Source organism: Carassius auratus, chromosome 16 (assembly GCF_003368295.1).
Source record: "Carassius auratus strain Wakin chromosome 16, ASM336829v1, whole genome shotgun sequence".
NCBI lineage: Eukaryota > Metazoa > Chordata > Actinopteri > Cypriniformes > Cyprinidae > Carassius > Carassius auratus.
Window position 1 is genome coordinate 15,334,057 of NC_039258.1, and position 54,338 is coordinate 15,388,394.

Sequence of the window (54,338 nt, forward strand, 5' to 3'; positions counted from 1 at the left end):
GGCTGTCCTAAGCTTTAAGAGGTTTGAAGATTCCTGTTTTACAGCATCATCTCAGTCCAAACAGGTGAGATTAGTGGATATAATAACTCTGGCCCAGAGAAACAACTGATTTTTAATCCAGGGTTAATCAATATTACTCAAATCTTGACTGAGGAATTATAATTACTTTCAGAGTCTGAATGTAATAATTGGTTTATCCCAAACAGAGTATCATGCCTCATAAGTGTACTGAAACTAAAACGCGTTAATTTTCACACTTATATGAAAATGTTTCGCAGCTAATCGTTGCAGGAGATCAGCTCTCAGTGAAAGTACATGTAAACGGAGATGAGCTCTGAACTCTTCTGCACTTGGTCCAGCCAGAAAACAAAAAGACAGCATGTGCTGAACCTTCATGAACCATTAGAAATTACAGACGATTTTAGAACACATAAAAATGTAATTTCAAATACTGGTGGGAGAAATTAAGAAACCATTGGTAAGAATAAGTAAAAATAAATAAATAAATGAATACTAGACAATTATATAAATCTAATAAAAAATATATAGGTAGCTTATCTTTTTTTAAGACAGAAAAAACCCTACAAAGGTCCACTATTCAATGTGGTGTTTATACACAAGGCTCCTCATTCTGTTTCTATTATTTTAAAATCTTTATTATTTTTATGAATATTATGTCTAAAAAACACAAATTATAGGCTTTTAAAGTTGAGCTAGATATCTGAATTAATATATGAACTAATATATATATATATATATATATACATAATACAATATAACATTCATATGAATGTTTATAATTGTTTTTTTTTTCTCTATAAATTTAAGATTTATACGTAACAATTTCATACTTTTTCCAGGATTTCCTTGACCTGTAAATAGTTTTCTTAAAGCTGCAGTCTAGGACTGGGTATAATTTACCTTAATAATACCTATAATTTTCCTGGGTATACCTTTCTAATCTTTTTGTATTCTATTTTCTTTTCATTTATTATGCAATTGTATATGTATATGTGTGTGTGTAAAGACCTCTAACTAGCTTGCTCTATTCTTTTATTTTTTTTTTATTCTATCTGTTTTTCTTTTTATTTATTATATTAGTTAAAATCCCATGCTCTTTTTGTTGTTCTTGATTGCTTCCACTGTCTTCATCTGTAAGTCGCTTTGGATAATGTAAATGTAATGTAATTTTATTTTGATCAATTCCAAATCAAATTTTGCTTATCGATTCCCATTTTCAATTTTAGTGTGGTTAAAAAAAAATTAGTCAAACATTTTGAAATCAAACTTATTTTTTCTCTTTTTAAAAAAAAATGTATTGCTGGTAAATACCATGAACAAAAATCAGCTGACTATAAAACAGTACTGTTTTTGTGCAAAATAGAGCTGCACAATACTGTATCAATTTAGAATTTTTTTATTTTAATTGAAGGTTGTGGTTCTCTCATAATTCTGAAAAAAAAAAAAAAAAAAAAATATATATATACACACACACACAAAATAAACAAATCTTATGGAATATATGAATGGAAGGTTTCAACGACTCACTCAAGATTTACTTGCTTCATTACTTGAAGAATAGTGTTTTTGAATAATTTTTTTAAATTGATGACAAATACAAATGATTCAGACAAATATATTTTAACAGCCTCTTTTCGCCACTAAATAATAAATAAAAAGGATACGCACAGGAATTGCTAGGAAACTTTCATTTTACGACTATCCAAAACTGAAATTGATTTTCGATTCCCACCCCTACTGCATTCCACAACTTTTAGTGCTCTAGAGGTTAATAAAAAGAACTGCGCACATCCTGCGCAAGAACATTGGAGCTACCTCTATCCGTTTGTCTATGACAAATCATACACGTGCTGGGTTCATACCAGAACTGATCTAAAATAGACCGAATATAAACACTTATTAGGTGTAACGCGGTGATGGATTCTTGATGTACTCATTACATAATTATTATTTTTTTTTTAACAAAAGATACTGACTGCAGCTTTAAACATTTGAGAATAAGAAAAATAAGATTCAAATTACTGAACTCATTTATTTAATCAACCATAAAATATACAGGAATCTCTTGTTGTGAGTAGGGGGCATCAGCGGCCATCGACCGCACCAATCACTCTCCTTTTCCCCAAAGAAAAGGACAGAAAGGAAACAGATCCCCGCTGACCCCCTCTCAGCCGGGAAGCTGTATTGAACAGATTTCCAGTTTCAATCATTCCAAAATCAAAGCTTGAAAAGAGACAAACACAGGTTTCTGACAGGCCATCACAGAAGGATCGAGTGGTTTCATTTGCTAAATCGAAGCGAGCATATCTGCCCAAAAAAGTCATGTTAATAAGAGCCAGAAAAAAATATATATTTATATATCAACATACAAAGAGATCGAATTCTGTTCTACCATTGGTTTACACAGTGTTCCTCATTCTGGAGCAAAGCATGCTGGGAGCCGTTTGCCTCTTCATTTTCAGTGCTTTTCACAGACTTAGTGTTGAACTTCTTGTGCATCTCATTGTTCTCTCAAGCTGCCCCTTCCCTCCATACAGTAATTTATGAAGGCACAAAATGATGATGAAATATGGAAAGTAAAAATAAATACCTTAGATAAAAGGAATAATGTATCCTAAAACTGAAGATGGAGACAGTTAGCATTTTAACATCACTCATGCTTGTGGCCAGAATCATTACAACGCTGATGTTCATGTCCTCAATTTGCCCCTGCGGTTTTGAAACTACTTAAACTACTGATTTTTATTTGATTTTTTATTTTATCCCCCTCAGAGGGACAGAGAAATAGACAGGTATTAAAATCGCATTTTAAAAAATAAATCATTTCTTTCCAAGTAAATGTAAATGATCGATTCAGAAGTGCACACTGACTTGAAACCGTAGAAAGCATCACAAATATTCCCAGTCTTTCGCGAGGGAGGATCTGAACATCCAATCCCAGTTGCACTACGACAGTGTCAAACTGCTTGTGCAAAAGTTGCTCCCAGGCTGCTGATTCTTGTCTTTTATTGCCATGTCTAGAGGTCCGCCAACTTCTCCGTCATATTTGTGTATGGTAAGATGTGCTGGCAGAGGTTGAGCTGATGGATAAAGGGGCTGGGAGGGCCAGCCTGCTGCGCCTCGTACATCTGTTTGTTTGCGTGTGGTGTGTGTAGAGACTCTTAAGGCTCTGCGGAGGGGCTGGCCGCTGGTAATTAAGACAAAATGTGTGCCTCTCCTTTCCTTCTCCTCAGTACGTCTCTGAGTCCGAGTCATTTAGCTCGTCGTCCTTGTAGAAGCCGTCATGGCGGCCGATGCTGTTGAAACTGCAGTAGGAGCTGTGTTCGGAGCGGAGCATGGGCAGACTGTCGAACGTGACGCTTTTGGTGGGGCTGGTGTAGTGATTGATGGCACTGAACGTGAGGCTGGGTACCGCTCCTCCGCTGGGAGACACGGGCATCATGGTGGCCAGGATTAGCGCCAGGCAATCTGCCACATCTTTGTTAGGAGCACAAGCCAGGGCTGGAGTATAACCTTTTAGAGAAAGAAAAGAAATTATGATAATTATTTCCAAATATAACCTATGCTGTAGATACATACATACATACATACATAATATACACACACACACACACACACACACATATATATATATATATATATATATATATATATATATATATATATATAAAATCATCCAAAACATATTGCTCATCTCTAAACATTTTAAACAAACGAAAATCTATAGTCAGGATAAGATTAGAAATCATCAGCATTTACCATTTTCATCAACGGCTAGCACACTAGCACCCTTAGCTAGTAGTTCTTGGACAACCACAGTCAAGCCATTCCTGGCAGCCACATGCAGGGGCCTGGAACATGAAAATTTAATATTAGGCTTATAGTTGAATATATATTTGTACATCGGTGAAAGTGCATAATTTCTGTGTGTTGACCCCACGTTTGTAAAGCTGCACTGGTGGAGTTGATGAGGTTTCGGTCAGTGATCTTTTCCAAGATCAACAAGGCACTAGTTTCATGACCCTATCGAGATCAAATGAAAATCAATACAGTAACAGTTATGAGAACATCACAATATATACTAGATGGGTATAACTTATGGAATTAAGACATGAGAGAACAGAGTGTTTCGTACCTTACTGCAGGCCAGATGGAGAGCAGTGTTTTTGTTGGCATCCTGTAGCGTGAGATCTGCTTTTGCGCTGCTCACCAACACCTCTGCCAAACACAGATAGACATCATGACACGTCAAAAAACAAACACAAACTCAGTTAACTAAAAAAAAAAGGAAAACATTTGAGGTTTGAGTGTTGAAGTCCTACCGACTGCATTAGTCTGGCCGTTCTCAGCAGCCATCATGAGTGGGGTTTTGCCTCCAGCATCCACACAGTTCACCTGTGCGTTATGACCCAGCAAGAGCTGCAGACACTCCACGTGATCCGTGAATGCTGCAGCATGAAGAGGAGTCCTGTCACAGAGAGGAAAAAAGGTTATAAAATGGACCTCAACCATAAAAAGTGACGGTTCAAAAAAAATAAAAATAAGGTAATACTTTATTTAAAGGACCAATTCTCACTAATAACTAGTTGCTTATTAGCATACATATGTCTATTATATTGGCTGTTTATCAATACCTATAAGGCACATGCTGACGCCTTTTTCTGCATGACCATATTTTTGATCGCTTAACCCTACCCCATACCTAAACTTAGCAACTACCTCACTAACTATAATCAAGCAGAAAATTAGGAGTTTGTTCAGGGAAAACTTCCCTGTTCTAAAGTGTTATTCGTTACCATAATGTCTATATTTTGGTTTGCATCTATTCATTTCCATAAGAAAAACATGACATTACATTTACTAGATTTAAGGGGGGGGAAATGACATTATTAGGTAATATACAGAACAGTTTAAGTTCAATTTCCATTAGCAAAATTGTGATATTTACTATTACAGTTAAGACTTTATCGGTGTTTTAGCATTATTTGAAAACTATTATAGTACTTATTATTTTGAATTGGCTTTTTTTTCAGTTTTAGTAATTTTAGTACTTCAACTTTCAAGATGCCAACATTTCTAAGTATTATTTTATTTCAACTTTAACTAAAATGATGTTTTTAAAGTTTTAGTTTTGCTTAATAACAGCACTGTTTTGTCACTATTGATCTAACATTAAATAAATTGAACGTTATTAACTCATACCATACTATTTCAAAAAAGAAAAGAAAAATTGTCCTCACAAGCCACATCGATCTTAATGGATGAAAGACTAAATAAACAAGAAGAACAGCACCTGTTTTTGGAATCAGTTGAGTTGACGATGGCAGGACTAAGTGTCTCTATCAACATCTCAGCCGCTCCTTCATTGTCATTTATACTGAAGGTCATAACAAAAAAAAACAGCTTCAATATTTTGCCCTTTTAAACACAATCACATACCAACCCAAACCAAGTGCACTTACACAGCACAGTGAAGCGGGCTAAAGGTGTTCCCTTCAGTCTTATGAAATAACTCCTGCTCCAGCAACACTTCAACACATGTGTCATGACCTGCAGAGAGATAATTTGGTGTAACAACAGTTTATCTAACAAGCTTCTGGAGTCCTGCTCAAAGACAAAGAAGAAAAAAAAAAGTCAGACATGGCGATCATATTTTGTGATTGGGCTGGTTGGCATTTCACCTTGTCGGGTCTAGTCACAACAAACTATAACATTGAGATTTTAACAAAGAGATAAAAAAAAAAAAAAAAAAAAAAAAACATTCCAGTGTTAACATTTTGCATCGAATGACAAACAGACACCAAAGTGCCATTTACAGAGTTCCCACCCTTTCTGACCAATGAATGTCCATGACTTGTCCAGTCGATCGTGATTACTACATTATCATCATTACACAATGAGTGCTGAAGAGGATTTCCATTTGTACGCAAAGAACTATTCCTTAAAATACGATTATGCATAATAATTATGCATACGAGTAAGTGAAAGTCCCTTAAAAAGGCAAACAAGTTAAATTTGAATGTAGCTCAAGAGGTTTCGACTTCCTGAGCCTTCAAACAGATCATAACCAGAAATTCAAAGTAGTAAATTTACTTTACATTAAATGGCTATAGAAATTTCCATGACTTTTCCATGTCTGGAAACCAATTTAAAAAAAATCCCTGACATTTCAATGAGAGTGGGAACCCTGTATTATTTTCATCAGACTTGGTGCAAGCAGGCCTTTAAACTGGTAGGGTGCATCGATCTGTGATTGGCAAGTGTGTTTATTCACCGTTGTAACAGGCCCAGTGCAGGGGCGTGTAGCCTTGGTGGTCAGTGATGACAGGAATGGTCTCTACTGACTGGGCAGCATGCAGAAAGCCCCCCAGAACCCCAACGTGGCCACAGGCGGCCGCAAGGTGCACTGGAGAGCGCCCCCTACAGTCCCGTACCATGAAACTGGCATTTTGCTGCAGCAGGGCCTCCACACACTCCTCATGACCCGTCACTGCCTGAATGGAACAACACACACAGCCATGAGCCACGCTTTGAAGCACTAGCACAGGTGAGAGCCAGAATCAGTAGAAATACTGAAGAAACTCAGTCGTGATTTACCCCTCTGTGCAGAGCAGTGCGGCCCCGTTTGTCTTTGGCATCGACATTGGCTCCTTTATTAATAAGGGAGTAAACACATTCTGTGTGTCCACCCAGCACTGACAGCATCAGAGGCGTCCTGAAACCAAATATATGACTCTGACTCCGCAATCTATAATTTCTATTATTATTTTCTACAAGAAGAAACTGGAAAATAGTCTCATGTACTTACTGGCCAATCCCATCCTGAATGTCCACTGCACTCTGCAGGTCAGCATTTCCGATGAGCAAACGGAGACATTCAGAGTGACCATTTGTGGCTGCAAGGCAAAAGTGAAGACATGTGTGTCATGAGAGTGGGGGTGACCCCGAATAGTCGAAGATTCGATGCATCAATAGGAGGAGCCTGATTTGACTATCAATCTTACAGTTAAACATTCATGGGGTGTCTTAAGTGAAACATCACAATGGATGATGACATCAGGGGATTGGGGTTTGGGAGGTGGTTGAATTCTTATAAGAGAAAACAACTAATGATTTCTAACACCTTTTTAGGTGTTTTATTAAAGTCCCTTTCAATGAAAGACTGTTCACTCAGCGGCCTTTCATAAGAATGAACCATCTTTGTATATCTATAGTCCTTAGTTTTATTATAAAATGAGACTTTTTCCTTTAGATTAACCAATAAAAGTCATTCAGATTCCCAACTGAATCACAATCTGTGTCTGGTCACAAACTATGCAAATAACTGAAGGTCATGTAATCTCATTAGTCTTTGCACACCATACCAGCGGCGTGGATGGGGGTGCGCTTGAGCGTGTAGTCTTTCACCAGGATGGAAGCCCCCTGGTTGATGAGCACATCCACACATTCAATGTGGCCTTTGAAGGCAGCCAGGTCCAGCGGCGTGTGTCCTTGTGCTGTTTTCACATCCAAATCCAGCAAAGACTGAACCAATACCTCAAGAGCCTGGTGATGTCCATGATATGCCTGAGGACATCCGTTAAAACAACCGTTAAATATAATCGGAGAAGAACCCAAACCAGAAAGCATAAAAGAATTGCAGTGTTTCTCAACATTTGGTGCACAAACCAGATGGAGACTGTACTCACAGCCAGGTGGAGAGGGCTCACAGGAGCACGTACATCAGAGTCATTTAGGATGTCTGTCCCTGAGGTTTCCATTAACTTCAAAACAAGAGACAGGATCTAATTAGGTCTCATCACTCTGCGACAGTCTTAAAGAGGTTTACGTTGAGCGTCACAGCACTTACCACATCTAAAGGAGTTTCACTCGCAATCTGATGAAGAATACAGAAGTATATTAAGCTGAAAATATCAAAAACATAGACCTAGTCACATGATTTTAAGTAATCTCACCAGCTCCAGACACAGGCGGTGTCCATAAGCAGAGGCGTAATGCACTGCATTGTAGCCCTGATTGTCTCGGATCCCTGGGTTGGCGTCATTCCTCAGCAAATATTCCAGGCACCTAGTTAGGGAACGAGAGACTGGTAAATACTTGTCATTTAATAAGTTATGCACACCATTCGCTCGTATGGGATACAGCAACTTACTTTCCATCTGCGTCCGAAGCAGCGGCGTAATGGAGGGGGGTGCAGCCCCTCTTGTCAAGCTCATTGACATTGGCTCCTGAACCCACCAAAGCAAACAGGCACTGGTAGTTGCAGTTTGCAGCTGCGTAGTGCAAAGGTGTCCTAAAGAAGAGACGGTACGCTCAAACCTCACAATCAAAAATATCATGATGCATAATGAATGACTAGGTGCAGAGAAAACACACCTTCCAAAGCTGTCCTTCCTGTTGAAATCCGCCCCTGTGTTGAGGAGAAGATTCAGACAATCAAGGTTCCTGTGGTAGAAAACACATTTTAATTAGATACAGCAATAAAGACTCAAGCTACATGAATGAAACATTAAATGGGTTGCACTAGACTGGTCACTGACAAAGATAAATTATTCACAATAATAATAAAAAAAATACTTTTAACCTCAATATAATTTGCAGATGTGTTTTATTCATATCAGATACACAGTGTAACTAACTATAAAGTTCACTCTATTCGTCTCCCAGTTCTGCCACTTATTTGCATGTATTTTCACGATCAATATCATTTAGAAAGGTTTTTGAACTACAAAACACTCATTTACACATATTTGTGAATCAGAATATCAGATTGTTCATGACAGGGTAAGCAAGTTTATGAATATTTTGAATAAAAAAGGTCATACAGTGTTACTGCGAACGCGGTGTGTCACGTGACAAGCATGACGTGTCGCCATTGAAAAAGGAAGGGAAAACGTTCTAAAATAACGGTCACCTAAAAAACTTCACTCTGGGGGGAGCGCTACAATATTTTAAACTCACCACTGAAAAGGTTAAAGGTTTAGTCATGTCAGCTTCTAAGAAACACTCATTGACGCTGGTTTCATATGATTTGAAAAACATTAATACCATTTAAATGAAAATGTAATGATGTTGTTTTGCAACCACCAGTAAATATTTTAGCTTTATTTTTTATCATATTTAACATGCACACTGAATACCCATGTACAAAACATATCAAAATTAAATGAAAAATAATGTTTTTAATTATTTATCTAAAAAGTATTTTATATAAATATCATTAACTAGAAATAACACATTTTTTACACAATATGAACTAACCTTGGCATAAACTTATAATAAAAAGGTTAAATTATCAGATATTTTAAGACATTAAATTATGGGTTTACCTTTTGTAATGTCTTTTGTAAAGACATTACTTTGTATACATTTTTTGTTAAAATATTTTTAAGCAACAAATAAGATTGCGCAAAACTAATACAGGTTTTTTTTTCAAACATTGTATTCTTTTAATATTTGTATACTTCTGACATTTATGCCCCACAAAATATATTTTTTTTTTCTTTTCTTTTTTTTTTAAATAAATAAACAGACTGGGACCAAGAAAAACCGTCATCATCGACCATAAAATCTAAAATAATCTCACCCGCCGGCAGCAGCAGCATGTAAACAGGTCCTTCCAAAGTCATCAGGGGTGTCTATATCAAAGCCTGGAAGACACAAACTTGCTGTTACGTTGCAATTAATTATGTAATCCATGCACAAAGAGTGCACTGGCTGACTATCTGAGCAGTGATACAGCTTACCAGATGACAGCAGTTTACGACAGCAGTCTGAGTAGCCGCTGAGGGCAGCCAAATGCAGTGGAAACATGCCATGAACCCCCCTCCTAAAAGAAAGACACAATGTTACAACCAGACAGACAGGAGCATCTCGCTGTAAACGCACAAGGAATCAATAAAATTTCTGCCTTCATCTAGATTTCCACAGTTAATAATGTAACAGCATAAATTAAACAAATCTGTTACATTGAGTAATTAGCAGGCACATGGGAATTCTCACTTGGCTGTATCAGCTCCATTAGTGATCAGTGTGTTGATGAGAAGCTCGTGTCCGTATCGAGCCGCGATGTGCAGAGGAGTATTTCCGTTCTTATCTTCACAGTCTATCTCAGCACCTACACATATACGAAACAAACAAGACGCTGTCAGATACTGCAGCTTTGCACACGGGTAATGGACAATTTCAAAACTCAAGACTCGCCGTTTTGAATAATGGTCTGGGATCTTGAGAACCTCCCGCGGACCGCGGTCATATGTAGAGGAGTCTTACCATCCTTACTCTGCAAAAAGATAAATAACCAAGTGACAACGGAATACACTTGTGATTTTTGTCACACATGGGCAGCCATAGTAGAGGTCCCACCTTGATATTGACATCGGCTGCATTTCCCACGAGCAGCTCAAGGCAGAGCGCTCCGTGCCGTGAGGCGGCGGTGAAGTGCAAGGGTGCGAAGCCCTTCTCGTTAACCTGGTTCACATTCGCGCCACACTCGATCAGCTCGTTCACCACTACATCCTGACCGTTGTAGCATGCCACGTGCAGGGGCGTGTTCCCATACGCGTTTGGCTCATTCATCTGTAAGCATGTGCATAGTTCAAATGGTCAGACATTCACACTGTGGTTTAATTACTGTATGACTGAATGAGACTGAACGGAGGTGTGCAACCAATGTAAGCATTGTGCAGTAGCCCAATTAGTTATACATGCTCTTCATAAGCACAGCAGTCTACTCTTTTAGCTCTTTTGAAGCGGATCTCTAGATGAAAAGGTTAGCATGATGTCGTCTGAACCATACTTGGACAGAACCGCAAATGACTGCGTGAAAGCAAGCATTTTATTATGTTCTAGTCAATCAAACAGATTGCCACTTTGTTCATTTGCCAAACTGAAAATTTAAAATCAACTTGCTCCCTGCCAAAATGGTTAACGTCATGTGACACTAGCGCTAATCAATACGAACAGGCACATAAGCATTTTTGAAAAGTTTGGCATTGAATTCCATGAAAAACATAACATTTTAATTTGACATTTTGCATTACATTTCAAAAGATGCAGCAACGGACAGAAGTAAAGCAAACCACTTGAGAGAGACTGAAACTGTGCAACAGATTCACTTGAGAATCTGTCTGTCTTTCAATTAAGATATCGTGACGCACTGTAATGTATTGAATAATGATGTATGTATTGCAAAAACAAATCTAGTTTAAAATATTCATGATGTTTTAACTAAAACAAAATGACATTTTACACACCAATCCAACATTTACTGCCAAAACGACAGCATGTGGAATGTGCCAATCTATGCCATGATAGTGTGGCTAAACACCGCCTCCGCAGAGGTAGATCAACGCCTGCTTCTAAATCACTGCCGGTGTAGCTCTGCCCACTGACTTGTGCACATAGTGTAAATAACAAGAGAGTCAAACGCATGTCGAGGCAGAAACCAAAAAATAAACATGCTCTGAAGACAAGTATTTGCATTGCCTTCCTTCTAATCCCAGCATTAGGAAAGAGAGAATTAACTTTATTCTTAATGAAGATCCAGACCACATCAGCAAGAACTTGGTACTTTGATCAATTGATTTTACTGCACATTTGTTTACAAACAAGGAACAATTTGAATAGGGCTGCACGATAAAGTGCATGGGATTGTCTTATTACAGATCATTTGATATACACAAAGTCTTTATGTATTTTTGACCTAAAACACAGCAATTTCCATATGTGTAGGATACAGGCTGTCAAATACACACAACTGATAGCCAATCATTGCTTGGGCAGTAACTTCTGAGTCCACAATTTGCCACACCAATTCTGATGAGGGGGGGTCAAAACAGGACAGAAAATAGACTTTTTTTTTTCAGTTTTTTTATGGAAAAATCTTTAGCACATTATAAGGAGACCTCAGAAGATAGTATAAAATAATAAAAGCAGTTTGTGACTCCTTTATGCTAATACTAGTGTGACCTATCAGCTTCACTCATGTTAATCACTACTTAAAATGATTCTCAATTATTCACAAGCTGTAAATCAAGGAAGAATCATAACATTAGTGTTATGAAGATAAAACTTAATGGTTATTATGATCTATAATGTACATATTAAATATCGCCCCGTTTGAAAGACATGCATGTTAAGAAAGTAGGACAATGTGAACACTCACATCCACTCCTAGGTCCAGCAGATACTTCACCACACTGATCATCCCGCTGGACGCTGCAGCATGGATGGGTGTGTAAGCTTTCTTATCCTTACACGTCACCTCAGCGCCATGAGACACCAGCAGTTTGACCACCTCGATGTGACCTGACGGGTTAAAAGGGTTGGGAATTTACAACACCCCACATAAAGTTGTGCAAAAGGCTGGAAAACAAATAATCGATTCGTCTCACCCATGAATGCCGCCCAGTGGATCGCCCTTCTGTCCTTCTTATCAAACGCATTTATATTTGCTCCTCTGGATAGCAGTAACCGCACCATCTGACAGCAGAAAAACATGTTATTATACTTTACACATGGAGGACAATAAAACAAATGTGAAAAAACTGGAATTGAAATAATGATAAACATACATCTCTCAACTGTATGTCCAAGTACTTTATGAATTCTGAACCATCGTTTCAACAAACCCAAACATATGCAAATGGCTGTTGACTGACCTCCAGGTGGCCACTGTGGGCAGCGTGGTGCAGAGCTGTGCGTCCAGCCCGATCTGATACATTAACATTGCTAAGCAGTGGCACCAATGCCTCAGCGCAGCGGACCGCTTTGTTAGCAGCCGCCACATGTAGAGGAGTCTGCCAGTTCTTATCGCGAGCGTTCACATCGGCAGAGTGCTTCAACAAAACCTGCACCGCCTCCTGCAGGGCACAAGGTCACAGGAAAAGATGGATCAATTATCTGAAGCCTTACTTTTCATTTGGTTCCCTTAATTTGTGGTCGCATACTTCCACAACTTCAGGCAAGTAACATTTTGTCAATTTTCACATGAGCTCCAAAATATTAGTGCCTGAAGTTTAAGATACAGGGTTTCTGCAGGTTTTATGAAGGTAAATGTATGACCTTTTAAAGACCAAGTAAAAAAGAAATGAAGGAATTAACTGAAGAGAACAACACTTCAATATCTTCTCTTAATGAGAATGTCTAGTGAGCACACAATGAGTTGTAAAGTTTGAAAAATAAAACATCCAACCAATCTCCATTACTTGAATAGCTCTGCTCCAAACCACTAGAATATGGAAATAAGTTTTAAGCATAAACTCACTTAATTTTGTTCCGTTTTTCCAAGATTTTACATTATAAGTAAATGTATCTTAATTTAAGAATGTTTGTATTGGAAAATATATGCATTTTCTGCAATTCATGCAACTTAATTATTAAATTAAGAACATTTAAGACTCACAAAAACCCTGTAAACCTAACAGAAGCTTTTACATTACTTATATATTTTCTTTTCAGCAGTGACCAAACACACACTGTGAACACACATTACTAGATGCAGTATTTACTTAATTTATGGAATATTTACTTAATCAACTGTAGACTACGCTGCATTTTAATTTTAAATATTTATATAAAATATAGGTAACACTTTAGTATGAGGACCAATTTTGACTATTAACTAATTGCTTATTATTAACACATTGACTCTTTATTAGTACTTGGCATGACCATATTCTACATATCCCTAATCCTACACAATTTTAGACAAAATTCATAGTTAATAGTTTGTTAATAGGAAGAATGGGTTCTTAAAATAAAGTGTGACCAAAATATTTAAAATTTTTTATAGATTTATAGATCGTTTTAAAAGCACATTAGCCTTTGCTGTGCTGTCTGAATCTGTGTCACTATTTTGGTATTGCCTACAGAAATTATGATACTGTGACAATTCTGTTCTTCAGGAAGCAAAGTTTAAGCAAAACCTACAGAATCCAAGTGTGTGTCTGTGTGTTGTAATACCTCACTGCAGGATGCCACTGCGCGGTGCAGAGGAGTCAGCCATTTGTTGTCTTTGGCATTCACCCTCGCCCCTACACCACAAGCAAAACATGAATAACAGTATGACAATACATCAAAGCCACATTTGAAGACACCTGGAATCAAAGGGAGGAGATGCGAGAAGCTTCAGAAAATGAGTTTCATTATTCCAGATGCATTTACCTGATAATATTAAGAGCTCTATAATCTCAGCATCTCCTAGGTAAGCAGCTGCGTGCAGCGGTGTCCTTTTTTCATTGTCCTGAAATAAGTAGTTTATTATTAAGTGAACCAATTCGAAATATAAAGTGGATCGATTTAAAATCCAACGTTTTTTTCTTACTTGTACATTCACATCTTCTTTCTTGAAAACGAGAGAGCGTACTTCATCCGGATCAACATTGAAAATAGCTTTTAGCAGGGCAGGCTGAAAGACAGAGAGACATTTCAAGTCACACAACTGACAATGAGAAGCATGGCCAAATCGGTACTGTGACATTTCATCTGTGCCCTGACACGTGAACTTAAATGCAGAGTCTGATAACTTGTTTGCAATAACTGGGAAAACATGGTTGACTCTCTTCCCTGAAGACTTCTGTTCTGACAGCAAACTGAAGCAGCAGCACCTTGAGGTAGTGTTGTCATGAGACTGCCTGTGTACTGCTTATGTAAATGCATGCTCAAGTGCCAGAGTGATTCTGAATAAAACCAGCCTCTGCCTCTTCGCTATGGCTTTTTGAGCTGCAGTGCAAATTGACATATCAATCTTTAATCATTGGTCAATTTTCTTTTCTCTACAATGATTAAATAAATAATAAAAAAAACATGTCATGCTTTCATTCTAGTAAACAAACATTTATGTTTTAAAGGAGAGATTGTAATAACATTGAACTTTGTTTCTTTAATTAGTATTTCGTCACAGTATTTCACAATTTGGATTCCATCTTTCCCAATACAATAAGTCTCTCAATTTTTTTGTTAAAAACAAGGTTTTTTAAACTGGTTTAAAACTGTTAAAAGAAAAGGCTCAATAAACTAACACACAGATTTAATACACTACATATCAATATATCTTCCCTTTGTACTAGTGATGTCTGGTTCGTGAACAAATCGTTCGATTTAACCGGTTCTTCTTAGTGTTGAACCAAATCGGAGTGAATCTTTTGAACCGGTCGCGTCTCCAGTAATCATTAATTTATGACTTTTTTGACGTGCTGACACTCTCTGAGTCGACATTAACCAACAGTACACTGACTGAACTGTGACGAGAGAACTGAAGATGAACTCGAGCCAAGCAGCTTGTGTGTACTAGCTTTTCTATGTGGACTCGGAGGGCTGCGCACTGTGACTAAGTGTTGTTTCAAGATCATCATTCTGCACACAGGATGTGCATAAGTGCTCTGTGCTGCTCTATATGGGCACCTTTAGTATTAGAATACTTTTCTGTGCAATCAAAGAGTATTAATAGTCTTTCTTGTTCTGTCCTATCCATCACGTTGCTGCCTTTATTACGGTGCTATACATTTAAAAGAAACGTCTTTTATATTTCTATATAAATGTATATACTTCTTTTTTCATGAATGTATTTTACAACAATACAAAGAGCAATGTGTAACATTTTACCAGGGGCCTGTACCATGATGGTCGCTGAACAAATTCAGAGTTACAGGATTAGTTTTGAGTTGACAAAACCAAACCTCTCCAATCCGGCTCTGTTGGTACCATGATGCTGTTCATCAACTTTCTTTGTCAACTCAGGCTTTGATCCTGAGTTTGTGGAGCGCGTGCACATGAATGTGTGACATCACTGGCGAACAGCCAATCACGAGCCTTGCAACAAAAAGCAAGTTTGATTTACTTCTCGTGAGAGACCCAGCGAGATTCGAAACTAAAGGTTAAAGGTTTTGCTAAAGGTTAAGAGTCTGAAGAATATGACAAATTTAACCAGGACAAATAAAATAAATAATCTTGCTCTATCAGTGAAGTCACAAGTGAAACTTGTTAACTTAGTTTATACATTTGAAAATATATAGTGGTAGAGACTAGAACATGTAAGTTCAGATTTTTTATTTTTTTAAATAGTGCAATCTTTTGATACTACAGCTTATATATATCATATGATCGGTATACATTTATATTTATTTAAAATAAACGATTTATAATAACTGTTTAACTAAAATTGCTTGTGTGTAAAAGATAAATAATAATAATAATAATATGAACCACAATAATTATATAAATCAGTAATTATCATTAAAGCCAGACTTCTTTTTTTTTTTTTTTTTTTTTAGCATTAGTGACATTCAATTTGGAGCAAGATAAACTGGAGTGACTTTGTGTCAGACATGTGTCACTTTTCTCACATCTGATTGGTCCAGCTTCAGTTTGAGATCTCTAACCCAGAACATAACCTGCCCTGGAGCAGGTTAGCCGTGGAGTGTAAGTTACTATGGCAATGAATGCAGCTAAAAGCCAAGCCACTTACATGGTACCTAAAACCCAGGATTGGTGCAAACTAAACTGAAACTTACCTGGCTAGCCAGCTAATCCAGCTTCATGGTACAGGCCCCAGATTTAAGACTTATTCCCTTTTATTTGTTAATAAAATTTCACCAGATTTTATAAAATGATTGTGCACCTGTGATTTTTCTAGAATCTAGAGTATCTTTTGCTGCTGAATTATCCACTGAAAAAATGGTATTGTTGCATCCCTAATTAAAATCATGAATTGAGGGTTTACATACTGAACCAAAATCCACTAGGAGGATGATCAAAACCATGCTCAGATCTTTATTCCAAAAAATATGGTACATGTTTAACAAGGATGAACAGTTAATTTAAGATTTCAAGAAATGAAATATTAAAACAAATGATTAGATAAATGGGTTGTTTTAAACCTAAAGGAGAATCCCAACCAGTGAGGAGACTCAGAATAATAGAATAAGAAAATATGTTCATCATTAACTGAAAGATGGATGCATATCATGGAGGTCTCCGCCAGCATGGAGAGAGCAGATGGTGCAGACAGTGCAGATCTGCTCCAAACTGCCATGAGCTCATACTGGACACCACTGTTCCTCCCAGCAGCTTAGCTTGCGCTACTGGTTTATCAAGGACACAAACAGCTAATTTGATGTTTATCAATTAACATTTAGCCAACTTCAACAAACAAAGAGAATGCCAGTTCCAACGGGTGACACAGAAGACAGATAAAAACCATGAGTGCATCCATATCAAAGAAAACCTCTGACACCAGTTCCCCTTGGCAGAGACCCGTTTCCTTTCTATTTTCATCTCTATAGATATTCCAAACTTTGTCATCACTTTAAAAAACAAACTGGGGTTGAGAACAATGCACATGCCTTCCGCATCTTTTGCAGTACAGGCTTGCTGTGACTCATGGGAAGCATGTGCACTATACCAGAGTTACAGGAAGTGTTCAGTCACACATTCTTGAGTGTTGTCAAATGGGATGCAGAAAATTCTGATAACAGCCAAGTGTTAATTTGCCTCAGGTTTCACACCACGCAGAAGTTTCGGAAATCACACGCCATATTAGATAGTGTAATTTTTTTTTTTTTTGGAAAGCACAATAAGAAAAAGGAAATCTAACTAATCACTAATACAAAAATGTCATCTTCCTAGATCTTCTCTGGCTTATCTAAACCAGTTAGTGTCAGTTGAGTTTGTCAGCGGAAGGACAAGCTCACACTGAGAGTCGTGAGAACATAACAAGCAAGCACTTGTGCTTGAAGAAAGCTTCATCTGAAAAGGCTCCTTCAGTAACTCTGAGCCGAGACAAGGCTTTATTTGTCACATGTGGCCTGCGCTCTACTGCATGCATACGGCTTTAATCGTCTATTCAAGCGATGCGATCGTGTTCGGTCTCCTTTAATGAGCCCCTCTAGTTAATGCCATCACCATGGAGATGAGCACTTCTGTATCTCCTCGTCCTTCCTAACCAGAGCCTGAGTGATGTAAACACATGTGTACATGTACAAACACTAAAACAACACGATACTGAACTCTCTGTCTGGTTCTGGAGGTCAACCGGTAATGTCAAGGTCATGGGTTTGACTTCCAGAGAACACCAGTCTTATGAAGTTAAACATTCAAGCAAATTTAAGCATTTGAAGCACTTAGAAGTCAGCAAAGAAAACTCAGTTCAGTACTAGAACTGTGTTTTCTTGCATGTCTTAACACACTTGAACAGACAATTACACACTTACGACACTTACGTCAATAATATAGGCAAGCATCTTCATAAACAGTCAGTTAGGTGAAGTTAGCAATAACAGGATAGAATCTGCTGCACAAACCTGATTTTAACTTTACATTAGTTAGGCTAGTAGTTTTTGCTGGGGTATTGAAATTGGCATTGTAATTTTATTTAAAAACTAGTGTCATCACCTTATTCAATTTTTATTTATTTATTAGGTAACATGGGTCAAACACAACAAACAAACAAACAAACAAACAAACAAATATATATATATATATATATATATACACACGCACTTTTATTTCCTCTGTCTTTTTTTGTTTTTATCTATTTATTTTTGTTGCCGAACCAATGCAATTTTGACAGCTAAACGCACATATGTGTCAATGGGTGAAACATTCCATTGAAAATCAGAAATTTCACGCGTACAAAACACTTAATGTCAAAGAAAAGAAAGAAAAAGCTATACTGCAGGAATAACAGTAGAAATGCTCCAAGTCTCTTAACATTCAGTTATCCTGAGGGAGACAGTAATGTGACAGGTGAAATCTATGACATCAGTCATTTAAATAAACCTTTCTGGCAGTGTCATCATTACGAAGGCCAAATGTCCAAAATATTTGGCATCTTTGGCCCACTTGTAAAGTCTCTCTATTCTTGAATCTCCTCTACACTAGAAATCTCCCTCTCTCTATATATATTTATAAAGCGAATGAATTTACATAACACTAAGATCAGCTGAAAACCCAATTTTTTTAGAGCTGCGATGGATGACTGGGCTTGTGCGTCACTGATAGTCGACCATACACCTGTCGTGCACTCAGCAAGTTGTCAGTTGATAAAGACTGACATTAATGTAATCATCATTTTTCATCACTCTCAACTTCAAATCCATAAACAAAACCAGCTCTCTGATATCTGAGCATTTTCATAGCCAGCAGTAAAAAATATGTTTACCATCTAACCTCACGAGACCAACTGTTGCCCTAGCCTTAAGAAAACAAGGAAACAGAAGACTTGTGCGGTTTATTAATTACTTAACAGATTATTGGAAACAATGTACACTTCATCGGTCACAAGCGTTATATTAATATCGTGGCTCGCGGACATTTAGCTTAGCAACTATTAGCTACATTCCTTCTGCACGAGATAACAAATACCCACAAATTACGTTTCGCTTTCTTTTTTTGCTTTTAGTACAGTGTAGCACAAATTCGACCTCTTATACGTCTTTAGTTAAATGGCTTTGGACAGTTCAGTCGTCTGTGAGCTTGCTGGGTCGTTCACTGGCGTGTTAGCACTTATTAGCTTGACTCGGCTAGCTGTTTCTGACATCACTCACCTGTTCTCCAATTTTGAGAACCACCATGTTTCGATGCTCTCTTTGGATCTCATGCAGAACTAACCGGATATTTTTCACCACCACTGCCACTTGAATACTGATGTTTTGTTGTCGGTAGATCTAGCGTTTGCAGTAGGCCTGGGGTTTCCTACTTGCCACCGACGAACAGGGTAGAAAACTCCATAACATTACCGCCACTGCTGCCTCGCAAAGAATGCGGACGATGATTGGCTAGACGGTGGTTTGAGCGACAGTACAAAGAACGGTAATTGGCTAAAACTCAGATGAGGGCGATGCTTGCTTGTGGACTGTGAAACGTTGTTGGATGTGTGTGCTCGTCGCAGTTTAACAGTAGGTATCAGATCGGTAAATGAAGAAATGCGTGTTTCTCTATAACATAGTGATTTCCACTTCACTTTTTAACAACGTTGTTGAATGTGATGAAAAGTGATGGTTCATTGAGATTATATAAGTGTAACACAGTTGTTTTGACATTTTCTATTTGTATTAATTATAGAAAATTACTGATGCAGGAGTTTTAACTTTTTGATGCCAAGGACCCCAAATATGATCATTCTGCTGAGGGAAACCCACTTCTTATTTCCCTCTTTCCTAATTCTACACACACAAATTGTTAAACATGCCACTGTGAATGGAAATTTTAAAAGTAGTTCTCCGTTTTCATGAATAAAACAAACAAAAAAGGGTTTTCCCTTTCTTTTCCGAGAGTTAAAATGGTCAACAAAACAATGTACACAAATTATATTTGTTATAATATATGGCAGTATATTTAATGATAACATTATAATCCGAACTAAATGTCACTGTTAGATACAGGTTTAAAAGTGCATGGCAGTATAAAACTGTCAAATTGTAATCAAGTGACTCAATTCTGTTATATCCTATGTAACCAAATGTAAAATGTATACTCTCAAATTTCAGTACACCTGGAATATATTATTTTAGCCTTTTTCCTCATTGTGTCTTCACTGTGTTACAGGAAATACTTATAAATATTTTCATAACTCTGTACAGAAAACAATGAAACCGGTTCCTCATATTGTTCCTTAAAAGGAACAGCTCATCAGCTGATAGCTGCTATAGTAAACTGAAGACTGTGATAGAAAGGTATATTAGATAAAAAAATTATAGGTAGATTCTGTTTAAACTTAAAAAAAAAATAACTTAAAGAAACTTGACTTTAGTTTTATATTTATATAAATATTTATTTATATGTGAGCGTTAAATAATCGAAGCACAAAGAGTCAATTTCATTGTGGTGCACCAGATGACGCTAAAGGAGTAAAATACTTCACTTTGAAAATACTTCACGGTAGGATAGTTGTTCTCCTGTGTCTAATGCACTGCATTCAGCGCTAAATAAATAAGTAAATACCTGGTATGGGTTAATCTACCCGCGATATATATAAACATGTATTTATACAAATTATTTATATGTGTAAGTATTTATATACATTTATATAAACACGTTTAAACAATTTAAATAGGCGAATTATTAAATAACATTAATTTTAGTTAAACAATTTCACTGCTTTCTCTCTAGAAAATAACAGTCTAATCCACCGCAGTTCTGTTGTTGTAAGGTAGGCTAATAATTTCTGCAACATCTGCGGTTAAAAAAGTGTAAACGACGAGGCTGAACCCAGAAAGCGAATGAACTCAAGTACTGGAGCCACTCTCGTCAATTAAACGTGTCACGTGGTGCACGTAAGATGGGGAAGAAAGATGCCTCCCTAAAGAACAGTGTGTGTATTTACATTTAAATATAGGCTAACTTTTTAAGTTCAGAATGTGCAGAATAATGTATACATTATATATACATATACATACAGGTAGATAGATAGTTAATTGGTAAATTGGTAAATATCTTAAACCCACATCTAACATGGCATTACTGAATAACCCCATGAAGCATTATATTTAAATGTAATAAAACTACTTACATGCCACTTGGGTCTGTTTTAGTTTGGTTTATATGTTTTGGGCAGTTTAGATAAAGTAGGTCACTGCCTCAGGACAGAAAGGGAATAGTAGGTGGTTGGCAGGTGGTTAGTGAGTGAGGGAGGGAGGGGCTCTGTCATAACATTGCTCTGTCGTTTATTGACTGAGTTGGAGCAACGCTGTAAAACTAAGTTAGCCAGGACTAGTGCTAGGATGTTAGTATTAGTGTATATGACAGCTAACTACAAGAACATCCCGGAGAGCAAAATGTGCTTTTGGTTGAGTGGCAGCTGAGCTTTAGAAAGTTAGACGAAACTTAGCTAACGTTAGTTTGACAGATAGCTTGTCAGTTTAGCTTAGTCATTACAGGGTCGTGTTTCTATCTCTCTCATGTCAACCGCTGGGCTTTAACTGTGGACTAACGCAGGTGAATGCTTCAGATTTAAATAGCACTGCCGGGTAACGTTAATGGTTAGTTTGTAAGCGTAGTAGCCTATGTTTGAGCAAAAAGTTAACCTCTAACCCAAGGTAGATTAACGTTAGCCTGCTAGCACAGAGTGAAACCACTGACTAACCACGAATCTGTTTCTGTGGGAGTTATGAGCACCAGCAATATTTATGCAAGTCGCAAACGGAGGAAACCTGTCCAGAAAAGGTATAAAATCATTGTTTTATTAAGGCCATCCTTAGATGGTTAGTTTGACTTATGTATTCAGTTTACAGTACTGTCAGTTAACGTTAGCCTGGTTATCTAGAGACCTAACAATATAAAGCAGACGAATGACCTTCATTGCGTAGTGCATTTTTATTAATAGTTATATTGTACTCTATAAGTGAAATGATGTTATATCGCTGCAATTTCTCCGATATATAGTCAGGCTCTTTATTAGGAAAGCTAGTGGGCTGCTTAGCTTAGACGTCGTGTTTGTGCGTGAGCGTGTTTCGACTTCTGTCAACTTCTGTCAACTTCTGTCAACGATTAGTTTAAGTTATTTGAATCTGCCACGTGACAAACTAACAAAACCTATCTAAACATACCAAATGTATCTTTGGCTGCAATGTAATGATGTCCTAATTCGGATTAAAATGATTGACTAATAAAAATAACAATTTAATTCCGCTCAAATTAGTCCCACATGAAAAAATACTATAGTAACTTATAGTAAATACTGTAGTGTTTTTGAACCATACTATAGTAAAGTGTATTATACTGTATATATTATAGTATTTACAATAACTTTAATGAATGCTACATCATACTAGTGTTCACTATAGTGGACTGATACACTGGAATAAATACTATAGTATAATTTAGTTTTAATACAGTAAACTGTAGTGTATTGTAGTATAATATAAAATATAAACTTAATACAGTACTGGGTAAAGTAATTTGTTTATATTACTATAGTTGTTATATTACCACATCAACTATAGAATTACCACAACATAGTCCTTCACTATAGTATGGTTTAAAAACACTATAGTATTTACTATAAATTACTATAGTATTTTTCATGTGGTTAAGACATGCGAAATTACACATTACAGCTTGTATAAAGATATAGGTGTTTAACATTATTTTATATTCATTTTTTATTTTTTTACCAAACCTGTTTGTGAGAATTACGAATAAATAAATAAAAACCACAATGGGCAACAGGGTTGTGAATGAAGTATTAACTACAAAATCTTTTCAAAGTTGCTTGTTGACAGGTGTTTAAATGCATTTTTTATTCAATTTGGGCCATAAATACAGTCTGAAGCAGAGTTGGGGAACTCTGACCATTGAGATCCACTTTCCTGCTAATTTTAGCTCCGCCGCTTATCAAATACACCTGAATAAGTTAATTTAGGTCTTCAGGATCACTAAAAAGGTAAAGACAGGTGAGTTTGATCAGGATTGGAGCTAAACTCTGCAGGAAGGTGGTTGTCGAAGGTTAGAGGTTGCCCGCAAATAGTCTGAAACCTTGACTGTGTTATGTCAAATAAAAAACTAACCTACCAAAAGTAACCTACCAAGTAACAAAGTTGCAAATTAAGCATTAAATCTGTCACTCATTAGGTACTCACTAGCTGATATGATATGGGTCTGAGTTTCCTTCCCAAGACTCAATACTTACTTTGCTATCAGTTGTAGGTGTGGTTTTTATCTGATTGTTTGACAGTACTTAGTACTCACTACGTGAATGATAATAATAATAAAAAAAATCTGTTTTTAATGTAATGTAAACACACTCCTGGGAAATGGAAAACTTTCTAAAATTCTTAAACTGACAGGTTGGCTGTCCTGTCACATGAAAATGGCAGAAAATGTTAATATATTCTCCTTTTTAAGTGGGCAGCAGTCTCCTCCGGAATGTGCCAAATCAAATCCTTCCAAACGACATCGAGACCGGCTGAATGGAGAGTTGGACGGGTTGGCCAGCCAGCTTCCCTTCCCGCAGGAGGTTATATCCAAGCTGGACAAGCTCACCATACTGAGGCTAAGTGTGAGCTACCTGCGGGCCAAAAGTCACTTCAATGGTAATGCATGATTAACAGAAGTTGCTGTTGTTTCAGTGTGATATTGATGTCCAATTTTTGACAGTGCATAAATTTATGGAATGCCGTAGTCCCACTTGGTTTATGCAAATTTGAAAGATTATTGTGTTTTCTACAAAGTTCTATAATATTCTAGTAGCTTGTGGACTACTGTCATTTTAATGACAACATCCAAAGACAACACCGTTTCTCCCCTGTGACTGATTAAAATGAATAAATCATTTTAACTAAGTAGTTAGAAAATCCCCTAATTCTAAAGAACCTCAATATGTGCATGTTTGTTTCCTTATATGAGTGTCTGCCACATCTCGAGGCTGTTTACGGTATATTTCCCTCTCAGTGGGAAATAAGGGATTCTTTTCAAATAACAGGATGCCACTGGGGTGCGTGAGATCCTGTGGAAAGTAAAATATAATTTTGTAATCATATGCATAAGTTTTCGGTGGACGTCTGGTGAGAAGTGCAACAATAGTAATTTATTTCAAAGAGCAAACAATTCAATTTTGACATGTAAATTTCACTTAATAATCACCCCGAGGCTTGTTCAGTAATACTGGAATATGTTGTTGAAATCATTATCATAAGAAGTTTAAGTGGCTTTAGGCAACATGCTTTTGCCTTCAACGTTAAAATATGGAAGTAGGACGGAGCAGTGCATGCAAGCAGTTCCTCCTTTTGTTTGCGATTAGATTGAGTGCTTCTCACAGGACATCCCAATCCCTCAGCAGTTTTATCTCAGGATGACCCATATTTGGATAACACAAGGAATATGCAAAAGAAATTGCTTTGTAATGTTATAATAATAGAAAAAGTCGGCTGGATGGTTCTTTGTTCTGTTGAAATGGATGTTTTTTTTTCCTCCTGCAGCTGGCCAAAAGATTTAAAGTGTGTATGAATCACAAAATTCAAGGCACTATTGGTACTTTAGAGATTATATAGTGCTGAAGAGTCACAGTTATAACAGTTCCAGTTATTTAAACTGGTATTGTTATAATGAGATGAGGGGGCATTAGTATTGCGATTACCTATTGGATAGTGTTAAGAGTCTGGTCAAAATACACAAGAAACAAATAGCAGCAGAAATCTTTTGCCAGCATATATTGAATCTCTACACAAATACAAAACACACAAAATCCTGTCACATAAAAAAAAGTCCAATAGATATGGTCAATGTCCAAAATAAAGTGTGGTTATAAAAGTTGGAACTGTCCAGCAAAGATATCGAGAGAAGAAACCATTGGGTAAAGGGGAACAGCCAATGTTATAAAGTCTTATATTTTGAAGGATAGATTAATTAAATAGATGTCCTTGTTGGGGTAAGCCAGGAGTCTTTGAAAAAAGTCCTTGGGCAGTTGCAATACTGCACCAAACTCAAAAGTTCTTCACTCCACACGGTAGCATAAGTTTGCATGTTAAACAAAATACTTTACAAAAGAAAACAACTCATTAACTTTCAAACAAACTCACCAAACACACACAACCCACAAAACATTCGAATAAGTGACCTTCCCCAAACAATAACCCCTCTCAATTTCCACACAATAACAAAAGATAAAAAAGTATGTCATGGTTGAGCAGCAAAACAAATGTTTCTCAAACCAGGGGTCTGTTTCATAAAAGAAGTTTACCAAATAAGCCAGGCTTATTTCAGTTAGTCTGATTTATTTTCACTTGATCTGGTTTCATAAAGCAAAATTACTACAGCTCAAGCTCAGTCACTCTTATTTCCCAACAACTTGTACTGGGAAACTAACCTGATCCGGAGCAGGATAACTGTCATTGCGTTCCATCTGTTTAGTGCGCAGCAGCGCTCGTTCACTCACGTAACCCTCGCCCCAGCAGACACATGCCACTGTCCAATGACACATGCCAATGGCATCTGTGCATCAGATGTCATGTCACATAATGGTAAAACTGCCTCTCCCTCGCCCACTCCTGACAGCAAAATGGATATATTTGCATGACTTTCTAAAATTTACAAATGGAAAATATATCTGTGACGTGTCAGTTATTCCACTGAGGAAGACACAATGTCTCAAATGCATTAAACGGCACAAATATTCGCTGTTTGCCTTTGTGGATCGATTTAATCCATGATCGACATTAAAGTTGGGGTAAGTGATTTTTCAAAAACGCTTTAGAAAACGAATTCGGGCCGAGTAGCAAAACAAACTTGTAGTGCATCAGCAGTAAGGGGTGTATCTACTCATGATGTGGAGGATAGAGCATTTAGTGCAGAGGACGGACATTAGCCAAGCCGAGCGACCGAAATGGTGGATCGAAAAAGTCTGAACAAGTAAGGACCCATGTAAATATCAGATCAGCTTTCCAGCGCTGTGATAGTTAAGCGAATTAACAGATAATTCGTGTTTTTCATAATGCTATAACATTGTGTATGCATTGTGTATATTAATTCTGAAGTTTTAATTTTAAAATGAATTTAAATTTAGAAATAAATTAAATGAATACATTAATTAAAGAGCCACACAGATGGGAAATCAAAAATTACCTGTATTACAGTGTATGATGTAGCTGTCCATCTGTGTAAACAATGTGCAAATAATTAAACCAAAAAGTACACGATTTATAAAGTTATTGGCTTCTAAAGTAAGGAGTCGACTCTGAATCGCTGAAACGAGTCATTATAGATTTCAAATCTTTTGCCCATCTCTATGTACGTCACTAGGAACACTTTGCATAATAATCTCCGCCTACCATGTTGGGAGAAATGGAACTCTGACCTGCCCCACCCCCACACACACACAGACGCTCTGTTTGGTGTGAGAGCATCATGTCGAGGAGACAGTGTGTTTTTAATTGTAAAGGCAAGTTTGTTTTATTTTCACTGCCAAAGAATGAAAATCAGAAGAACCAATGGCTAAAATTCATTTTCACCACAATACCAGAGCAGTACAACAAATCCCTTTTGTTGTGTTCACAACATTTCACTGATGACTGCTTTTCTAATATCGGTGAGTACAGCGGGATTTTCAAAGCGTTTGGCCATAAAAGAGGGTTCATTACCAACTTTAACAACGAGCATCTCCGAATCACAATGCGAAGTATGATTATGAAGTTATGTGTCTGTTTTCTCCCGAGTGTCTTATCAGTATGTGTGCTGTCTGCAGCATGTCTGCGCTGATCGTCATGTACAAACACGTCATTAAAATGAAGTGTAACTCCGTGAATACTCAACGAAGAGACATGAGAGAGATATCTATAGAAAGCTTGACATGTCTACTTTAAAACTAAACAAGTGCTGCCGAAAACAGATATTCTGTGATAAAGTAATCCATATGAAAACAACGCGATGTCTGTTTTTCATGTCTCCCTTCGTTATATGTGACCGCGCCCCCGCGTTGAACGCACTATTCAGATTCAAACTGAAGCGGGCGGCTTGAATACACCCACACAGAAGAAAAAGCAGCGAGACTGTTCAAGTTTTTTATTTTACTGTTTGCTTCGCGGTGAGAGGAATAAGACATAATTCACCCCAAACAGATGCTAACGCATAGTTTATCGTGGAGGTGTGTGCGGAACAACCAATCCAAACTGCTTATGTTAGTTGACCAATCAGAACACAGTATGCTACCGAAAGGTGGGGTTTAAGGAAACTGAATCTTTTGAACAGCTTCGCGCGAACCGTTTGGGGATCTCTGAGAATTGAGGTAATTTTAAAATGATATTTTGACAAAATGACAATGTTTTTTAACCTTGGATGGATTTAAACCTAATGTACAGGACTTATAAACAGTGATAGGAAGCTTAGAATTTTCATCTTACTGGCTCTTTAAAAAAGTTTGATCAGTAAGATGTTTTAATGTTTTTAAAAGAATTCCATATGCTCAGTCTGAATTTATTTGATAAATACAGTACATTTTTTTTGTTGTTGTTTTGGAAACATGACCTTTTCAGGACACTTCATGACACACTTAAAAGGATAGTTCAAAATTATTTCATTAATAACTTTCTGGACATGGACAGTATACCATACACACAGTTTCAATGGAGGGACTGAGAGTTCTCGGACTAAAGCTAAAAGATCTTAAACTGTGTTCCGAAGATAAACTGAGGTCTTACAGGTTTGGAACGACATGAGGGTGAGTTATTAATGACATCATTTAGATTTTGTGGTGAACTATCCCTTTAAAAGATAAAATAAAATAAATGATGTGCTGTTGCGGTAGGCCAGGAGGTTCAGGAGGCCATGGTGAAGCAGACAGTTCAGGAGGCCATGGTGAAGCAGACAGTTCAGGAGGCCATGGTGAAGCAGGGAGCTCGGGGAGCCATGGCGGATCAGGCAGTTCGGGGTGCCATGGCCGATCAGGCAGTTCAGGAGGCCATGGCGAAGCAGACAGTTCAGGAGGCCATGGTGAAGCAGACAGTTCAGGAGGCCATGGTGAAGCAGACAGTTCAGGAGGCCATGGTGAAGCAGGGAGCTCGGGGAGCCATGGCGGATCAGGCAGTTCAGGAATCCATGGTGAAGCAGGCAGTTCAGGAATCCATGGTGAAGCAGACAGTTCAGGAGGCCATAGTGAAGCAGGGAGCTCGGGGAGCCATGGCGGATCAGGCAGTTCGGGGTAACATGGCGGATCAGGCAGTTCAGGAGGCCATGGTGAAGCAGGGAGCTCGGCGAGCCATGGCGTATCAGGCAGTTCGGAGTGCCATGGCAGAGCAGACAGTTCAGGAGGCCATGGAGGAACAGGGAGCTCGGGGAGCCTGGCCACGGCACTCGGCCCGGCCTCCACAGATGTACCTACTATCCCCACAAAAAATCCTTGGGGAGAATATCATCTTTAGAGGCCCTCCGTAGGCCTAACTTGGGAACTTGTGCTCTCTCTGGGCTAAATAAACTTGGGGACAGGGTCCCACTCTGGGCTAAACTTGGGAACATGAGCCCTCCATTGGCTAAACTCAGGGACAGGAGCCCTCCGTGGGCTAAACTCAGGAACAGGAGCACTCTTTGGGCTGGATTCAGTGGTTGGTGCCGACACTGTAGCGAGCTCTGGTACTGGAGCTGACACCTTAGTGAGATCTGGTATTGGAGCCAACACTGGAGAGGACTTAGGGACTACAACCAACAGCCTCCTCCTCCTTAGATTCCCCTTTAGATTAGGGGTGAAAGGCATGGTCGGTGGGCTTGACTGAGGAAGAGCTGGCAGGCTAGAGTTCGGAGTGATCGGCGGAGTTGAGAATGCTGCGGCTGACAGGCATGTTCTGGATCAGTGCTGGACACTCTCCAGACACTGGAGGATCCCTTCCCTCTAGCTCAGTCCTGTGGTGTCTGGGAGTTCCACGGGGCGATAACAATTGGCCCTGATCCAGAACAGAGTTGAGCGTGGTGTCTTCCAGCACAGTTTTAGTAGCGATCTTGCAGAATTCCCATGCATTTTCCACAAAGGGGTGATCTCTGGGCTAGGGCGGAAAAACTATTGGCAATTTCCATGCTGTGGAAAGAAAAAAAATAAAATTATATATATAAATGTTGGTATAGGGCAAGTAGAAATCTGAACTGCTGCCCCGATCAGTCCTTTAAACATATCTTTGAAATGTTAATCATTACGTTGTTTAATAACAGTCCAAAAAAAGACTTTTATAGAGTTAAATATCACAGTTTATGTTGTGCATGCATGTATTTCAAACAAAGTTAAGCTCTAAAGGGTGCAGTTGTACATCCTTATTGAGATTTATAAAGGCAACTGTCAAAGTTTTGTTAAGCAATAAACTGTCAAGTGAAAAATACCCAGAACTGTTTTCCAGGGAATTGAGCAATATGAAATATATATAAAAGGCCACGAATAGTGGTTGAATGAACTGAGTTTCACACCTACTGAGGTTCTCCCCTCTATCCTCCTGACTAACGCAGAAGTGTGGTGAGGTGGCCAGTATCAAAGGAATTCCATGAGAAACAGGCTAAGCAGGAGTGCTGGCCGTTGTTTGTGCGTTTTGTGTGTAATTACTTCTACTGTCTGGGGGCCAGAGCAGGGGAGGGTCTGGATTTGCGTGACTAATTGAAACCGACTCGTTGACCTCTTGACTTTGGTGAAAAGTTACGAAACAAAATATTTGATTACTGACTCCAGCAGCAGACTTTGACCTGAGGTGCTGTGTGTGTAGCATGAAAAGGACCCTGCCAAGGTTTGATGTGAACCAGTGTGTGGAATCTTTAGGGCCAGACATTGACAGACATTGCATGAGAAGAGTGCAGGAACACCATTTGAGATATGATCTTAATGTTTTACAGGCACACACTTCCAAATCCAGGGGGTTGTTGACACAATGACTATTAGTTGCCTTTTAATCCATTACTGTCATCTAGTAAATGTTGGCAGTGGATAGATTCACTGTTCTCAATATAAATGAGTTTTCCTTGCCAGAATCAGAGTACCTTTGTGTGTTCTTGCCATCGTTAAGAGTTAATGTACAGTTCATACCCTTGAAGAATCTAAGTTCACAATTGATATATTTTATTAATGAATTAGTTTGTCACATAACCAGGTCCCATTTTTTAAAACGCATTTTATTTTTTAATCTATTCAAAAATATATTTATTTGATTTATTAAATAAATAGGTTGAATACAACTTTGATGTCAGGGTAATATAACTGTCATACAATCATAATCAAGAAACAAAAAACACATTTTAAATGAATAATTTATTTTTCAATAATTTGTTTTACTATAAAATAAAGATGTTTTATTTCTTCAAAATACTAATGAAAACTTACACTAGCTTGTATTTCAGTTGTAAAGAAAATAATATATATCCTTTTTTTAACTTGATGACATATAGAGTTAAAGATTTTCTTGAAAATAAGTATAAAAAAAAAAAAAAAACTTTTTCAGAATGATCATGAAACCAACATGAATACAAAATACTTTTTTTCTAAGTACTTGGCACCTGTGCTTAACTCGATTAATTATTGATTAATTATTATGGGCACTCTTATTTGTTATTGACCCAATGTCTGTGTTTTTACAGATATTGCCTTCTCATTGCCCTTGCATGTCATAACCACTCCATGTGCAAACATATCATGTGATGTGTGCCAAGCGCAAGTGTATTGTTAACCAGAGGGCATTATAATTTGCTTTCAGTTTTTGGTAGTTCAGATACCAACATCTCCACATTTCAAGTTGCTGTTGTTGTACATTATTTCAGATTTCCCTCTCACAATCATTATTGATGCAGGAAATTCTTTTTAATACAGGATGGTGTTCTCTTGTTTGATTATACCTCATATGATATTATTACATATTATGAATTGCTATCCATAACTTCCTCATCATGTCTTTGATAAAGAATGATTATTATCTGTTCTAGCTATTGTGCGGAGCCACTTTAATGCTTGTTTGCTGTTGCAGTGACCCTGAACTCAAAGACTTCCAACCAGCTAGCAAATAACACTAAACCACACATTCAGGAGCTGCCAGAGGGAGAATTGTTGCTACAGGTGAGCTCATGTGTCCCGTGAAACCTTAATGTTTGAATCAAACAACACAGAAGAGTCAAAAACAAAACAAAATGCATTTAGAATTCTATTTCTATTCTATTTTTTTTATAGGCTATAAATGGCTTTGTGTTTGTGGTCACCTCCAATGGCACAATTTTCTATGCTTCCTCCACCATTGAGGACTACTTGGGGTTCCATCAGGTTTGTACTGGTTTGCATATATTGTGCGGGTAAAAGGATCTGCAGCCCAAACGGTTTATGCATTTAGTAAATGATCTTTTGGCACCTTATATTCGAGAAAGAACAAACAATCTGTGTTCTGTTCATATGTTAATTTCTTCTCCGTTTAGTGAATGTACTCTTTCAGAAGCATTTAAGGTTCATTACATTAAGCATTATGCACTTGATTTATCACATTTTACTTGATGATTCAGTTGTTTTAGTGAAAAACCAGTGGAAAGAGATCTTAACCAGTCTTTTAGATTCCTTGTTGCAGCTTGAGAATTTATTATGTGTGAAATTCCATCGTCTTCCAACAAACATGATTCTAGTGTGAAACATGATGCAGTTGCAGTGCGTTTCAGAAACCCTGCACCTTCCCCAGCTCCACCTGTATAGATCTGCTTTGGGGTGATTCATGTATGCTATATGCGGGTTATTTCATGTTATATTTGCAGCAGCAGTATTTCTTACATGCTCACAGTGACATGTTGTGGATATTTTGGAAGTAGCAAGGCATGGTACTTGCTCTGCCACAGCAGCAGATTAGCAGATCGATTCTGTCAAGATAAAATGTGACCCTGGACCACAAAACCAGTCATAAGATGTCAATTTTTCAAAATTGAGATTTATACATAATCTAAAAGCTGAATTTATTAGGATCAGACAATATTTGGCCGGGATACAACTATTTGAAAATCTGTAATCTGAGGGTGCAAAATCAAAATACTGAGAAAATCGCCATTGACGTTGTCCAAATAAATTCTTAGCAATGCATATTACTAACCAGCAATTAAGTTAGATATATTTACGGTAGGAAGTTTACAAAATATCTTCATGGAACATGATTTTTACTTAATATTCTAATGATTTTTGGCATAAAAGAAAAATCAATCAAGTTTAATAAAGCATTAAGTGACTTACATTTTAGTCACAATATTGCCTGTTTTTGCTCAATTTTGCCTACGAAAATAGTTCCAAACAAAGATCACAGCACTGTTTTGTATCTCTGAGCAATGGATGGTTTTTTCTTATTGAATGAATCAGCTTTTGAACAAATCGGTTGATTAAATGATTCAGTGATTCACTCATTAACAGTCAAATGCTTTGTTCCTGAATGATTCAGCCGTTTGATTGAATCGACTGAATCTCATGTCTTACTCATTAATAGTAACTTGCTGTCACCTATTTGTTTTTTTTTATTTCACATTTTGACTTTTTTTTTTCATGTTTTTAATTATTTCAAATACCAGTATTCAATGTTTTATGTTAAAAACAAAACATTTGACCTATTTATGCATTTGTAACCGCAAGTTTAGTGTGTAAATGCATCTAAATGCCATTTCAGATGCAGATTCCAGAAATGTTTCATTTAATCTTTTATTTAATAATTATATTTTCTGGTAAGATATCTGTACTTTTACTTGAGTATGGCTTTCAGTCACTTTATACACCACTGGGTGCCAGACAAAGCAGGCTTTGAACACATAGATAAAAACTGGTTGAAAAAACAACAACAGGTCTTTATTTCAGCATTGAGATTCAGATTTCTTAATTCAGTTTGAGTCATTTTCGAACTGTAATGAACAGCTGTGAATCTACTTCGAGTGATGTCGATGTGATTGTTTTGCAGTCGGATCTCATCCATCAGAGTGTTTATGAGCTCGTTCACACTGAAGACCGGGCTGAGTTTCAGAGGCAGCTTCACTGGGCGCTCAAACCCAGCTGCACCCCAGACACCGGACAGCTAATGCAAGGTAGAAAATAACTAAACATCTCTCCAGACAGACCATGAGCAGACCCGGGCATCGTGCCTGAAAGATTCTGTCCCCATTCTATCAACACAAAGAGTCAAAGAAGATGGATTGCGTGTGTCTGCAAACAAAGTTTGACAAAGTTCCATTGTGAGAGACAAAACATCCTAGTCTAGAATTTTCAGGAAATAAAAAAACATTTTTATTTAACTTGTCACAATGGATCTGAAATATCGTCATTGTTCAATTTGACAATTTGATAAGAGAGACACATTTTTTTTTGAAAGACTTTATTATTATTATTATTTTTTCATCATGAGCCATGTTTTTAACCAATACCCTACTAGATTTCAGAATATATGTGCTATGAGGATTCAGATTTGTATGTGTAACAGCCTCTAACTGCTTGTGTTCAAAGGCTGTGCCACTTTGCTCTGGTTTCAATCTGGGCTTTTTATTCTCAACCAAGCTGGATCAGTTTTCATTAGAGATCTAACACTTGGCAGTTTGAAAGGCCTGTTATTGTCGGAACTATACACATAGGACAGCTGTTCCAGATAGCGCACACTCTTAGTAATAATCCAGCCATCAGCAAGAACACTACCACCAATGAGTTATATAAATGCTTACACAGCAGGGGCCAAAATCCTGCCACCAGTGCTGTTTTTTTTTATGTTGTTTAATTTTAAACAGTTATGTATTTAACTACAGTATGCTTTTCTCTATATTCAAGTTCTTTTTTGTTTTCGTCAAGCTTCTCAGGATGCACCGCTGCCTCAGACATACTACAGTCCAGAGCAGTTGCCACCAGAGAACTCCACCTTTCTGGAGCGAAATTTTGTTTGCCGGTTAAGATGTCTTTTGAACAACTCCTCCGGCTTTCTTGTAAGTTGAAAATGATCATTAATACATTAAAGTGAATAAATACATTAAAATTATGGCTGTCAAAAATAGCGCGTTAACGGCGTTAATTAGTTGTTTGTCGTTAATTACGTCAAATTTTTTAACGCATTTCACGCATGCGCAGTGTGACAAATTATCCAGGTCAGGAAAGTCTCGTCGATCTCTGAATTCTCAAGATAGTAAAAAACAGCGGGGAGCGCCGCGACGAAAACACAGAAGAAGCTTAAGGTCCTGTTATAGCGTCCTGTGTTTCACACTGCGCACGCGCAGAACGCCTACATGCAATGCAGCGAAAATTACAGCTGTTTGGAAAAGCATATGCATTTTTACTTGGTTTTACTGGCACTTGAAGCCTTCAGAAGGTGAAAATATCGATCCTAAAGTATTGTGGCAGAGCAAATGAACACCTCCCAAAAACAAGAGTGCCCAGAGTGCAGAGGGCGCATGTTTGTGTTTCTGAGTTCATTCTTTCGAGTTTCTCTATGCATAATTTCATATATGTGGCTATATTTAACCACTGGTTCACCTAAAACCCTTACACTATCTGTAGTTAAATGGCATGGTTTGATATAGTGCTCAGGTAAATTTGATCTAAGCAAATGTTAAACTTTTGAAATTCAGAAAAAAAAGAACCACATATTGAATCAATACATGAAAATTATGTATCTGTGTCCTGTTATTTATCTTTTGGTATGCATTTCAGAAAGAAAATGGTTAGGATTCAGGTGTAATTGCAAATAGTGATTAATCATGATTAATCCACTGAAAATTCTGATTAATTTGATTAAAAATTTTAATCATTTGACAGCCCTAATTAAAATATAGACTTTAAAATATAGAACACATTATTTTAAGAGATTTTACTGATGAAGAAGGTTGCTTTTAATTTTTTACAGAATTTTTTGAAGTAACCATATTTATGTATATTACCTGAATTCAACACCAGTGCTTGCTTGACTGGAAAAAACATTTTACGCAAACTTTTACATCAAAAATCTATATTTATTACAGTAGCATTATTGCTTGTAGATTTTAAGTGCTGAATGCTCTGACAGTGTGATGGGAGATTTTACAATGGAAAAACAGAAGATTTAATGTTGGATGCCTGTAAACAAGTTTATAAAGAAATGAATAGGAAAAGGAAAGAATAGATAACACATGCAAGGCTGACATTATTTACAGTGCCAGCCGAAGCTTGAATGAAGTCAAAGTCTAGTCAGAGCTCTCCTGTGAATAAAGTTTAAGAAATCAAAATTATATACAGTAGCATACCATAACAGACTGAAAGCTGAAACTGTCTACAAACACGTTTGAATGGAGTCTTTTCATTGAGCTGAATTCATTGCAGAAAGTGTGTGAGAAATGATGAATAATGAGGGATTTTAAAACAGTGTGCACCTCAAAAACCCAGTAATTATGTATTTTTGCTGCAAACAAGCTTGTATTGTACATCACGTTTTTTGAAGAGTACTAATGATAATGTAATAATCTAGAATGAGGGCTGAAATTACTGAAATTATCTTGTGCTTCTACATCCAAAGTAATTACACACACAACAAAAGATACTTTTGTTATCTTTGTTTGAACTAATATTAAGGGTCTCTGTGATAGTAAAACTGTAATGATGCATATGTTAAGATAATATCAGTCCTTGTTTGGATAAGTTCATGACTTCCACACAGCTTTTAGTTATGACTCAGCCTGTTGAGAGGTTTCTCAGTTAACTGCCTCTGCTGGATCATTTCTACATGTAGACTTCCTATCTCAAATCAGACTTTTCAAACAATGCAAAATAAGATATTTTGAAGAACGTTGGTAAGCAAACAGTTGACGGTAGCCATTGACTTCCATAGTACTTTTTTTTTTCCATACTATGAAAGTCAGTGGTTTGTAATAACTTGAGGGTGAGTAAATGATGACAATTTTAATTTTGAGTGAACTATCCTCGTTCTAACATTATAACATGATTAGGAGTGTAACTGTTATACAGTTGAATTTATATATACTACCGCCGTCAAATGATTAATCGTGATTAATCACATCCGAAATAAAAGTTTTTGTTTACATAATATATGTGTGTGTACAGTACTGTGTATATTTAAAACATCTGCATCAAAACTTATCAAAACACACTGTTGCTCACATCAAACTTTTTTATGTGAGAATTATGACCAGTACTTAATTTGATCCTGCTGGATCCAGTTCCGGAAAATGTCATTTTTTTGAATTTTTGCGACCTGGTACTAGGCCTATTTGTTTTAAAAAACCTGGCATTTACAGTACATTAGATCGCGACAGTGCATGCGTGCGTGCAGACGAGGATGGAGCGAGCGAGGGTTTGGCTAGATGTATTTGGAGGTTATTGCTCACGTTTTAAATTTAAATCACATTATGAGCTTAATTTGTACATTATGAATGAATGATGATTTGTACAGTAACTTTGTAGATCTTTTTTTATGCCAAACATACACACTACACACTGACTTAAATTCAAAAAGTGAAAAAGCATAATAGGACCCCTTTAATCATTTTAATAATAAACATGTTAAAAATGTAGTCTTTTATTATACTGAGCTCAAACAACTATTCTTAAATCATATATTTATATATTGGGTTCAAAGTGAGGTCACTGTCTTGCTTAAACAGAAAGTGATCAAAAGATAGCAGGGCCTTGCGTTATATCACGAGAAGGCCCAGATGGAATTACATTTTCTGTGTAAATTCATGGGTAAAATAAGCTAAATGCTGTGGAATGTATTTACATAGGTTCAAATGTGTTAAATATATGGCTTGTATTCTTTTAGGCCATAAACTTTCAGGGGCGTTTGAAGTTCTTGAATGGGCAGAATGAGAGGACAGCAGATGGAAAAGCTGTCCCTCCTCAGTTGGCTCTGTTTGCCCTGGCCTGCCCTCTGCAGCCGCCTTCCATACTGGAGATCTGCACCAAGAGCTGCTTTTTCAAAACCAAGCATAAGCTGGATTTCACGCCCACCGCGTGTGATGCAAAGTAAGACGTTTACGCTCCTATCAATACGTGTGATCAAACTCCTGGAATTGTTCATTGTTTGTTCACCATCTGTATCTCTCACATTCAAAGTCATGTGTTTTTTGTTTCTCCACAGAGGGAAGATTGTTCTTGGCTACACGGAGGAAGAGCTGTGTTACCGCGGCTCAGGCTATCAGTTCATCCACGCAGCTGACATGCTCCACTGCGCCGACAACCACATACGGAGTAAGACTCCCTAAAATCAATGTGGATGAAGAAAATACACTCACCTCACTCGCTCCCATCATGGGGTTTCAACATCACTTGTTTTAGAGAGTAGAGGTCTAACTGTTGTGGAAATAATTGTACTGCTCCTAAAGGGACCATTCTAGCCTGGTAATACCAAACTCTGCTACTTTGCTTTGCTTCGTAGAGTCTGGAAAGGCATAATTGACAAGCGTTTACTTTCTCGTAAGGGGTCACTTGTCTGAAGTTTAAAATCATTAGTGTACCCTTGAGCCAGTCTCATAACGTTTGGTTATGACGTGTGCTATGCACTGGCTCAGCCGCCTGGAACTTCTACAGTAAGCACAGGTATGCTGTGAAAAAAACAAAACATCGAGTTAGTTTTGCTGCCTCTTTAACCTGATCCTCCGTGAGAGCAACCAAGGGGGACACAATCACAATTATCGCCTTGGATTTTGGACTCTCCAGTTTCTCACTGCATGATCGGTAATAGTTGATAAATTAAACTTTTCCCAAAACTTGTCGGGAGTAGGGCCACAACATCACCTAGATTCAAAATTTGAAACAAACACTCTTCTTGTTCGGGCTTCAGTAGGCAAATGCAGTGAATATTTTCCACAACAGAGCGAACAGCATCCCATGTCTCCATATCCGCGGTCGTTTTTGATTTCCCTAAGTTAAACTGCAATCTTAAATTCGGCACTTACGCTTAGCGTCTACGTCACATCTCTCAGTCCGCCCTCTGTTTGGTGATTAGATGGTGATTAGTGTTTCTGTAGCTCAAGTGGTAGAGCATTGCGTTAGCAAGCGCAAGGTTGGGTGTTCGAATCCCATGGAACACATGTTATTTTTGTATTCTCTCAACACAATTATCACGTCATTAAAGTCCACACAACTCTAATTTTCACAGTTGCTGATTTTTCATATGAGCTGAATAATTTCTCTCCCCTGCAGTGATGAGGACGGGTGATAGTGGGTTGACTGTGTTCAGACTGTTGACGAAACAGAACATCTGGGTTTGGGTTCAATCCAACGCCAGACTTGTCTACAAAAATGGGCAACCAGATTGCGTCATCGCCTCACAGAGAGTCATCACGTATGCCTTTATTTGTGTCTTTCTTTTGTCTTTCATGTTGAACAGCCTGTGAATGTTTTCTTTGTTGTCTTATAAGACAATATACATAGTAAAAATGTAATTACAGGTACTTTTTTAAAATAATATAATAATTAGGGTGTTGTATCTAACTTAAAGTCCGTATTAAATTAAAATTCCCCCTATTTATTTGCTAAATGTATATTATTGATTTTCTTGTGACTGATTAATCCACACATATAATATTTGTAATTTTAAAATTTGCAGTGAGACTGAAGTAGTGACAGATCTTTTCTTCCGACATACATTTGAGTATAATGGATCATGGAAAAAAGGAGAAAAAAGAAGGGGGGAAAAAGGGCGGGACTTAGTTCTTATACTGACTTCTCCAATCATAGCCTGCTTAAACCCCCCCCCCCCCCCAATTCATTTTTTTTAATCTATAGTCAGAAGAGGCAAAAAAATACATTTTTCTTAGGTCTTGTGCTTTATATTGAGTCGTTTTGTCTTCTGTAGGAATGAGGAGGGTGAGGAGAACCTGAGAAAGCGTGCTATGATGCTTCCTTTCAGCTTCACTACAGGAGAAGCAGTTCTCTATGACATGAACCTGGCCAGATCTCAGAGTAACACCATACCTTCTGATACCACTGCTCTGGATGACAGTAACCAAGCCAGATCCACTGGAACTGTAGACCCTGACTCCCTGCTGGGCTCCATGCTGAAGCAGGACAAGTCGATTTATGTGTGTCCCGCAGATGAGCACTCTGTATCAGTACAGGGTTTAGAGAACGAGGATCTTGGTGGGATCTTCTCCAGTAACTGTCAAGAAAGTGCCCTTTCACTCTCTGAAAGCTCTCTTTTCAGACAAGAGCGAGTCGTTAACTCTGGAGGAGACGACAGCTGTGAGATACTGAACTTCATGGGGAGTTTAGGGATCGGACCAGAAGATCTGAAGTTCCTTCAGGATGAACTGTTCCTCAGGATTGACCTCGGTGGTCAGAATGATATGGCAGACCTCACAGATGGCATCTTCTCTTATGTACAACACTCTCTCAGGACGGAGACAGACTGTATAATGTCTGATGGTGACCGTCTGAAGGAACTCGTCGGGAAGCCTATGCAGACCTTCACACCTCCACAGCGAGCATCTGCATTAATCTTACAGGATTCATGCGATCCTCCCACATTAGTACCTCAGGAACAGCAGATGACTTCTAGAACAGAACCGCTTGAACAAAGGACACAACATTTCACACCAATACAACCTCAGAGTGAACCGCAGGCCATGCCAGAGCTACACCAACACATACCGTCTCAACCATATAACGAAACAGGAATCACACAATGCGAAACTTCACACATAACAACCCAAAAACACCAAGTTCAGATGATAAACCAACAGTCTCAGTGCTCATACCTTCCACCTCTCCATCTGCTGGAGTGTAAAACACTCAAAAATACTCCGATTTGTGGGAACCTCACTGAAGTTCTGGTCAGCGCCGCTCAGCAGGTTCCTCCTCTCTTCCAGCCAGAGCTCCAGCAGCCTGGATGCTTTTACCTGGAGTCGCCCCTTCTGGATCTGAAGCACAATTACAGGAACCATCTGAGCACGTTGTCCTTCAGCTGCACCCCGCAGCACTCTTCACCTTATATCACTGCAGGTGACCCAGGTATGAGCGAGTTCACTGCTCAGGACCTTGAGGTGCTGCTCAGTGGCCTGGACGCTGATGTGGAGAGGAACGGGCACTCAGGACAATACAGAGGAGTGGGTGTCAGATCAAGTCTGGATCAGCAAGATTACACAGGCCAGATAAGAACCAACCAAATGTGAGGCTGACCTACCTTCACTCTTAAACATAAAGATTCTTCATTGCCACCGGTGGTTCCATGGAGAACCTTTAACATTAATGGAAGTTTTCCATTTAGTTGTGACTGATCAGCTGACAATCCTAAAGAAATAGAGCAGAAAAAACACTTGGTGGAACTTAATTCATACCTATCAGAGGCTGTGATGCTCTGGGCTGGAATGATCAGTGGCTGTGGTCATACAAACCCATGATGGCTGGGCCAGAAAAGAGCACCAGCGGAGTACAGGATGAGGAGGAGGAAGCAGAAACTGGGGTGAAGGAAAGGCTGAAAATGGACAAAGTAAGGCACAAGTGTCCTGTGGCTCAGCATGACGTCTAAGATGAATGGAGAACCAGCCTGTTTGTATCAGTTAGAAACTAGAAATCATTCATCAGTGGCTTCCCTCTTATATGAACAGTGCTGTCACAGTACTTTGATAAATCTCTCATTAAATGTCTCTCATGAGATGTTGCAAATCTATTGGCTTGTCAAAAGCGTGTCCCAAAGCAATATATACAGTGTGCACTAACTGTAAAAAGCCAAACAAGCTTTTCTTTTTTCTCAAATATGCAGCAACATTGATACAATATTAAAGTTGTACAATATAGCTATCTAATTTGCAGCTCTTCTCATGTTAGCTTGTTTACTCTGTAAAATTAAGTCAAAGGCCAAATATTATATTGTGTATGATTAATTTGGGAGATTTACTTAACGCTGTGACTTCCTGTCCGCAGTATTTTCAGTTGTGCTGAAGATTTTTCAACTTTTTTTAAATGTTTTATTGCCTTTAATTTTTGAATAATTGAAATCATCAAGGATCTTTTCTAAGTATAGCATTACTGATGGGTGATGTGGGTAATCGGGAAACTGTGTGGGTCGCCATAGACTGGCATTTGTATAGTAATTTATCATTTTCTGATCATTTATTCTTTGAGGGAAGCTATTGAAGACAATCAGACATATGTAGCACTTATGAACCGCTGTTTCACGGGAGACACAGAGTTTGACCAAACTGTAAATCAGAGAATGATTGGCTTTCTACAAAGTTGCTGTATTCATAAAGCGCTATTGTTAAACAAGCAGTTGAGGTATTTTGAAAGATGACCAAACCTGAAAGACCAAGACTTGGAAAATTATGAATGCTTATGAAAAAAGTGGTCAGTGAGATTTTTTTTAAGACTAAAATATAAATCGTTTTAAAATGTCGCTTGTTACCATGATGCCAATGTTGAATTTTCAGTGGTCATTACTCAGAAATCATTCTGATATTCTGTATTTTTTGCTCAAAATACATTTCTAATTGTTATTAATCTTGAAAAGATTTTTGGTCAGCATTCTTTGAATGTATAGTTCAAATAAACTGCATTTTGCTTGGAATAGAAATCTCTCATTACTTTGTAAATGTCTTGACTGTCACTTTTTTAGTTCTGTCTGTCTATATGTACTGGCTATTCACTTTTGTTTTGTTTTTCTTGACCAAAAGAAGAAGAAATAACCTCTTAAACCCAGAACTTGAGATTTCACTCATTTAGTTTAACTAAGGTAATCCACAGTCAAACACTCTTGTGGAAGGACAGAACTGTCCTTTACGAAAAGAACACAAGTTCATTGCCCTTTTCTTAGAAAGACCTCTATGTGCCTCGCAAAAAAATCTTTATATAACGACTATAGTTCAAATAAATCTTTTACAAAGCACCTGTGTGGCTGATCGGATCGCGTCAGCTTCTCTGACCAACTTGAATGAGTGTGAATGTGGCATCGTGGAAAGTTTTTGACATTTTTAAGATCATGTAATTAAGTTTCCTGTTGTGTGTCCCTTCTCTGATGGTGCGATCCCGCTATCTGCTGGCTGAAAAAGTATTTACAATGTTGATGATTTGGTGGGTTAGTTAGTGAAAAATAAAATCCAAATGTGTTTATATGGTTGAATATCTAAGATCTATGATTTAGAGTATCAAGGCTTTCCTTAATGTGATATATTTACATGTATTAAGTACAATGTTTGTTGTTAATGTTACTTGTAGGTTTGGTGTTTCATGAATTACTTTTTTTATTATTGTTTGACTCTTTTAAATTATGCAGTACACCTATATAGCTTCAAGGTATGTTCTAGCATCTAGAAACCGACATGCAAAACTTTTCTTTCTACTTGAAAATTATTTTAAGCCAATGTCTATTCATGAATGACAGGTTAATGGTCTGTCAAAGCAGCTGAGACTGCGGCTGACTAATGTGATGGATATTTCAATATATATAAAGTACAAATAAAAGAAAGACAGTTTTGTCAGTCAGGGTAATGTTTAGTTTTACAGTTAATGGTGTCATTGTTTAGGGGACCGGTCCACTTAGAGCAGGATAATCCCTATGGATTGGGCTCTGTAAGCCCCATAAGACCCCGCTAACACCAGATGGAATTTGCCTTCAGCAGGGCTTGAGGTTCCCACAAATTGAATTAGTAGACGGCCAGCACAGGGAGGGTAAAAGGAGGCCAGAGGACACTCTTTCCTGTTTGAGACCTGCTGACCTCTGAACTTTATACTTCCTGTCAGGTTTATGCTTCATTGTGGTGGTGAACGTGTGGTCACCATCATCGGTGTCTTTCTCTGCCTAAAACAAAAGGGTCTTGCTTCGACTATGTACACAGCATAGCTCTTCTGCATTGTCTTTTTATACAGCCATGCCATTTTACTTGGCTCATTATAGTTATCAGAGTTTATTTATTCAATATTTAAATTCAAAGTGGTTAACGAACAAAGTTAATCTAAAATTGACCAATTTTTTAAATATAATTTATAAAACATAAATCTTACTGTGTCCAAATATTTAGTGACTTACAGTTTAAGATGCATGCCAGAATGAATATATATATATATATATATATATATATATATATATATATATATATATATATAATGGAATTCCTATACTTATGTAATTCTTATGCTTACATTGGTTGTTTTATAGTTTTGAGAACTTTACTATCACTTTAAAATGTGGAAAACAGTATAAATATAGTCGAGTCCACACTGCATATTCAATATTTGTGCAATAAAGAAGGTTATTCACATTTATTTATTGTGAGCAAATTAATATTGTCTCAGCAGTGCGGTTTAAGACAGATCTGAGAAAGGATGGGGACTCTGGGTCAAGGGCTCAGCTTGGCTTTTGGGAGACTCCCAGGCCGTCAGCATGAGGAATAGCAAACAGCTGGTTAGAGGAGATCTCTCTCTCACACACACACACACACACACACACACAGTGGTCCTCCAGCTGCTTGACATGGAAGAAAGGAGGAGAAGAAAGGATACCAAGAAGAGGAGGACGGGCAGTCTGATGAGGAAAGGACACATGGTTCAAACAACACCTTGCACGGAGGAGCACTGGGCTTCCAATTTGCTCCTAACAAGCATTCAGGCAGCATGACGTGGAACGTGACATCTCGCTGGAGAAGCTCGGGAGAAGGGTGACCCTCTTCTGCAGCCGGCGGTAGTTGGACAGAAGCTGTAAAGCACGCGGAAACAGGGAGGAATGCGTTTGAAGTGACATGTAAAAATGTGAAGCATCAGACAGCTGTGGATTTATGACGATGACAAATCTGTACATAATCGGTGCTAATCGCATCCCACCCCAACCTCAGGAGGGATGAAAGCGTCCCAGTCCTACTGCGTTCCCAACACACATCAGTGACAGACGGTGAAGGAGTGAGAAAGACCTTGGTGTTATGGGCCATAACTGATCACTCATGTCTTTAAAGTCAAACTGACCCTAGACTCTGAAATAGACCTGAAGTTTTACTGCCTAGGGTTCAGCTATTGCGATCCGAACAGTAGGTGGCAGTCATCCTCTTCCTCAAATTGTAGTGAAAGCCAATGAACTTCTGTGCAGAATGAATTTCCCACTAAATCATAAGCAGACATAATAAACATTTAGTTCAGCCAATATACTGTGACTCCAAAATTGATTTGGACCCACAAATCAACATGACTGAATGAAACCGTATTAAATAACAAAAATATCAAACCATGGAATTAAAGGGATAGCTATATATAATTGAAATTACGATTTTCCATAGTTATAATTTTACATATTTTACTATGGAAGTCAATGGCCATATATATATATATATATATATATATATATATATATATATATATATATATATATATATATATATATATATATATATATAAGAAAGAAACTCAAACAGGTTTGGAACAAGTGGAGGGTTAGTAAACAATGACAGAATGAAAAATTTTGGGTCAACTGTCCCTTTAATTGTAAAACAACAACAACGACAACAAACAAACAGAAAAACATTTTTTTTTTCATTTTAAATAATAATGGGGGATTGTAATTCATGCAGATAAAGATATTGCAGATAAATAAATAAATTAACTTATTTTGCCTTCTTCCAAAACTATTATTCGTTGGATGAACTGATTCACTAGAATGAATCAGACTTTCATTGAGTTAATTTGTAATACTTCCATGAGTTATATCTACATTTAAAACACCTTCGGTAGACACTGTAGGCCATTTGAGGAGAATAATATGTGAATGTACTGCTATCATGATATCATTTCAGTTTATCAGATACATTTAATATAAGACTAATTCACAAGTGTCTCTTGGAGTGGGATTCTGTTATGTTATCTGTGTCATCAGTCAATTATTGAAATGTATTATTTGTCAACATACATAAATTTACACAGAATTTCATTTAACATTTTATATCAGTGACACCTTTCATACATAAAATAAACATCATATCAGATGTATTTTACATATTCTGCAAAAAATCAGATGACACAGAGATTTTTGTTTCAGGGGGTCTTCTGACCTCCATAGTGCGGAAAGAAGTTGCTAAAAAAGAGCTGCACATACTTTCAAGAAACAATCCAAAAGACGACCAGCTAAGCCTTTCTCTCCTCCTTTGCCTCGTGTTCCAGTATGTTTTTTTTTTTGGGGCTGCAGCTAGGGGACGTTCCCAGACACAATACAGAGCCAGGATAAACACCCCTGTGGCAGTCATACACCTGCACAAACCGGCTCTCTCCCCCTCATACTGCAGCACAATAAACTACGTCATCCATCACAGAGAAACTCCCTACAGCATCTCTTCATCCTCAGACAAAAGCATGGAGAGAAGATGCTAGGGAAAATGTGTAGATGGATCCTGGGGGACTTAGGATTTTTGGTTAATGCGCAAAGCCTGCATTGGTTATTGTGGCAATGGATTTACAGTGGTAGCAGAGGAAAACTCTCAGCCTGAGAAAATGTAGTGTCGTGTTGACACGCAGTGCTCCTGGCTGGAGGGAGCAGCGCTTGAGGTTACACACCAGAATAAATCTAACGCAGACATTAACTGGACACCTGTACGAGATGCACAAGGCCAGAAATTCAGTCGAGCGAGGCGGTAAGAACGTAAAACAGGTTTTGGAAAGAAGAACAGAGAACAGTTGCAAATTGGAGAAGCGAGCTCAAAAAAAAAAAAAAAAAAAACACCACTCTATAATTTCATGAAAATAACTCAACCATATGCTGTTATTCTGAGGTCATTGCATGCAATAAACTCAGGACACCGTGATGATCTAAGCATGAATCTCTTGTGTATTTAAATACATTAACCTGCTTATCATGTGTGACTAAACGGGGAGTAACTAAAAATAGTGCCGCTTCTAATTTAACACAGTTTTACCATTAGCTGTTTTCCATTTTCTCTCATAAATATGCACACATAGAAACCACATGAGCCCACTCCAGACACAACAACGTGTCTGCCATCTTGGGATGGTTAACGTGTCATCGCTCACAGTAAAAATCAACGATTTTTCCAAAATGCTGCAACATTCTGCAGCTTCTGGTTTTAAAATCCCGGTTTTATACATGTACATATATATATATATATATATATTTTTTTTTTTTCTAATCATTAAATAACTACAATGCATTTATCTACTTTTTGTTTGTAACTTGTCGCGTACTAACTATATTACAATGCTTATAATACAGCCAATCACATCTCTGAATAAAGCTTAGTAGAAGAGAGCTATTTATATTTGATCTGGGAATATAACATTAAAAACTTTACGTATATTGACATGAAAAGCATTAGATGCAAATTAAATGTGTGATGAGATGGGAAAGTAAGTAGATTATAAAAAAAATTTAATAAAACTTACACTCTCTGTCCCCAGATCAACATAGTCTCACTTTTACTGAAGTGTTTGGATGATAATTAATCATGGTTCGGCAGTTCTGACAGAATGTGTGATGAAAGTCAAGAAATTACTGGTGACTAAAAAAAATCACAGGGACAGCTCAGTGGGAAGGTTGACTTCATCAGGTGAGACATGGCTAAAAAAATCCCCCCGGGTAGAGTATTTTAATACCGCTAGTATATACATAGCCAGAAGATTGGTGGTTCTGTAAGCGCTCATTAAATGTAACATTTTCTGTACAATGTGTAGCATTCCCGACGCAGAGCAGCTTTTGCCTGATGAAGCCCAGCAGGTGTATGATTCTCCAGTCAGATGGCTTGAGGGGGCAGTGTCATCGCCATACTGCCAACTAAAGTCCTCGTGAACCCAGGATCATTCTCACAACAGATCTGTGTGAGTTGGATATGTACGAACAACATATTCCAGCAAGTCTAGAATTTTCTTTGGATACATTACGGCAACTCTAATGGCTCTTTCTTACAATTATGAGTCTGAACTGACAGCGCCAGTGCTATTTATATAGACACAAGTGGTTAATGTAGACAGGGAAGTATTGTGCGAATTACTGTTTTATGTAAAACTGCACGAAGATTCTTTGCAACACGTTTTGTGTTCCACGGAAGAAGAAAAAAGGATTTGGAGATTGAAGGGGAATAAATGCTGACCGAGTTTTCATTCTTGGGTATTCCTTACTGTTACTTTAAGTGAGAACTGAAAGCTTTCAGTGTAGCTGCAATGTGCTTTTTCACTTCATAACAATGCTGAGATTCACAAACTGTGCATTACAGATGCGAAAGAAATTAGAAATAATAATGGTTTCTGTGAAGGCACTATAGCCATGTTATGTAATGTGTGTGTGATGTAAAAGTTAAAGGGTTAATTCACCCAATAATCTAAATTATGTCATTAATAACTCACCCTCATGTCGTTTTAGGAATTACGGTAAGTAATTTGCGGATTAATGCTTATTGGAGACGTGAACCGTTTTAAACGATTCAGTTCGATTTGGTGAACTGGTTCAAGAAGATCCGGTTACATCGAGTGATTCGTTCGCAAACCTGATATCACTACACTGCTTAGTTTTGAACTCGCTCACAACAGACACGGAAGAGAAGACAATGCTGAATAAAGTCGTAGTTTTTGCTATCTTTGGACCAAAATGTATTTTCGATGCTTCAAAAAATTCTAACTGACCCTCTGATGTCACATGGACTACTCTGATGATGTTTTTCTTACCTTTCTGGACATGGACAGTATACCGTACACACAGCTTCAATGGAGGGACTGAGAGCTCTCGGACTAAATCTAAAATATCTTAAAATGTGTTCCAAAGATGAACGGAGGTCTTACGGGTTTGGAACAACATGAGAGTGACTTATTAATGACATTGAATCACTTACATTTTAGATAAAAGACAATTTTATATATAAAATTGGCACTGAAAAGCCATCCATTGCACACACTAAAAAACGCTGGGTTGTTTCTTCAACCCAAATGCTGGGTTGAGACCGCTGGGTAGGATGTTGGGTTGTTTTAAGCAAGTTTGGGTTGAAAATTGGTCTTGATCAATGACGCATGTCACGTTTACATTGGACGTCTCCAGTGCGAGAAGCCGCCATTTTCTCAGCGTGAAAGAAGTGAGAACCGAGTGAAAGACATCATGGTAAATAAAGATTCAAAATGTAAAGTTATCATTCATTGTTTATGTCCGGGAGTATTTTGACGTTTCATGAAGGGCGTGAATTAAAGAGTTTATATTGAAAAATAAGCGGTTTTCGCCTCGGAAATAGAGGTCTTAACGGCCTTTTCTACTGAATGAAGAGGTAACGTTAATGTTACTTTTAATATAACGTCTGTGAGTGTCTTATGTCATATTTACATTAGATTGTACACGGTTACGATTACACTCATGTTAATTTGTTATCTTCTTTTTCGCGGTTAAACTGAATGTACTGAATGTTCCTAAAGGAAAGAGCTTTATGTAATAAAGACTGGCATAATTATTTTGAGGCTGTTGAAGTGGTAATTGTTAAAAGTAATGTTTTGCATGTAATATTTCAGTCTTGTTGAGCTTTTGTCTTCATTGTTCCTGCGCCGGGAGTTAACTAACGTTACACAGAAGCTGTTTGCGTGAGGAGAAGGGTTCTCTCAGCTTCTTCTGAATAGAGGGAAAGACGGGTTTAAGGTGAGTAAACTTCAGAAGTCCATCATGTTATCTTTTTTTTTTTTTTTTAACTAAGACTAAAACCATGTTTGTTTTTGCAGATGTTGAAAGCCAGAGACAAGATAACATAATTCTTTTGAGACTGATGTGAGTTATTTTTAGAAAATAAATATTTCTGTTGTGTCCGGCCTGTTTACTTCACATTTTTATGCATCAACAGTATGATTACATGTTCATATTTCATTTAAACCATTGATGTCCCTTTTTTCTTTGCAGAACTCAAACTAACTTTGGAGTTAAGGACACAGAAGTCTGCTTGTGTGAGGAGGAGGTGGTTTTCTCAGTTTCTTTGGAAGAGAGGAAAAGACAGTTATAGGCAAGTGAACTTCATCATTTCATGTTATCAGTTTTTTTTTACTAATAGTAAAAGAATGTTTGTTTTTTGTTTTTTAGATGTTGAAAGCCAGAGACACAGGAGAACATCATTCTTTTGAGATTTAAGTAAGTTATTAAAAGAAAAATAACCGTGCGATTACATATTTTATGAAAACTATTTATGTCTGTGTTGTTCATTGCAGAATTCAAACCAACTTTGGAGTTGTCTGATTTGGAGAGTCATCTTTCTTGGTCTTCCCTCTTAAAGGTAAAGTTCACACAAAAAATAATTTACTGAATGAATCTGGAACAACATGGGGAGAGTAAATTATGACCCTTTTTATTTTTTGGTGAACTAACCCTTTGAAGAGCAGCCCTCCACGTACATGAACATTTGTGAGGTATGTGAATGTCATGTCTGTTTAAATGTTTCAGTAAAGAAGTAGCTTTCTGAAATAAATATATTTATTCAAACAATATTACATGCCCTTAGTGCTGCCATTATAGCCTTCAGGAGCGCTGTGGTAGACAGAGACATTAAACAAAGTGTTGAAACTTTAACACAGATTATTTACCTATCCTTACAGATGTGAATACACCTTTATCTGAAAATGGATAGAGTTTAATACAATTTTCTTATTTCAAATGTGTTTCTCTTTTTAGGCCACTGATGAAGTGCAGGCGGTGACTGTGATGAATGCTGGTCAAAGAAGAGCTCGTCCTTTCCCCTAAACTGATGCAGCAGTGGTTTTAAAGGAGGTCGCTGCCCTGGATGATGTAGAAGATGTCACATGCTGTGCTGATGGGGCTTCTTCATGACTACATCAGTTATGTTAAAGAGATCATGAAAATTGACAGTGATGCATGATCTGTATTCATGGACTGTGAAACAAACTGTAAGTGTATAATTTGTAAAAACAAAATGTTAAATGCTGTGTTGTTTAGTAGAAATGGGAGTTTACACATGCTCACATTCTTTCACACACACACACACACACACACACGCATGCATCTGTTAAATGTCATAATATCAGTGTTAATGTTATGGATTATTTGAGCACTGTCGTGCCAGAATATCTTATAAAGAACTTAACTAATTGTACAATTATTGTATAATAGTGTTTTTGTATATTTTATACAATATATACAATTTACCAAAAAAGTCAAATTTGATATTAAAAGTTATATTCAACAAATGTTCAGTGCTTTATTTATAAACTCTGTAGCTGTTAATGTCATACTTTTCTGCATTTCTTCTAATATGCATGTTACTTTTTGACTGTTTTCTCTTGTTTCTAATAAATATTTACCTTTTGGTAGTAATTAATTGTGTGTTAAAACTGATTTTAAAATGAACAAGATTTGTAGGTTTAATGCCTAGCTTAATGCAGGGTTAAACATAATAACCCAACTGGTTGGGTAAAAATAACCCAGCATTGGGTTTGTCCCTTTTTGACCCAGCGCTGGGTTGCCAAAATAACCCAATTTGGGGTTTTATCAACCAAGCAGTTTTTAGAGTGCATCTACGAGCAACAGTGGCATCAGTGTATTAAGCAAATCATTTGAGTAAATGATTCAATGGGCCCTATCTTGCACCCAGCGCAATTGACTTTGTACACCGACGCATGTGTCATTACTATTTTGCACCCACGCAAAGCGCGCTTTTCCCTCCACAGAAGCACGTCGCTAAACTAGTGAATGAACTTGCGCTCCCTGGGTGGTTCAGCGCAAAAAAGGAGGCGTGTTCCGGCGCAAACAATCCCTGGTGCTATTTTGCTGTTCCATTAAACAATTGCGCCACTGACCAGAAAAAACCTAGTCTAAAGTCAGTGGCGCGTTGCGCGTTGTTCATTATGCTATTTTAAGGGCGCATGCTTGACCATAATGTATAGCGTGCACAACGCGCATACACTTTGCTCTAATCTACACAGATGCAACAGTTATTTTTGCAAATCATAAATTGTTACACTAAAAAAATATTAACACATGAGATGACGGAAATCATTGTGGTGTGCCACGAAGATGTGAAAAAATAGGCATAAATCTAGCTTACAAATTATTCAGGCTAATTGTAGTAATTAAGGATCAGACCTGTTGGCCAAATAGTGGCAAGACATATGTGTATATAAGGACATCTGACAAATTGTGGCTATTTCCTCCCACGCCTGTTTAACCGACGCTATTTTGGGTGGGTTTCTCCCATCCCCATACAACACAACTTCTCTGTCTTTCACTGCTCTTACAAGAACATCAGTCTCCTCGGCTGTGAACCGCTCCTGGCGTGCGCCTGGTAAATACGCCATAATAATAGCAATCCATAATGGAACTTGCGCACCTGCTTTTAAAGGGAATGTTGGATGACGTTCTGATTGGTTTATTTCACGTTACGCCCAAACCACGCCTATGAATAATGAAGCTACTTCAGACCAACCCATTTTAGATTTGCGCCGGGTGCAAGAGCCATTTATCCCGCCGGGAAAATAGCAACAGCGCCGAGACCCGCCCACAAAGTTACTTGCGCTTCGCGCTTTGACACTTGCGTTTCAGATCATTAAAATAGGGCCCATGGACTCAAAATTTATCGCTACCTACTGGTTTAATGGCTTAAAGGATTCATGAACTTCCTTTGTTTTTTCATTATTATTTTGTACTGTCCTTTGAGGTCCACTTATAATTGTATTAGATTTGTACATCGAAAACATGATAATTTAGAATAGGCTGTTTTCTGTCCTGTTTAGACCCCATCATCAGAAAGCTTTGTCGGCATGGTGGATTGTAGACTTTAGGTTTTACACTTTTAAAAATAAAGGTGCTTAAAAGGTTCTTCACATCGATGCGATCAAAGAACCATTTTTGGTTCAACAAAGAACCATTCAGTCAACGGTTCTTTAAAGGGGGGGTGAAATGCTCGTTTTCACTCAATATCCTGTTAATCTTGAGTACCTATAGAGTAGTACTGCATCCTTCATAACTCCAAAAAGTCTTTAGTTTTAATATTCATAAGAGAAAGATAGTCTGTACCGATTTTTCCCGGAAAAACATGACTGGCTGAAGGCGTGACATGTGGGCGGAGCTAAAGAATCACGAGCACCAGTAGGCTTTTTGCGTTGAGAGCGTTTGGAAGTTGTGACATTACCGTGAGGAAAAAAAACATCATCCAAAACAAACCATGGCTTACAGTCAGATTCAGCCGTTTATTTATGATCCAGAATCAGATCCCGAGGCTGAAACTGAACGAGAGCAGCAGCAGCAACGACTCGCTCCGAGCGGGGCTCGAACCCGGGTCTCCGGCATGGGAGGCGGACGCACTAACAAGGAGGCAGAGATATTTTAAGCAGTTTTACTCACCGCCTGCGGTTCCAACACACGATCGTGACCCTTTTTCGTTGGGATTGCATCATCCTTAAGAAATAAACGATACGCAAATCCGGCGTCAAACTGGGCCTTGTTTGTAAAACAAGCATCTTCGAAATGCAGGGAACAAACAAAAACACTTGTACAACTCCGTTGATGCTCTGTAAAAATAAACTCCATCCACTGGTCCCTTAATGCTGTTTCTCTTTTGGTAATCTGTGCAGGGTTGTCTTGCCCTGGCAACCAAAAACACACTTCTTTTGTGACTTTTCGCGACGCTCTCGCTCTCGCTCTGATCAGTGAACGTCTGTTGTGCTCTCAGTGCTCTGCTATACGGGAGCGCGCGCTCTTCCGGCAGAAGTGCCCTAGGACCCATATAAGGAAATTCCGCTCCATCTAACGTCACACAGAGCCATACTCGAAAAAAACTTTCCGAAACTTGTGACAAACCGGAAGGAGTATTTTGGGAACAAAAATACTCCTTCAAATGTACAACTTAATTTTTGAAACTTTGTCCATGTTTAGCATGGGAATCCAACTCTTTAACAGTGTAAAAAACTCAGTATGCATGAAATAGCATTTCACCCCCCCTTTAAATAACTATCTCTTCTGAAGAATTTTCTTTTACCACAAAAAACCTTTTGTGAAACAGAAAGGTTCTTTTAGACAAAAATGTTCTTCTGTGTAGTTATGTCAAAAGATCAAGGGAATCTTTATTTCTCACTTCGTGAACCCTTTAAATTGCAGAAATCATTATTCACCACTATGCCACTATCATTAATGAATAGACACTCTGGAACACACAAGCCTAACTTATAATAAATTTAATAAACCTTTAAAGATGTAACTTTTTAACCTGTTAACTGTCACTCTGTCCCGTATATGACACGCCTACGTTTACTTCACTATATTACAATTAAATCCTAATCTAATCATGACAAATTATATATTGTTGGAAATGTCTAAGACTCCCAAATATATATTTTACCAATGTTTTTTTGTTAAAAATTTAGGGAAAGTAATAAATTAATTTATGGCAAGAGTGCACCTCAAAAATCTAAATTATAACAGGAGTTCTGACCTTTGTCTGACCTTCTTTGTTGCCTTTTTCTCTATCACACTGTAGAAATCATCAGGAATGATATATCACTTGAAAACTTAAAATCTCAAAATCCATCCTTTAAACCCATTTTAAAATCACACATTGCATTACCATGAAAATGGTACATCAAAGTCATGTTACAAAATGTTTTCAGTCATGAATTATAAAAAATTAGCTCTGGATCATGCACTTTCTGTCAGGGTCTTGGCAAGGAGGAACTCAGGTGCAGACAGGGATTCTCAAACAAAGGGTTTATTAAATACAAAAAGGGGAAAACAAAACCCACGAGGGGGAAAACACTGACTAGGGAAAAGACTAAAACCAAACAAGACTGGGCAGACAAGATCAAGACACAAAACACTAACTATAACCAAACACTCACGGTATACAAAGACTTCTCAAAGGGGGTTACAAGGGTAAACTTCTCACAAGACTGACCAGTAGGAATACATATGTGAAACACAGAAGTAGAACACAATGAACCGACGCAAGACAGAGCACACTAGGAGATCTAAATAGGGGAACTAATCAAGACACGACAGGTGTTA

At 37.7% G+C, this 54,338-nt stretch overlaps 2 protein-coding genes across 3 annotated transcripts; one reads left to right on the forward strand and one right to left on the reverse strand.

The window, feature by feature from the left end:
• Positions 1 to 2,028: 2,028 nt before the first annotated feature.
• On the reverse strand, positions 2,029 to 19,831 carry ankrd28b (ankyrin repeat domain 28b). 2 transcript variants are annotated; one of them, XM_026284342.1, is made up of 28 exons: positions 19,569 to 19,829; positions 14,348 to 14,431; positions 14,188 to 14,266; positions 13,987 to 14,057; positions 12,684 to 12,884; positions 12,417 to 12,504; positions 12,188 to 12,330; positions 10,387 to 10,599; positions 10,225 to 10,303; positions 10,024 to 10,138; positions 9,768 to 9,850; positions 9,608 to 9,671; positions 8,398 to 8,466; positions 8,174 to 8,314; positions 7,977 to 8,088; positions 7,871 to 7,897; positions 7,710 to 7,784; positions 7,386 to 7,587; positions 6,830 to 6,917; positions 6,619 to 6,736; positions 6,296 to 6,515; positions 5,484 to 5,571; positions 5,315 to 5,398; positions 4,344 to 4,489; positions 4,157 to 4,239; positions 3,962 to 4,044; positions 3,781 to 3,872; positions 2,029 to 3,534 (listed from the first exon to the last, which is right to left on the reverse strand). In XM_026284342.1, exons 1-28 carry the CDS (start codon positions 19,593 to 19,595, stop codon positions 3,251 to 3,253), a joined length of 3,159 nt encoding a protein of 1,052 aa, XP_026140127.1. In that variant the 5' UTR covers positions 19,596 to 19,829; the 3' UTR covers positions 2,029 to 3,250. The 2 variants fall into 2 exon arrangements, with proteins under 2 accessions (XP_026140127.1, XP_026140126.1); XM_026284341.1 differs by having other exon boundaries at positions 9,608 to 9,850; positions 19,569 to 19,831.
• A 1,834-nt stretch (positions 19,832 to 21,665) lies between these two features.
• Positions 21,666 to 41,951, forward strand: ahr1a (aryl hydrocarbon receptor 1a). Its single transcript, XM_026284343.1, has 10 exons — positions 21,666 to 22,185; positions 23,866 to 24,053; positions 31,437 to 31,525; positions 31,637 to 31,726; positions 33,378 to 33,501; positions 34,253 to 34,383; positions 37,206 to 37,408; positions 37,524 to 37,633; positions 38,588 to 38,729; positions 39,243 to 41,951. The coding sequence occupies exons 1-10, from the start codon at positions 22,130 to 22,132 to the stop codon at positions 40,555 to 40,557; spliced, it is 2,448 nt and encodes an 815-aa protein (XP_026140128.1). The 5' UTR covers positions 21,666 to 22,129; the 3' UTR covers positions 40,558 to 41,951.
• Positions 41,952 to 54,338: the final 12,387 nt, after the last annotated feature.

Excerpts from the sequence above, each read along its gene's own strand:
- ankrd28b (XM_026284341.1), bottom strand. The coding sequence starts at position 19,595 with ATGGTGGTTCTCAAAATTGGAGAACAG. Across the intron at positions 14,058-14,187 it reads AGAGCTCTTAATATTATCAG|GGGCGAGGGTGAATGCCAAA; the intron begins GTAAATGCATCT and ends CTTGTGGTGTAG. Across the intron at positions 12,885-13,986 it reads CAGTGGCATCCTGCAGTGAG|GAGGCGGTGCAGGTTTTGTT; the intron begins GTATTACAACAC and ends TGTGCCCTGCAG.
- ahr1a (XM_026284343.1), top strand. The coding sequence starts at position 22,130 with ATGAGCACCAGCAATATTTATGCAAGTCGCAAACGGAGGAAACCTGTC. Across the intron at positions 33,502-34,252 it reads CACCGGACAGCTAATGCAAG|CTTCTCAGGATGCACCGCTG; the intron begins GTAGAAAATAAC and ends GTTTTCGTCAAG. Across the intron at positions 34,384-37,205 it reads ACAACTCCTCCGGCTTTCTT|GCCATAAACTTTCAGGGGCG; the intron begins GTAAGTTGAAAA and ends GTATTCTTTTAG.